This window comes from Eleutherodactylus coqui, chromosome 11 (assembly GCF_035609145.1).
Source record: "Eleutherodactylus coqui strain aEleCoq1 chromosome 11, aEleCoq1.hap1, whole genome shotgun sequence".
Taxonomy (NCBI): domain Eukaryota; kingdom Metazoa; phylum Chordata; class Amphibia; order Anura; family Eleutherodactylidae; genus Eleutherodactylus; species Eleutherodactylus coqui.
Genome location: NC_089847.1, coordinates 121,500,895 through 121,552,684, shown reverse-complemented (window position 1 = coordinate 121,552,684; position 51,790 = coordinate 121,500,895). Strand labels below are relative to the sequence as shown.

Sequence of the window (51,790 nt, the reverse complement as noted above, 5' to 3'; positions counted from 1 at the left end):
AGGGGATGTCTTATTTTTCCATTAAGAAGAATTTACATTTATTGTTGAACAAAAAAAATGCACATTTATTACCCTGTTTCCCCGAAAATAAGACGCGTCTTATAATAATTTTTGCTCCCAAATATGCGCTACGTCTTATTTTCAGGGGGTGTCTTATTTCGCCGCAGCAAATCTGTCTGTGGCCACTAATCCCTCAGTTGGCCAGCTTTGTGGACGAAATTTCTCAGAAATCTCGTCCACATGGGACAGCAAATCTGTCACGGCAAAGCTGGGAGAAGCCGGTGTTGTGGTGCGGATTCACCGGCCACAGAAACGGAAGAGCATGCAGCCAGGTCGCTTCAAAACAAGCGGCTGAGTGCCGTGGGTTTTGAAGCAGCGCTTTCCCGGCGGAAATCTCGCTGTTTATCGCTGTGGCCAAACTGCGAGATTTCCGCTGGAAATACGCTCTGTGAGAACCCAGCCTTAAGAATCACACAGGTTGCCTGACTCACACACAGAGCCATAAAAAAAAATATAAGGGCTGTAAAGTAACGTACCTGTCTGCAGACAGAAGGTCCTGTACCACTTGTAAGCAGGGATGATATTGCAGCTTCCGGCCACCAGGGGGAGCTCATCACAGCAGACATGTACAGCAGGAACAGAACGTACAGTATGGACTTTTCCAGCCAGAAAGGGGAGCTCACAACAGCACACTCGTACAGCACAGCAGGGACAGGATAACAGCAGACTGTCTGCAGATCTACCTATACATCTGGAGGTAGGAGACAACGGGGATGGCAGCAGGGGACAGGCCTCTTGACTTGCCTGCACACTTTACTATGCCTTACTATCGGGTGTGCCTTATATTTGGGACTTCTGCAAATTTCTGGGGGTGCCTTATTTTCGGGGAAACACGGTATATACTGTGCAGTAGTTGTCATCACAAACCAGCAGAACCAGACAAACTGTGAATCATATCAAGAATTTCTTGTTACTACCATTATTTCCATGTACACACTGTCTGGAGACTGTAATGATCACCCCCTGAAGAATCAAAGTGACACACTGGTTGTCTGACTCACAAAAAGGGCCGCAAAAAATAAGGGCTGTAAAGTACCCGGCTCCCACAGACTGTCTGGAGACTGTAACGATTACCCACAGCAGTTCCTGGATCACTTGTACAGCAGGGACAGTATTGCAGCTTCCAGCCACCAGGGGGAGCTCATCACAGCAGACTTACACAGCAGGGACAGAGCTAGGCCTTATATTTAGTACTTCAGCAAAACTACTAGGTCTTATTTTCAGGGGATGTCTTATTTTCGGGAAAACGTGGTAACTAAGAGGCAGCGTTGATGCCTTTATTAACCGATAGAATAACGTAATAATAAAATATGAAGTAATCATGGACTATATATATATATATATATGTGTGTGTGTGTGTGTGTGTGATGTTTGAATTATTACCCACGCCACAGAATAATCATGGAATGTATTAGATAACACACATGACCGTGTTTTTCAGCTAAGTACAGGGACACATATGCTGAGGTGAGATAAGAACCTTTAATAAGTTTCTACAGCGCAGCTTGGAACGTTGACAAGAGAATTGGAATATGTCCAATGAATTATGATATTTCTTGGAATTTAGAAACAATACTCGGAATAATGAGACGTAACCAATGAACACGAGAATGTCTTACAATTGTAAACCTATGGAAATGTTGGATTGAAAACTAACCAGTAACCTTACAAAGTTAACTCTTCAATCACCAGTGATTCACCCAATGTGTTGGAGTTAAAGATGGCTGATATCCATCAGGTAGGGATTCTCTGATGAATCCATAACTGTGTGGGCTCTGTCATTTCATTCCTCTGTCATATGATGTGCTGAAGTCTTGGTGTGAGCAGCCCTACTGCACGGGCCACCTGGACTTCGTTTACAAGGTACACCCTGCTGCCCCTCCGCAGGCTATCGCCATAACACCGCCCAATGTCGATCCAGAAGAAGGCAAAAAAAAAAACCCAATTAGGTAGAAGACAATTTTCCTCATTTAAGGGAAAAAATTCCTTCTTGACTCCAATCTGGCAATCGGAATAATCCCGGATCACCGACCCTTCTGAAGTAATCAGTGATATAACATGTAATATTGTATCACTCAAGAAAGACGTCCGGCCCCTCTTGTACTCTTTTAGTGAGTTCTCTATCACCACGTCCTCAGGCAGAGAGTTCCATAGTCTCACTGCTCTTACAGTAAAGAACCCCCTTCTATATCAGTGTAGAAACCTTCTTTCCTCTTGACGTAGAGGGCGCCCCCTTGTTACAGTCACAGTTCTGGGTATAAGTAGATCATGGGAGAGATCTCTGTATTGTCCCCTGATATATTTACACAGTTATTAGGTCGCCCCTCAGATGTCTTTTTTTATAAACTAAATAACCCCAATTTTGATAACCTCTCTGGGTATTGTAATCTGCCCATTCATTACTTTAGTTGCCCGCCTTTGTAAACGCTCAAGCTTTGCTGTATCCTTCTTGAATACCGATGCCCAAAGCTGTCCGCAATAGTCCATGTGTGGTCTGACCAGTGACTTGTAAAGAGGAAGAACAATGTCCTCATCATGTGCCCCTAGACCTCTTCTGATGCACCATATGATTCTATGTGCCTTGGCAGCAGCTGCCTGACACTGGTTGCTCCAGTTAATAAACTCCCCAAGTCCTTTTCCATGTCAGTTTTGACCATTTAGTGTGTAATGGTGACATGTTTTGTCTCTGCCCATATGCAGAACCTTACATTTATCAGATTAGACCAGATTTGCCACTTTTCTGCACAATGTATCCAGATCCACTTGCAACCATATACACATCTATATGCAATCTCCTTGCATCCTCTTGTGTTAATATTCTTACATACCCTGTTTCCCCGAAAATAAGACGCGTCTTATATTAATTTTTGCTCCCAAATATGTGCTATGTCTTATTTTCAGGGGGTGTCTTATTTCGAATAATCAAATCCATCTGTGGCCGCTAATCCCTCAATTGGCCAGCTTTGTGGACGAAATTTCTCAGAAATCTCGTCCACATGGGACAGCAAATCTGTCACAGCAAAGCTGGGAGAAGCCGGTGTTGTGGTGCGGATTCACCGGCCACAGAAACGGAAAAGCGTGCAGTCAGGTCGCTTCAAAACAAGCGGCTGAGTACCGTGGGTTTTGAAGCAGCGCTTTCCCGGCGGAAATCTCGCTGTTTATCGCTGTGGCCAAACTGCGAGATTTCCGCTGGAAATACGCTCTGTGAGAACCCAGCCTTAAGAACCACACAGGGTGCCTGACTCACACACAGAGCCATAAAAAAATAAGGGCTGTAAAGTAACGTACCTGTCTGCAGACAGAAGTTCCTGTACCACTTGTAAGCAGGGATGGTATTTCAGCTTCCGGCCACAGGGGGAGCTCATCACAGCAGACGTGTACAGCAGGAGCAGAACGTACTGTATTAACTTTTCCAGCCAGCAAAGGGAGCTCACAACAGCACACTCGTACAGCACAGCAGGGACAGGATAACAGCAGACTGTCTGCAGATCTACCTATATATCTGGAAGTAGGAGACAACGGAGATGGCAACAGGGGCCGGGCCTCTTGACTTGCCTGCACACTTTACTATGCCTTACTATCGGGGGGTGCCTTATATTTGGGACTTCTGCAAATTTCAGGGGGTGCCTTATTTTCAGGGGAAACACGGTAGTTTTGTATCATCTACAAATATTGATATTTTACTGCACAATCCTTTTACTAGATCATTAATAAATGTATTAAAATTTTTAATAGGGCCCAACTTTAGCACCCCACTAGTAACGGTGACCCCTCCAGTCTTGCCCCTCTGGTTCCCCAGAGTATGTACCATTTATAACCAACCTCTGCTTTATCACTGACCAATTACTTACACACATTCTCGCCCAGACCAAGCATTCTTATTTTATATACCAACCTTTTATGTGGCGCAGTATTGAACGATTTGGAAAAGTCCAGATACACAAGATCCAGTGACTCTCCCCGGTCCAGTGTAGAACTTACCTCCTCGTAGAAGCTGATCAGGTAGGTGTGACAGGAGTGACCCCTTATAAACCCATGCTAATACGAAGTTATACAGCCATTTGCATTGAGATCCTCCAGGCCGACATCTCTTACAAACCCTTCAAACCTTTCACCCACAATAGCGGTAAGTCTTCCTGTCTTCATCTTTACTGCTTTTATCTGCCTTTTACATAATTATTTTTTCCTTATAGGTTTTTAGTGCTTCTTTGTTGCTTTCCTGTTTAGTTTAATCACTTTCTTTTTTATTGCCCCCTTTATATCTTTATTGAGCCACGTTGGCTTTCTCCTATTCCTAACCCTTTCATTCCTGTAAGGTATGAACCGCTCAAAGTAAGTATTTAGGATGTTTTTGAACATTTCCCATTTATTGTTTGCTCTCTTATTTTTGAGGACATTGTCCCAGTCAGTAAGGTTAACGGCATCTCTGATCTGATTGAACTTGGCCTTACTAAAGTTTTGTATTTTCGTAGCTCCCCAGTAAATCTTCCTTTTGAAAGACAAGTGGAATTTTTTCTATTGTGCTCACTATTTCCCAGGTGTTGCTCAACTTGTTATTCTGTCAGGTCTGTTGGTTAATATTAAGTTCAAAATGGCCGTCCCTCTGGTTGGGTCCTGTACAAGTTGGGGATGGTAATTATCTTTAGTCATTGACAGAAAATGCTTACCTTTATGAGATCCGCAGGTTTCGGCTTCCCAGTTTATATCCGGATAGTTCAAGTCCCCCATAATAAACACCTGCTGATTAGCCGCTTCATCTATTTGCCTCAGTAATAGATGTTCGGTGGCTTCTGTTATATTTGGTGTCTATAGAGAAGACTTAGGAGGATTTTATTATCGGTTTTCCCTCCACGAACCTCAGGATAAATTGACACACTGTGGCTTTAACCCGTTGCAATCCAATTTTGGATACAGGGTTTCCTAGGGGGTTTTTCTCTTTCTGCTATTATACAATGGCGCCATCTGCTGGCTAGAGCCAGTACTGCAGTATGGGACATGCTAGAGAGACCCCAGACAACAGAGAGGCCAGTAATATACAGTAAGAATACCCTGCCGGACGTCTTCCGACATCAGAGCTGTACAGCCTTCAATCAGAATGTCTTCAGACAGTGGATTGGAAAGGGTTAAGATCTGCAGTGTATTTTAAAATTCTGCATGGAATTTTCCTTCTCCACTTGGATGAGATTTTTTGAATCACCTCCGCACGGCTTGTACTGTAAATGCTGCAGAAATTCAGCAGCAAATTCCACTGCGGAAATTCTGCAGCATGTGAAGACCCCCTTACTGCCTGAGACCAATAGCTGTGTGGCTATTAACCCCTTCACTAGCCAAGATCTCTGAGATATTAAATAATGAAAGGTATTTGTGTAAAGCCACGCCCACAATGTCATCACACCCTTTTTATACCGCTAGTCATTTCTGTAGTGAACTTGACTACTCTACTTGAAACAGACATGTGAATGCAGCCAATAGCACAGTATCTGCCTACCCACTCCATTTTGAAACCTGAAGACGACCTGTGAGGGAACCGAGTCGAGATAAGAATTATGTATTTGTTATGATTGTAATTAACCCTTTCCAGTCCACTGTCTGACGTCTTATAACATTCTGATTCAATCTTGTACAGCTCCAATGTCAGAAGACGTCTAACAGGGTATTCTTAGCATCTATTGCCAGCCACTCTGCTGTCGTTGCCTCTCTGGTGCACACACACTGGCTTTAGCCAGCAGATGGCACTGTTGTATAACAGCAAAAAGAGAAAGCCTTTTAGGAAACCCTGAATTCAAAATTGGATTGGAAAGGGTTAGTATACCTCATGTAGGCCCATAATAACTGTCCAGTTAGGGCACTAGACTGTCCCTTTAAAATAATGGTCCTCATTTATCAAAAATTTCCATCCAATGAAAAAAATGGCCTAGTTGCTCGTGACAACCAATCACAGTTCAGCTTTAATTTTACCAGAGGATTAAGAAATAGAAGCTGAGCTCTGATTGGTGGCAACAACAGCTATCTATTAATTTTGATAAATGAGTGCCAATAACTCGATGTTCCTAATAGTGAATACATTCTGAAATAAAAACACAAATTCGGCTTCAGTTTAATTTACATCCACATCTATTAAACAAAACAAAAATCCTTTACAGATACATTTGTCATGGTGAACTTTGCTGCGTCCCATCAAACATCTTCCCAGATACACATCTTATTGTCAAGGACGTTTGCTACCAGCGACTATCCTCCATATCTGTCTGTGTATCTGCGGCCGTAAACATACATCTTACGTTCCTAGTTAACAAAATGTCAAAAATTACAGAAAAAATACAAAAACAGTCAAATGCTGAAATGAATACGTGTGACTGGTTCATCCGCTGCTCAGTAGATGGTGACACTCAGCGCAACACTGTTAAGATGCCTTCATGTAGGACAGAATTAGGCCGCGTGGACATTTCTGCGTCATAATTAGAGATGAGCGAGTATACTCGCTAAAGGCAATTGCTCGAACGAGCATTGCCTTTAGCGAGTACCTGCCCGCTCGAGACTGATGGTTCGGCTGCCGGCGGCGGGCAGGAAGCTGCGGGGGAGAGCGGGGTGGAACGGAGGGGAGATCTCTCTCTCCCTCTCCCCCCCGCTCCCTCCTGCTGACAGCCGCTACTCACCGCTCCCCCGCGCCGGCACCCGAACCTTCCGTCTCGAGCGGGGAGGTACTCGCTAAAGGCAATGCTCGTTCGAGCAATTGCCTTTAGCGAGTATACTCGCTCATCTCTAGTCATAATGTTATCGCTATGTTAAAATCTGCTCGTCTTTATATCAAAACTGCAAGATTAAATTTTGCGGTAGAATTAAGAAAAACTTTGCAGAATTGTTTTTGCGAGAAATACCGCAAGACGTTCCGCAGAACGCATTCAGCAATCAACAAAGCAACTAAATCTGCATCTGCGCTGCGTCCTATTCCGTCCCGTGTAAAAGCACCTTTAGGCACTCAAGGCATCATCGCAGAATACTCTGTTGCCCGTAGCAACCAATGCAGTTTAGAAAATGAAAGTTGCATTCTGATTGGCTACGGTGAACAACCAATCAATAACTTCTGGCGGCCCCAGGTGCGGCCAGTGAGACTCCTCCTACATATAGTATAAATATTACAAAACATGGACAAAAACAACATCTCATATTACAAAATGTGCTTAAAGGGAAACTGCAGTGAAAACTCCTTCAGGATTCCTATTTGTTCGACACTGCTATTATGACGAAGCACATTTAGAGAGGATCGGCAGGGAATGACAACGTTTCTCTATACTGTGCAAACAGAATTGTTTAATAGTAAAAGGATATAAATACAAATAAATACATAAATTATAACAACGCTTTTAAATAAAATAGCAGCAAAATCACATTTTACACCCGTGCACCGTGGAGAGATTTGTAATAGCACTTTAACGGTTTTCCCCAATACGGTGGAGGAAGACTGACAAAATCTTTCCCGATTTCAGCTATATTTTATTTAAGGGCGCTCGTTCCTTTATTACGACAAAACTTTGTTCTCTATACTCTGCGTCTTAAAATTGATGCATGTAAACGCTGATTGGGCAATCACTTTTGCACAATGTAATAACGGTATTGTAGCAAAATTGCTGCTTGTCAAGCTTCTGGTTTCGCTAGTTACCAACCCCCCAAGTGGACCTTCTGCACAGTCATACATTTTTGTTTTCTTACCCACATTTTCTGTGTGGGCCAAGGGTGCCCATTAAAGGCACAGTACGCCCTGTGTGATAGTAGTATACTACAGACTGCGCAGGCAATACATCCAGTGGTTAATCATTAGTTACATAGAGATGACTGCAAACATGAATACCAGTAAATGGAATATTAATACATTCATTCGGTGTGATCCGCTCTAACGTTTCACAGATTCCAGTAGAAATCTGCAATACAGCCTTCAAGATTTAAAGGGGAAATTCCTCCATCATTTAGCAGCTGGTATCAATGAGGGTTTGTGGACCGTCCAGAGCCGCTATGTAGGACGTTGCTAGATAAGAACATTTCTAACTAGTGCTAAAAGGCTTCGGAAAGTCTGCAGGACACCATTTTTAATAGGGGAAGACTTAAATAAGGTGTAGAGGTAGAAGTCACACTAAGGGTGGCTTTATACGGGACAACTACTGTCTGAGTAGCCACTCAAAATAGTCGCTTAAGTGTGCGAATGACTCTTGTTCAATTTCGCGATTGCTGTACGAATTGTTGAGAGCATTTATGTGAGCTGAAATATTGCTTGTCAACTGGTTAGGGGGCGTGAGGTTTATTCAGGGGCGTGAGGTTTATTCAGGGGCGTGAGGTTTATTCAGGGGCGTGAGGTTTATTCAGGGGCGTGTATTTGAAATTTCAAAACCGCCTTCCCCACCCATCAGCACACAGACATGAGTCCACTGAAATCAGGGCGTAGCTAAGGTTCATGGGCCCGGGTGCAAAAGTTTATCTTGGGTCCCCCAACTTCTCTTAACCCCTTAATGCAGAGGCGTAACTTGAAGCTCCTGGGCCCCAAAAACCTGTAACAGGGCCCCCAACTTTAATGCTTTATTCATAGTACTGGGCTCCCTATATAGAGAAGAGAGGCCTTATGGGCCCCCTAAGGCTCCTGGGCCTGGGTGCAACCACATCCCCTTTAGTTACGCCAGTGCACTAAATACATGTAAGCGGTCCTTTGAGTGAACACTCGCTGATACAGTCTCTTGCTGGACCAAATCCCGCAGGGAGCATTTAGTCGAGGATCACTCGCACATGTTTATGTGTTTTCCGGAACTAATGAGTATTTTAAGTGGGAGGGCAAAATGGTCAAAAAAGGCGGGAGCAAATCCATGTTTGATGGGAGGTGCATGCTGAAAAAGTACATGTCCATGCAAAGTTGTTGGCTGGTCATTGAACAGCACCGATTACCTGCAGATGATCAACCAGCGACTATCTTTAGGTGAAGTACTCTAAAAGGAAGCGACTGCTGATGAGCGACTACCTGAATGATAGTTGTTCCAGCTACCCTTAGAGCCTGGTGTCCATGGAAGGTCAAAGACCCCCCGGCCTCATAAGGAGATACCAGTATTGTAAATGGCACATGGTGGGGGCCCAATACAGATGAAGCCAGTTATGCCTCTGGTTTCTTTTTAGCCAATGGGTGGAGGTTTCCCCTTTGATGTTCAGTGCAATATGAAAGCAGTGTCCCATACATTTTATAGCCCCGCGGCCATATGTTGTGTGATAAATACACTCCCTATACAACGCCCCAAAAATATCTACATCTCGGGTACTACTTTTATCAAGTCACAAGGACCCTTTGTTACCATCATCTCTGACTTAGTCGAATGTAGTCACTTCAGCTAGCACCAACTACAAAGCTAACCAATGGTGGTATTGCCTCGTTTATTGTTGTATCCCTGCCGTAAAACGGATTTGAGGCATTTTTTTTTAAAAAAGCGTTTCCCTTTAAGCCCTGAATTAATAAAAACAGTAAAAAAAAGTACTATGTAAAAAGATGAGATATTGTATAAAACACCTATGATACATGAGAGGTCAAACAGGGTTGGGGCTTGACGAAACGAAGGGCAGATTGCCTACAGAGCTCAGGGCATTTCTTAGAAGAGGTATCAGCCCCGGAACTTACACGAAGCGACATCAATAAAGTTATAGGCAGATCATACAACTCTCTGTATGAGGACGCAATCCCTTTAAGACATACATGTCATCTAAACAATAGTGCACATCCAGTACCGTGCGTGAAGATGTGGAGATCAGGATCGGTTACTTGCTTCTGTTCTTCTTCCATATTCATGGATTGTGTTCTTCTGTTCCGATTTGTACTAATTCATTGGTATTTTAGCTCTTACAGTATTTACTATATTTTCGCAGCACCCCCCTAGACCCATATCCTTTAACTTACTAAGCACGGCTTTCATAGAGGCTTGTTTGCCCTTTTGGTTCCTCCATTGGCTGAGTAACTTATAGTTTTGTTCTTTGGAGTTATTAGGAATATCGTTTAATATTTGATCTATTGTCGCTCTATGGAGGTGCAGCTCCCGGACGAGTTGCAGGATGCGGTTTTGGGGGACATGGTCAATGATTTTATAAATAAAGGCATCCCACTCTGAAAGAAGCAAAAACATAAACTGGGGATGAAACACAAACTTTTTGGCTATATGCAGATTAAATGACATTAATTAACGTTTTGCTCTATCATTTCTGTAGATAAGATTGTAACGTGGCTTAAAGGGGGTAATCCAGTTAGTGGACGTAATTTCAAGTTTTTACTGAATGGGCGAAAAACTGATAGATCCACTGGGACCCCCACCAATCCCGAGAACAGAGGAGCCGTGTTCCCCCTATTTCGCTTCTCACCATTTCCCCAAAGTGGCAGTTAATGGGTTGCTGGTTGCACTTGCTCAGTAGCAGCTCTACTCACTTCAATGGGGCAGACAGATAGTAGAGCAGAAAGAGCTTGGCCAATTCTTTCATTCCCTTTGAATGGAGTGCAGTTCGGCTCTGTTTATTTCAATGGGGCTGACGGAAATAGCCGAGTAAAGCGCTTGGCTATCTGTCTTCCCCAATTAAATGAATGAAGTCACTAGCGCAACCAACGGCCCATTCGCTGCTATGATAGAGATATAGGGAGAAGCAACCCAATATTGCGCAACAAAGGTGCCATACCATTCATAGAATGGTAGAGTTGGCAGGGACCTCCAAGGTCATCGGGTCCAACCCCCTGCTCAGTCCAGGAATTCAATTGGACCCCCACTGGTCTATCAGTTTTCACCCATCCAGTGGATGGCTGAAAACCTGAAATTATTGCCACTACCCGGAATACCGCTTTACAGCACAACTTCAGCAAATATCAAAATATTAGCTCCAAGCCCCAACCTTTTCAGTGGGTGAATTCTGTAGCCATAAGCTAAAATACATACTTATTGGATGGGTGAATAAAGTTTACAACCATTTCTGTGGGTTTGGCAGGCAATTGCAATAGTCATGCTCCAGCTAAGCCCCACCCAAGGAGAGAAAGCTTTAGAGGTGTCAGTTGAAAGTGATGCATTATGGGAGCTAACGAAAACCATCAAGTAAAAGTATTTATATAATATTACTATAATTTGCAAACCTGATCAATGTGAAGTTATGGAATGACTGGACTGTAGCTTTAATTAAGGTAGCCCCTTTCCATATGTACTATAGGGCAAATTAAATTAATATAGCAAAATCAATAAAGCTATTCCTCTGTACTACTGTCTTGTGTCTGACAAACCCTGTATGGCCATTCACTTCAATGGATTGCATGAATAGTAAGCAATAACTACCATTTCTGGGGGGTTTAAGCAACCCCCTTCACCTTGCCCACAGGTAAGAGAGCTACAGATCACCAATGCATCCATGTTGTCCATCTAATACTTACGTTGATCGCAGGGTTGCGCCATCCCACATTCTGGGCACGGCTGAAAATTAGAAAAAAGACAATAATGTCAGTTAGTAGTTGTATTAAAGGGATTGCCAGGACTAAGATAATAATGACCTATCAATATCCTATTGGTGCGGGTCAACTGATTCTTCTCAGGCCAACGATGTCAGCTTCATTGGTCTCATTAGTCCGAGAGCAGCGCATTCAAGTGATTGGGATTGAGCGGCTATACAAGACAGTGTGCAGTGAAGCAGGTGTGGCGCTTACACAAATGTCAGAGCCACTTCAAACAGCTGGTCGGAGGGGATCCCGAGCAGCAGTCCCCACCAATCTGGTATTGATGACTCGTATTGGATGTCGGCTGTTATAGCATTCTGAGGATAGGTTAATAATTAATTGTAGGTATGTCTTTGGTTTTTCTCTACACCCCACTGCAGTATAGTTTAGAGCAGTGACTTACATCCTGTCGTTCTCCAGCTGTGGTGAACTACAACTCCCAGCATGAGTGGAAGTTTTAGTTTTGCAACGGCTTATAACCAATATTACATAAGTATTAATACATCACTTAATCAATAACTCACTTCTCCCAGTTGTGGGCTTTCTTCCTCCTCTGCATCGCCCTCTAGAGGCTCAGCAATGCTATTCTCCTCGGGTTCACTCCGAGCTCCTGGTAGGCCTCCATAGCGTGCCGCTTGCTGATTAACCTCATTTTCAACTCTCCCATCATCTTCCTGGAAAGGTAAAAAACATAAAAACATATAAATGATGTCAGATGCAGGGGCAGCAACTGGATGTCTCATGCTCCTGTCACTGCGGGCGTGCTCGGGTATTTCCGGCACTCCCATGGAAATAAATGGAGCTATGGCTACGCATGCTCGGCCAGCGCTCCATTCAGACTTACGTCCCCCGCAGTGCCAGGAGAACGTGACATGGGAGTCCCCTTCTAGAGGGTTTCAGTAGTGAGACCGCCACCAATCAGCAAGTTAACCCCTATCCTTGTTATTCCTGTAAAGCCCCTTTAAAAGAATACAAGCGAGGAGCGTTCCTCGGCCTTCACTTCTCTGGTTTGTCCCTGATGGTGAATGAAGGGGTTTGCTGCAATTAAAGGCAGTTGTCTGGCTTTATAATATATTTTCAATCTACCCTCCTAGGACATCGGGAATTAATAGCGGCGTGCCCAATTAAAGGGGTTGTACTAAGATTGACTTTTATCATCTATCCATAGCACAGAGAGATCGTTGGGTGGGGGAGGACTCACCGCGGAGACCCCACTAATCCCAAGAACAGGGGTCCAGTATCTCCTTCTCCCGCAGTGAAGATGAGATTGAATGGGGCAGTGATCATGCATGTGCGGGCAGCTCCATTTCTCTTTAATGGGACTGCCTTGAATAGCCAATTGCTTGTACTCAGCTATGTCCGTCATCCCCATTGAAATGAATGGAGCAGCCAGTGTAGGTCTGACTGCCATACCATTCAATCTACATGTCGCTGCGGGTGGGTGCAGCAAGCCCCCAGTGACAGGTTGAGAGGGACGTAGAATGGTGGGACATAGGACAATAGTGAGATCCCCACCGATCAGACTTTTATTGACTGTCCTGTGGATAGGTCATGAACGTCAATCTTGGTCCAACCGCTTTATCTAGCGGGGTTAAATGGCCTGGATCAGAGTTCTCTTCCACCATAAAATTATGATATATACCTTCAGATGGTGCCTCATACGGTTGTGTTGGTGGCCAGAGGAAATAAATCTATGGCTCTTGGAACGCGGCCATGCAAAAACGGAAAAAGAAATAGCTGCTTCCTGAAAGCTCAAAATAGGCTTCATTTTATCAGTGTAAGCTGTAATACCAGATGTGTTATAAGCGGATGATATCGGTACTAGAGATGAGCGAGCATTGCCCTTAGCGAGTACCTGCCCGCTTGTCTCTAAAGATTCGGGTGCCGGCAGGGTGCGGGGAGCGGCGGGGAAGAGCGGGGAGGAACGGAGGGGAGATCTCTCTCTCCCTCTCCCCCCCCCCCCCCCCCGCACCTCCCTGCTCACTGCCGCAACTCACCTCTCACCGGCAGCCGAACCTTTTCTTCTGAGCGAGTAATTGCCCTTAGCGAGTATACTCGCTCATCTCTAGTCGGTACCTTTCATTGTTTTCATCAGATGCCCCAACGTCGAAATATTCTGCTTCCAGCTCGCTATGTAAATGCTAAACCCTCCGTTAGGCGATCATCTCTTCCCATCTTCTGGGCTCTTTCCCCATTTTTTAGTCTAAGCTCGCCCTTCCGAGACACCATGCATGTCATTCACTCTGCAGCTGAGCTGCACTTGGGAATCGGCGCATGCGCAGTGCTGACATGTACCGGATCCGTTAGGGCAGGAGATGTCAGTCAAGACTCGGAGGGGTGTATTCAATACAAGGGGGAGAGAGCCTAGGTCGCCGAAGGAGATGATGCACCCATCGATGGTTTAGCTGTCATTTATATTCTGCACAACAAACTCATCAAACGGGTTATTGAAGAACTGATGAAAAAATTAAAAGGTGCAGTTATTATCTCCCTGTGGCACATCGTCTCGTACAATTAGTTTAACCTAATAAAATCAAGTGACAGCCTTGCTTTTAAAGGGTTAATACCCTCCATCTATCTACAGTATTAGACAGAGGACCTGCATTACACTGACAGCTCATAAACTTCATAAAGAACCATGCAATGCTTCATATTTCCTGTAGAGGCGCTGCAGGGAAGTTGAGCACTTGTTGCCACATTCCACAATGGATGACAGGTCTCTGTACCTAATTAGTTCAGGGGGATCTTTTCTAACAAAGCAGAGTTTTAAACAAAAACAACTCCTCTATTTAAGGCGTTCTCCAATGTTTAACCCCTTAGTGACCAAGCCTGTTTGTGCATTAATGAACAAGTACTTTTTCAGTTTTTTTCATCATCGCATTCCAGGAGTCATAAGGCTTTAATTTTTCTATCGACTTAGCCTTATGAGGGCTTGTTTTTTGCAGGACAAGTTCTATTTTTGAGGCTGAGCCACATGGGCCACTATAGTTGGCAGACCCAAAGGCAATATTCAAGCCTCCGGGTGCAATAGCAACCGATCGGGACCCTGCAATCACATCGCAGGGGTCTGATGGGTGACAGAGGGAGCCCCCTTCCTCTGTCAGCCTTTTACATGCTGCGGTCTTACTGACCGCAGCGTGTAAAGGATTAAACACCAGGGATCTAAGATTTCTTTGGTTCCCATTGTTACAGCAAGTACCAGGCTGTCATCTGACAGCCAAGCACCCGCTCTCCCTGGCACAGGAGACCCACACCAGGCTTCTGAAGCAGTCGCCATCAAAAGAAGGCGCTGCAGAATAAAGCCCCTTAATGGCTGCCATCCAAAGACTTATGGGCGGTCGTTAAGGGGTTAAAAACAATTGGGAAGGGTATAAAAAAAACCAATGGTTTTTTTATACTGCGCATGACAGGATGCTAGATATATATACGTTGTCATACACAGTCAAAAATCGTTTCCATACACGTAGCGCCTTACCACAGGCTTGGGTGAGCCCGGCCTTTCACAGTCCCCCCATCCATTGAAGCACTGCTGAACTTCTAACCTCTGCTCCGTACCCAGTGAAATAGGAAGTGATCATATTACCAATTGCTGGCCTCAGTGGTCACATGACCTTGTGTACACATGACCACTGAAGCTAGGGATTGGTTGCAGTGATCATGTGAGTGATGATCGTGACATCATTGTTTCCTGTGTTGGCAGGGATCGCAGTGCAGAGGACCAGGTCGGCAGCGCTGCTGGATCAAAGGCACATTGGAAGAGTGAGTAATGGCTATTTTGTATTTTACGCCATTCGCCACCCTGGGGGTAATCGTTTTTTAAATGGAATAAAACCCCTTTAACAAGCCCCTAGCCGGGTGTGCCGCAGCTCTGGATGTGAATGTAGCCTGAGTGCTGTTACCAGCGGGTACTTTCCCTGTAGATGAGGAACATGTGTTATTACTATCAGGAGAGCTTTATATATCCTTCCGCACAGGAACAGAAAGGATATGGCGTCTGCAACAGGCACATGACATGAGACAATTAGGAGAAACTGTAGGCAGGAAACATACGGGAGGCAGGAGCTGCTGGTGTTCCGGAGGACGGCTCACTTCTTCGCGATCTCTTCCTTCAATATGGACAGAGGCTAAAGTGCTTTCACTGGTGTTCGCAGTGCCAATGAGGGAATTCTGTATTACAATAGAGGATTTGAGATAAGAGGTGAAGCCGATGGCATGTCACATGATGTCCAAGTGTCTGTCTGTGTATGGAATCTGGTTTGGCTTTTAATTCCTAGTCATGGGTACAAGGCTTGTATAAAGAGTCTAACATGAATTTTAAGGAATGCTGCCTACCAATAGGTGGCGCTGCAGAGGAATTGTTCCATCTCCCTTATCTGCATATTACCCAGAGGAGCATGAATGACCTTTTAAGTCTCACTTACTCACCATCTAGGTGCTCCCCCTAAGGAGAAAAGATAGCATTTCTGACCCAGGTCACAAGCCTCTCGCCAGCAAACACCCCGAAACAGCTGTCTGTGCATGGAATCTGGCTTGACTTTTAAATCCCGGTCATTGTTACAAGGCTTGTATAAAGAGTCTAACATTGATTTGAAGGAATGCTGCCTTCCAATAGGTGGCGCTGTGGAGGAATTGTTCTATCTCCCTTATTTGCATGATGTCCAATTGTGACACCACAGGAGTGATTGTTACAGTGATACTAAAGGGTTTTTCCAGGCAAAAACTATTGATGACCAATCCTCAGGTTAGGTCATCAATAGTTAATCCCCCGGGGACCCGCTGTTCTGGATCCATGGCGATCAGCTGATTGCCCAGCCCATTGTCAGTGCAGTGGAGGTGCCCTAGCTGGCTTCACTCACATTGAAATCAATGGGAGCTAAAGAGACTATCACACTTCCGGCACTTCTGCCTCTGGCATAGAGGACGGACACAGAAATGTAATGGTCACTTCAGCTCCCATTTTTTCTCAATGGAAGTGAAGCCAGCTAGGGCACTTCCACTGCTGTCCCCTGTCACGCGTGTCCGGCCCACTGAGTGATCAGGTGATCGCCGTGGATCCAGAGCATCAGGTCTCCAGCTTAACTATTGATGACCTCTACTGCGGATAGGTCATCCATAATTTTAAACCCCTTTAAACACATTTCTAGGACAAAGCAATCAATCGTCTATTCAGGATATCATATGTGAATGGTGACCGTCCGTTACGGGGCTGCAGGCCATGGCAGCGCTATATAAAAAGGGGGCAATAAATGCAGCAAATGTCTTACTTTATACTTTCCATATTAGAAATGTAGGCGATAATATTGTAGGAGGCGCTATACATGTGCAGGTGATGATACTACAGGGTCGGCCACGGAAAAGTAGGGCGGCACCACGCTTATATGAAAGCTGTCTAGAAGAAAATCTGTCTGCTGCTCATAACAACCAATCACAGCGCAGCTTTCATTTGTTATATGGCTTAGAAAAAATGAAAGCTGTGCTGTGATTGGTTGCTGTGGACAACAAAGAAAGACTTTCTTTCAGACAACTTTCGTAGGAGTGTCATGCCGAGCCAATTTTCCGTGGCCGACCCTCTATAAGGAGGTTCTATACGTTCAGGTGATAACGCACTGTAATGTGTTATATACTGTTAATTTAATATAAAAGCTGCTCACCTCTGTTTTGGCTTTTTTCCCATCTCTTCCTAGAAATCAAATACAAATTAGTATAAAGAGCCAAGATACAAAAAACACCATCATATAGGATCAATCTATAATAAACCCCTCTTATCTCTGGGGCCACATGAGGCAGAAAAATCCAAGGTAAGGGCCAATTCACAGAAGCGTATGCGAGTTGCACCTGAGATTCTTGGGTACAACTTGCACTGGACACGGGCATCTGCTGGCCGATACCTGTGGGCCGTTGACACTGCATGACCAATTCTGATCTGTGATGAAACGAAGAAGAGGCCTATGTACATAGCCCAATTGGCTATAGTGGGACCGTGTGCTGTCCATGAAATACACAGACGGCAAATGCTCCCATGTGAATGGCCCTAAATCCTATATATGTACAGTATGTATTTATCTACCCTTCTATGGGCGGATCCACACAGATCTGCAGCTAATTCACATGTATACTAAATGGCCACTTTATTAGAGACATCAACCCTTTCACGATTGGAGCTTCCCTGCATGGAAATTAAAGCTACAGTGCAGCATAAAATCAGGTGACAAGCTTTCCGTGGATCAGTTTCAGTGTGATTCCATATTAGATGGAAAAATCCACAGATCTGATTGATTTCCAAGGAGGCCGGGTCATCGGTGCTAGACTAGCCGGGACCAGCGAAATCGGATCCTGTGGACATTAACAAGTCATTGACGAAAGGGGTCAGTGTAGGATGCCAAGAATCGTTCTGCTGAGCAGCTGAATACAACACTGCTGCTAAAAGTAACTCGCTGTTCCTTAGCACAGATGGGCTATAACAGCAGACGATGAGTTCCAGCACCATTGTGTCTAAGAGAAACAGAGAGATGAGACTCCAGCGGGCAAAAGAGCTCAAACATTGTGTCACTGAGCAGTGGAGGAATATCATCTCGTCAGATGAATCCAGATTTCTATGCTGATGGGAGAGGCAGAATTTGCCACAAGCAGCATGAATCGCTGACCCCTTCCTGTCAGCTGATCAGAACACGTCAGCATCTCCATCTAATCTACAGCAACTACAAGAAGTTTCCGGTCCGCAGGGGCCGATATTCCTGCAGAATCATTTCATCACGTAGGGGAATCTACACCACATCAAATAGGTGCGGTTCTGAAGGCTAAAGGAGTTCCAACGCCCTACTAGATGGGGGGGGGGGGGGGGGTCTCTAATAAAGTGGCCATTCAGTATATAACTTTTGGGTTTTGCAGTGGATTTCACTCCTCTACATTGAAAGGGCTGAAGTGAAATCTGCTAAGAAAATTGGCAGTAGAAATTGACAAACTGTGGATTTAAAAGTCTGCCCTGCTGGTCCGTTTCAATGCGGAAGAGATATTCTCTATCTAATCTAAGCTTTCCATCTTCTCTCAGAGCTTCTCAATCCTTTTCCCCAGTGCCTCACTGGCCAGGTGATGACAGTTGGCCCTTGCCACTTGGGTCCATGCAGAACTTCATAAAACAATGCTCTTAAAGCGTTCTGTATGTAAAGAGGAACAGCCGGACCCATTGTTCTTGGAAGCTGCATAACTTACTTCTGCAATAAAGCCATACAAGGACAGCGATTAGGATTAGGAGGAGTGGAACCACTATGGCTGCTACCACGGGATCTGCGAAATAGAAAAGAAAATGATTTTTCCCCTCTATATTCCACATACGTGTTCTACAGAAATAATAGATTGGCATCATTTTCTGTTGCAGCAGAGCTTACAATCCGATTCGTAACATATCCATTCTAATAGGAGAAAGCTACCAGTATCAGGGTAGATGTCCTGATGCTTATTTCATATATACAGATAATATTCCCAATTACAAGGTACATTCAATTCTAAGGTCTCCTCATTTTTTTCTCGGACTAGGAGCAGATAGAAACATGGGACACATTTTAGAAGACGCTGGCATCCTTGGGGAATGAGTGAGACAGATGGCAGCATCATACACTATACAGAACCCATGTGACAACAGCGGGAGTTAGATGCATTTTCAGTACTTTACATGGGTGTCAATTAGGTTCCAGGGTCAAGAGGGGTGCCGTTTCTCCTTAAGGAGAACACCCAAAAAGTGTGTAGAGAGACATAAGGGGTGAGTGGGTCAGGGGTGGTGGGGGCATTGTCTCTCCCCAAGGAGAGCACCCAGAAGGGGTGTGAGAAGACACCTGAGAGGCGAGTGAGAAGAAGGCCAAACATCATGTGAGAATGAACCAAAGGAGCCTTGGTCACGCACTAGCCGGTCCAACAACATGATTGAGCAAGTGGAGGAAGCTTTCATGGAGGACCGACGATTGTGGAAGAGATTGTCTGCCCACCTGGCATTTCCATAGGATCTGTGCACCATCCTGCGTGAAGACCTGAACGTACAATAAGTTTCCTCAGAGTGTGTACCGCGAACTTGTACATGTGGCAATGTGTCAGGCGATCGTGACATGTGATGACGGCACGAATGGTGCCTTCATTCCGTTAATGGAAGAGACTTGCATGAAGGACACTCTCCGTGGCCACACGATCTCCAGTCGTCTCTTGCATCAGTGGTTTCCCGGTGGGCAAAACAGACCCCTAAAGAAGAGTTTGGAGCGGCCATGAAGATATGGCGTCGACATTGTGAAAAAGGTGTACGGCAAGGGGGAGATCATGTGAAGAAGTGACAATACTTTCTGGGGTAAGTAGTTTTAGAAAATCTTTTTAGAAAAAAAATGTCGGAAACCTTAGAACTTGAATGCCCTCGGTATTGTAACTCATCCCAGTGGAAACAGTCTGGAGTTAAAGGTTTGCTTACTATATAGGGGATTCCTCAAATAACAATCCCCATAATGCACCTTAGCAAAACTATCCCATTTTGATACTGAAACAGTGTGACGGCACTGACCTCCCTGAAGCTACGTTTCGAATCACCAGTTACCCGTCCTTCTCTGGCTGGAGACTCCAGACTTTAGAGCTTGCAATGCAAAACTTACACCTTATAAACTTGATCCTTTTCACTCACCAGTTTTGGATACCGATGGGCGATCCGGTGGGTCTGTCGGCTCTAAAATGATAAGAGTACAAGAGTGAGCCTAACAGAAAGTACATGGATGAGCCCACACTTCTCTGTATGATCCCTGGGGACAGTGATTGGGGATATGTATGGGCAACCAGTATAGCAAACGTGGTGTATATTTCACTAAGGCTCCTGGGCCCGGGTGCCACCACATCCCCTGCATCCCCTATAGTTACGCCCCTGCCCACTGCTCTAGGTTAAAGGGGTTGTCCGGCCGTGACAAATGTATCTGTGCACGTCTGTATGGCCATTACAAAGCACTTTGTCATATAATGTGTGCTTTGTAAATGAGCCATACAGAAGATATATACTTACCTGATAGGGTGCCACCCCTATATTTACCTGTCCGTTGTCCTCGGATACGACAAATCCAGCCATCTCTTAGCTGCTTCTCGTCGTGCAGGCGCAGTAGCGCTTGTCGTCTGGTCGGGTCCTCATGAACGCGCGTCTGGTGTGAGCGCATGCGCAGTCCGCTCGCCAAATGGTAACGGCTTGACCATTGTCAACCAGTTGCCGCAGACAGTCCGGAACTGAAGAAGAAGAACAGCAGCTTCCACCAGCCGACCATAATCAGCTGAAGGGTAAGTTTGGGGTGAGGAGATTATGTATGTCACTGTTTATGTGCCGCTAGCTGCCACGGGGGAGTGGAGGGGGTCACCATAACTAGTCCTGCCACGGGGGACGCTCCCAGTATGACTTGACTTGCCGCGAGTGGGACAGGCGGGGGTTGGTGGGTGTCACTATTTATACTGGGGCAACTATTGGGGGTCACTATTACCACTGGGGCAATTATTGGGGGTCAGTATTACCGCAGTGGCAATTATTGGGGGTTACTATTACCGCAGTGGCAATTATTGGTGGTTACTATTTCCGCCGGGACAACTATTGGGGGTTACTATTACCGCCGGGACAACTATTGGGGGTCACTATTACCACTGGGGCAACTATTGGGGGTCACTATTACCACTGGGGCAACTATTGGGGGTCACTATTACTGCAGTGGCAATTATTGGGGGTCACTATTACCGCCGGGGCAACTATTGGGGGTCACTATTACCACCGGGACAACTATTGGGGGTCACTATTACCGCCGGGACAACTATTGGGGGTCACTATTACCGCTGGGGCAATTATTGGGGGTCAGTATTACCGCTGGGGCAACTATTGGGGGTCACTAGTACCGCAGTGGCAATTATTGGGGGTCACTAGTACCGCCGGGGCAACTATTGGCGGTCACTATTACCACTGGGGCAATTATTAGGGGTCAGTATTACCGCTGAGGCAACTATTGGGGGTCAGTATTACCGCAGTGGCAATTATTGGGGGTCACTATTACCACCAGGGCAAATATTGGGGGTCACTATTACCGCTGGGACAACTATTGGGAGTCACTATTACAGCTGGAGCAACTATTGGGGGGGTCACTATTACCGCTGGGGCAACTATTAGTGGTCACTATTACCGCTTGGACAATTACTGGGGGTCACTATTACAGCTAGGGCAACTATTGGGGGGGGGTCACTGTTACCGCTGGGGCAATTACTGGGGGTCACTATTACCACTGACAACTATTGGGGGTCAATATTACTGCTTGGGCAATTATTGGGGGTCATTATTACTGCTGGGGCAACTATTGGGAGTCACTATTACTGCTGAGGCAATTATAGGGGGTCACTATTACCATGGGGCAACTATTGGGGGTCATTATTACTACTGGGGCAACTATTGGAGGTCATTATTACTGCTAGGGCAACTACTGGGGGGCACTATTACTGTTGGGGCAACTGTGGGTTTTGGGTGTGTTTTAGGTGCGGTTTTGGGTGTGGCTTGGGTGCGGTTCAGGTGCAGTTTTGGCGTGGTTTTGGATGTAGGTTTGGGTGCTTTTTTGGGTGTGGTTTTGGGTGCGGTTCAGGTGCAGTTTGGGGGTGGTTTTGGATGTGGGTTTGGGTGCGTTTTTGGGTGCGGTTTTGGTGCGGTTCGGGTGTGGTTGTGGTTCGGAATGCGGTTGTGGGTGCGGTTCAGTTGCAGTTTTGGATGCAAAGATGGATTGATGATGGATGCAAATATGAATGGATGGATGTGTGGTTTTAACTTTTTTTTTTCTTTACTGCTGCTAATGCTGCCCATTCATTGCAATGGGCGGGGCCAGAGGAGACGGCTGAGGAGTTCAGTGGAGGTGGACGGGGCCAGGACACTGCCGGTGAGGTCAATGGAGGTGGGCGGGGCCAGGACACTGCCGGTGAGGTCAATGGAGGTGGGCGGGGCCAGGACACTGCCGGTGAGGTCAATGGAGGTGGACGGGGCCAGGACACTGCCGGTGAGGTCAATGGAGGTGGACGGGGCCAGGACACTGCCGGTGAGGTCAATGGAGGTGGACGGGGCCAGGACACTGCCGGTGAGGTCAATGGAGGTGGACGGGGCCAGGACACTGCCGGTGAGGTCAATGGAGGTGGACGGGGCCAGGACACTGCCGGTGAGGTCAATGGAGGTGGACGGGGCCAGGACACTGCCGGTGAGGTCAATGGAGGTGGACGGGGCCAGGACTCTGCCGGTGAGGTCAATGGAGGTGGACGGGGCCAGGACTCTGCCGGTGAGGTCAATGGAGGTGGACGGGGCCAGGACTCTGCCGGTGAGGTCAATGGAGGTGGACGGGGCCAGGACTCTGCCGGTGAGGTCAATGGAGGTGGACGGGGCCAGGACTCTGCCGGTGAGGTCAATGGAGGTGGACGGGGCCAGGACTCTGCCGGTGAGGTCAATGGAGGTGGACGGGGCCAGGACTCTGCCGGTGAGGTCAATGGAGGTGGACGGGGCCAGGACACTGCCGGTGAGGTCAATGGAGGTGGACGAGGCCAGGACACTGCCGGTGAGGTCAATGGAGGTGGACGGGGCCAGGACTCTGCCGGTGAGGTCAATGGAGGTGGACGGGGCCAGGACTCTGCCGGTGAGGTCAATGGAGGTGGGCGGGGCCAGGACACTGCCGGTGAGGTCAATGGAGGTGGACGAGGCCAGGACACTGCCGGTGAGGTCAATGGAGGTGGACGAGGCCAGGACACTGCCGGTGAGGTCAATGGAGGTGGGCGGGGCCAGGAGAGACTGCTTTTTTGTTCTCCTGTCATTGGGAGCGCGCTCACAGACAAGGTGCAGGGCATTGTGGGAAGGCAGCACAACGGCGCCATCTTTGAAAGCCGCTTTCCTCATCATATTACAAAGTAAGAAACAGACATTCTAGCTAAGCCCCTGTGTGCTGAGCCTTATAATGCTTAGTGAAAGGAAAGCATTATTATTATAAAAACATTTCCCCCTGCGCGTCTGGACATCCCCTTTAATGCTCACTCTGTTATTCTTATTTATTTTGTTGCCTAATTCCAAGGGCGACCTGCAGCTCTGGATGTGAATGGAGACAATGCTATGGATACCCCTACTTCCAGAACACCAACACATTCTGCAGGACCATAATCTGTACCACTTCCAGTCCCAAAGAGTTTATGATTAGGGGTCTTCTCTCTTCACTTACCCGCTTTGGGTCCAGTGACATCACTGAATGATTCGGCCGTCACCGGCACTAAAAATGGTAAAGATTCTGATTACATGCAGAAATGAAGACACACAGAGGTACTAATGTGAGGCGGATCTGGGAGAGACTTGAGGGTATTAATGTGAGATATGGGCATCGCAGGTACATAAGGGCCGTAATGAGATTCATTAAGCAAACGGTCCATCTTTTTATTACTATGCCATTTAGTTTGTGCTGTAGATATATGACCACCTTAGATAGTATAGTGCCCATCTCCTTAAAGGGGGTGTCTTACAAAAACAAGTTTATCCCAGCGGTTAGACCCCTACGTTACGAAGAAGCGGCTTGGATTGCCCTGCAATGAAGACAGCGAGAGTCACACATGTGCACCGCTGCTCCATTTATTTCAGTGGGACCGTCAGAGATATTTGAGTGTCCCCCATCTGTCCCATTAAAATGACTAGAATGGCAGTGTGCACACAGACGCTACTTTCTTCACCACATGAAGCCCTGACCCCTGATCTTAGGATTGGTGGCGGTCACAGAGATCGGACCGCCAGCGATTAGCCAGTTATTCTCTATCCTGTGGACAGGGAATAACTTTTTTTCATGGGACAACCCCTTTAGAGGGTTTCTCCAGTAACTTTTACTATTGATTACCTATCCTCAGGATAGGTCATAAATAGTTGATTGGCAGGGGTCCACTTGGGATCCCAGCCGATCAGCTGATTTGTGTGGCCAGTGCTGGAAGCAGATAGCACTGTGCATATTGCAGTGGCCCGGTTTGGTACTGCTGGCAAAGCTTCCATTGAATTCAATGGGAGCTGTGTCTGTAGTACCGAATTGGGCCACTGCAATTTTGACAGTGCTATCTACTTCCAGCACTGTCCAGAATGGCAGCAAGCCCGGGACCTATCCTCAGGATCAGTCATCAATAGTAAAAATCCTGGAGAACCTCATTAACCGAAAAAGACTTAGGAGGCCAGTATTATCATTTTTTGACTAATCCAAGAGACCCTTGTCAATGGGAATCCTTTGCTTAGAATCATTCATTATAGGAATGCCCTATCAGATAAAACATTGTGTCATAGATTCCAAGCTTTGGGATGGGGAAGCATCAGTACATTTCACCCCAGAATGATATAAGAGGTAGAAGATAAACTGTAGACAGTACCAGTGTGCTCCTCCTTCACAGTGGCTTTGGTTGAGGTAGGTTCTGGTGGTGCAGAGAGGTCTTCACAAACTGTGTTTGAAGTCGGGGTACATTGCTCCTTAATGCGTAGACCTTTCCCGCACCTTTAGGAGATACACACTTTATGTTTCTCAGGACAGACAGACCAAGGTACAGTGTGTATATGATAGAGAGATGATCCCTGTTTGGTACCTTCTATTGGTGCCACCCCCATATGGTGTATGTTCATTCTATATACACGTATAATGCACGAAGGAGTGTTAGATGGAGTGGCTCTGACTTTGACAAGTGTCTATGCATTACCCCTGTTTCAGTGGGTGCCGTGTAATGGTTGACTATTGCTGCAATAACGCATCATATCTCTAATGGTTGTATACATTTTCCATAACACTGTACCTTGAACACCGGCTACAGATTTCACAAGGTTCCTCAGGAATACAATAATACCCAGGTTTGCATTCACATATTCGATCGGTTTTCGGGGTACATTCTTGTACCATGACTTTATCTGCAACATAGAAAGGGAATAAAGAAGTCAGCGGCGACTAACAGAATGGTATTTAACAAGGAGAAATGCAAAGTCCTACATCTGGGCAAGAAAAATGAAAAAAGCACATACAGAATGGGAGGAATTGGGCTAAGCAGCAGCACATGTGAAAAAGACTTGGGTATACTAATAGATCATAGACTGAACATGAGTCACCAGTGTGATGCAGCAGCCAAAAAGGCAAACACAATTCTGGGATGTATTAACAGAAGCATAGAGTCTAGATAACGTGAGGTAATTATCCCCCTCTACTCTTCCTTAGTCAGACCTCATCTGGAATACTGTGTCCAGTTCTGGGCACCCCACTTTAAAAAAGATATAGACAAACTGGAGCAAGTTCAGAGAAGAGCTACCAAGATGGTGAGCCGTCTGCAAATCATGTCCTATGAGGAACAGTTAAAGGATCTGGGAATGTTTAGCTTGCAAAAAAGAAGCCTGAGACAGTGAATATTCTGATTCGTCGACCAGGGGAACCACCTCTCAGACAACCAATCAGAAACAGTGCTAGACATTTTGCCCATGTCTCCTGAGATGTGCATGCTGCTCTGCCAGAGCTCACTCTGTCCGGTTCCTGTTTGTCTGTCATGTAGATATGCGCATGCTATGCTGAATTACTTTGTCCGTATATCTGATTCACCTGTTTGATCGGTAGACGGATGCCCAGTCCGTGTTTATTTCTCCTCTCCACCCCTTGATGGGCGGACGCCCAAGCCCTGTCTTATACATTCCCCTTCCTCCGTTGGTAGGTGGACGCTAGGGCCTTTTCTTGTCCATCTATAGGTATGTGGACACCTGAATTCCCTCCGTCTGTAGGTGTGTGGATGCCTGATTTTCTTCTGTCTATAAGTGTGTAGATGCCCAAGTCTGTCTCGTGTTTGGTGTGGCAGTGTTCCCTGTCTGACTTGTCCTTGTGTCTGGTTATCCCTTATTGTCACCCAGGGATAGACTAGGTCCAGTATGTATAAGATATTGGGCCGTCCTTATCAGGATGATTGCCCTGTTTTTTTGCAGGAACCCACCAATGTCATTTAAGGAAAGTATTTCCAGGTTTGTATTCATCTTATCTGCATTTATTCGGTTTTAGTCCTGTCTGCTGACGTCCGTGCTGGGCTTTGTGGTTTTTGCCTGCACGGACATGACAAATTTACTTAAAAGGGATTTTCCATGATTACGCTATTGATGACTTATCCTTTGGATAGGTCATTAGTAGTTGAGCGGTGGGGATCTGCCACCTGCCACCACTGCCGATGAGGTAAAAGAGTTGAGCCCAGAATGAACTAGACTCGGGCACAACCCGTAGGTAGATGGTGATTCAAAGTAAAGTAAAAGCCGATGGTATAGGTTTCCTTTTTTCAAAAAATATACTTTATTCAGGTGTAATGTGTTATTTGTAGTCCGATATGTGTAAGAGTCCTGACCATTGGTGGCTAGCAGTTAGGCATGGGTGGCAGAAAGATTTCTCCTGCCCTCGGCCACCCATGCTTTACCGCTGGCCATCAGTAGTGATAACACTTATACATGTTGGACCCTGAGGAATTTTTTTATACTAATATATGAGTAATCCTGCTGTCTGATGAAGAGGTTTGCATATCTTGAAACGTGTTCCACCTGCTGGTTCTGAATAATGTATGTTAAAAAAACTATATCATCGGCTTTAATCCCACTTTGAGTCACCATCTACCTACAGGTCGCGCCATTGGCCTAGTTCATTCAGACCTCTTTCACCTTAGCTTTGGTCTGGCAGCACCTTTTCTCTGCTGTTTTTCTTGGAGAGGTCATGGCTATAAACTATCTGTGCTTCAAAGTTGCTCTTCCCATCTCTCCCTGGCTTCAAAACTTTCTATTGATGATCTAGGTTTAATCATGGACTTACTAATTACTCTATGTGCAAAGTGTATGAAATACGATCTTCAATATCCCTGTATGTCAGACAGACCGCTGCCTTCAACACAACTTATGGCTCTACTCTATACGTTTGCAAGTCAGCCTTTTTCAGGATTAAAAACAAGGAATGCTGGGAAGTATTTATTATTAGTATTGATGATTGGAGGTTGGTCACTTGGGCTCCTCTGTTAGGGATAGGGAGCCCCTACAAAGTGCTGCACTCATCCATGACTACACGAACAGCCCATTGACTTCAATGATCCCCATGTAATGCTTTACAATCCAAAGACAACAGATCCTTTGACCTGGTTGTCCCTCCACTTATAGCACCAAGTAGTCATCAGGTTGAAATGCTCAGACTACAAAAGGTTATATGTCTGGCACTAGATGTACATTACCATCTTTACAGACGAGGCAAGGTAAGCACTCTTCCATTCCACTTGGACCTGCAATGTAAGATTCTCCTGGAGTGCAGGCTTCACAGACGCCACGGGCGTGGTTCTCAGTGCAGTGCGCAGACACGCGGGTTCCTGGGAAGAGAGATTATAGTCAACGATTGCGGATCCAATTAGGGTGCTTATACACGTAGTTGCCAGAGTGATCGCTCAAAAGAGTGATTACAGTGGACAGTTGTCCCATGTAACCACAGGACCTGACAAGGCAAGAGAGTGAGAATCGCTCACTTGGTTTTTAGCTTACAGTGTACATAGAAGAGGGGCCCTATAGGACAGAAGGGCTTGAGGTGGTTTACCTTTCCATGACCTTTATTAACCCCATCCAATCCACTGTCTGACGTCTTCCTACATTCTGATTGAAGCTTGTACAGCTCCAATGTCAGAAGACGTCCGACAGGGTATTCTTACCGTCTACTGCCAGCCCCACCACTGTTGCAGCCTCTTTGGCGCACACACACACTGGCTTTAGCCAGCAGATTGCACCGTTGTATAACAGCAAAAAGAGAAAGCCTTCTAGGAAACCCTGAATTTAAAATTGGATTGGAAAGGGTTAACAACACCTTGAGGAAAACCATTTTAGTTTTTGATTTTTGTTTTTTCCTCCCCATTTCCTAAAATTCATAACTTTTAATTTTTTCTGACAACATAGCTGCATGAGGATATTTTTGTGGGACCACCATAATTATTTTTATTTCCATTAGTGGGGTTGTAAAAAGGTTGTTTTTTTTTGCAGCACAACCTGTAATTTCTATTGCTATCGCTTTGGGGCGTATACGACTTTTTAATCACTTTTCATTAAAAAAAAAATATTCCTGGAGACAAAGTGACCGAAAACATAAGTGCAATTCTGGCATTTTATTTTCTTTGTTCACTGGGCGGCATAAATGTGTTTTAATAGATAAGCCTGTTATGAGCATGGTGACACCCAATATGTTAAAAATGGGAAAAGCTGTGAGGTTTTAATCGCAATAATTAATTATTTTTGGTGGTAATTCAAAAAAAATCTTTATTCAGCTTATTACTTTTTTTTAGTCCCCATAGGGGACTTGAACTGGTGATTGTTTGGTGGCTTATACAATATACTGCAATACTCCAGTATTGCAGTACATTTTGGATTCCTGCCTATTAAACCCTGTCTGTTGTAGGGATTAATAGAATTAATAGAACCATTTAGGTGCAGATTTGGCTATAAGGATTTCCTGCGTATTCAATTTTTAATCGCATTATAGGTACCCCAAAATTGGTACCACTGAAAGATATAACTTGTCCCACAAAAAACAAACCTTTGTACAGCTATGGGGGGGGGGGAGCAAGAAAAAACATGGCTCGTGGAAACGAGACTAAAAGAAATTGCAGATTCCGAAGGCTTAAATAGGTCAATGGCTGCAGATTTTGCAGATAATATTGCGCTCCTGGCAACAGTGGGTGGGCAGGGCTTCAGTCCCATGCGATTCCCACTTCATTAGCCTGCACAGTTAGAAGAATCTTACCTGCCAGGCAGGTTCTGCAGCATTTATCCCTGTGCCTGTACTCATCTTCATAGCACTCCTTGTCCCGTTCAGTCCGATTATGACTAATATGGAGCTTTCCTGGTAACTCAGATGAAACCTGAGAGAAAAGAGGAACATAAAGTACAGATTTCTGGTAGTAAGGCTGACATGTAACCACTGTGCTTCCTGTGAAAACTTTCCATCAGTGCAGGCACTATAGCATGCCTTGTGGTGTGCTCTTTAACCCTTTCCAATCCACTGTCTGACCTCTGAAGACATTATGATTTAAGGCTGTACAGCTCCGATGTTGGAAGACGTCTGTCGGGGTTCTCTTACTGTATATTACCAGCCTCTCTGCTGTTGGAGCCTATCCAACGTGTCACCTCATGCAGTACTGGCTTTAGCCAGCATATAGCGCCGTTGTATAACGGCAGAAAAAGAGTAAGCCCCCTAGGAAAACCAGGATACAAATTGGATTGGAAAGGGTTAAGGGTTACACATTGGATGAGACTGTTAGGTCTGTTAGTGATGCCTCGTTATAAAGAACTGTGTTCATGGACTTTAACTTATTCTGTGTCCGTGAAAAGTAGCAATCCCAACCAATGGACTAGCATGGAAACGCCATTGATTTTGACTAGAAGATGATGTCCCTCCTACTGAATGTCCAAGTAATAAGCCCTTCCCAACAATGTCATCATTTAAATGGAAAGAATTGACATAAATTCCTGTTTTCCCCATAACAAGTGCGGTTTTACTAGAGGAAGAGATCGGTAGCCAAGGATTTATTTTCATAGTAATGCGTACAACTTCCTGCAGACCTCAACAATTCAACTTGGCAACCTTGACACTTTTTTTTCCATTCGGGGGATTTTTGGTTATCTGTGCTCTGTGCTTGGATAGCACAGAAGTAAATTGGCGACAGCTCGCCCGAAGATGTCACGTAACGGTGAGGATGGAATTTCCCGGGGTAAATGTGTTTGGCCGCAGAGTATTACTACATCCCGGTACAATCCCATTCACTCCGCCACACGCGATCATTCTTGGCTGAAAGGTAGGATTCTCAGTGTATTCGCTGATTAACCACAAACTGGTTACATTCTTTCATCATCTGCTGTCTGCCCAGGGGTTACATGTAGGAGTAAAGTGCAGTAATGTGCATTACATAAAATGGCGCTATGTCATCTGTAGTTTGACCTGTATGACCTTCTTAAAAAGATAATTCAAAGGGTCATGGTTTAAAATATTGCCATTTTTATCCACAGGAAAGGGGTTCTGCAGGGGAATACTATTAAATCCCTGTTTAGTGGCCGGCGCTTGTAACTGCAGGCTGGAGTCTCATTAAAATCAATGGGAGCTGCACCTGCAGTTACAAGCATCGGCCACTACACGGGTCGGAGCAGCAGCTTCTGCTTCGTACTCGTGTGTTGTGGCGCTGACAACAGGTGCCAGATCAGCTGATCTGCTGGGGATCCCTGTGATGAAATGATACTGGTAGATAGTCACCCATCTTTGTATGTCAGCTATTCTCTCCTGGTATCTGCCCCCTTTCTGGTCTGGGAAACGTTGAGTGGATCTAGGCAGGCATCTATGTGTATTTCCTACCAAGCAGAGCTCATCAATATTCAAATCAACTGCCTTTCACACCGTACGACAGGGGCCTTCGATCCTATTTGCTGCTCTTGGGACCAGCAAGGAAGCCCTCTGTTGTAGTGAAAGCAAAATTAGCCATTTGCAGGAGCTCCTGTTGTCTCCCTGTATCTCCAATACGCATCCTCCAGACTTACTGGCTGCGATTTCCCTCCACTGAGATTGGACGAAGAAAAAATGAATTCCTGGAATTATGGGTCATTCAAAGGCCCCAGCTCAACAGCAGTTATATTTTCGAAATCGTGAGTGTACCACGAGCGCAATGCATTTTCTGTGACCCTCGGAACCCACAGAATCACATACCTTCGAAGCTAATCATCTGCCGCATATCATGGTTGATATACACTTGTAGGTAAATACATAATTTGAAACATGGCAGGCAAGTCTTCCTTACATGGTTAAATGTTACATTGAGTTTCCATCATAAGGAGGATAGTGGAGATGGGATCTAGAAGGACTTTAAAACGAAAGATGGATCATGCCCCCATTGTCAGACCCAGTTGATTTTATGTAACACCTTAATGACCGCCAATTAATGGACTTTAATTGGCCATTAATGGTCTTTATTCTGATGCAATCACCTTTTTATGGCAGCTGCATCAGAAGCCTGGCATGGGTCTTCCGTGCCAGGGGGAGCGGGTGCTCGGCTGTTGCATAACAGCTTCGTACCTCCTCATGCAGCTACGTGACATATACAACTACAAGCAGATTGTTTTTTCCACTTCTAGAAAGTCTGTGTTGTGAAAGCGAGCCCAGTGACTGCGGTTTTCTCCACCTGCACAGCTTTCACCGCAGCGGCACTGACATTGCAGTGGGACGTCACAGTGTAACCACTTCACTTTGCTGTATGGTTGCTCCCACGCCCACTATGACAGCTCACTTCTAGAACATCTGCCCTGGAGGGGGAAGGAGGGGGTTAAGTGAAGGTTAAGCTCACGTCAGCAGACTTTTGTATACAAAGTCAGATTCTTACTACATAACCGGGGGGCACAAACTTGTAAGAGTGAAGCCAAGACTACACTTCAGCTTGACATTTAGAAATGTTATGTCACATGAATGTAGCGAAGCGTAAAAGGACTTCTGTCCGAACCGTATTATTGAATCATGTAATTGTGCTAGAGTGGAGATCTTAATGTAAAGTTGTCAGGCTGGATGAGATGTGAAACAGCCACCAAATCGGGGTTGACACCTTCCTTTACCCTTTAGGGCGGCTTCACGCTGGCGAGGGAATTGCATGATTTCCCAGCGCTGCGAGGCTGCGAGAATTCGCAAAATCATGAAGCCAATGGCTCCATCCACATTTGCGATGTTTTAACCCTTTCCAATCCACTGTCTGACGTCTGAAGACATTCTGATTGAAGCCTGTACAGCTCAGATGTCGGAAGACGTCCAGCAGGGTATTCTTACTGCATATTACTGTCCGCTCTGTTGTCAGGGGCCTCTCCAGCATGTCCCATACTGCAGTACTGGCTCTAGCCAGCAGATGGAGCCATTGCGTAATGGCAGAAAGAGAAAGCCCCCTAGGAAACCCTGAATGCAAAATTGGACTGCAAAGGGTTAACACTCGTGATGCAGCATTAAAAAAAACGTGGCATGTCCATTCTTTTTACAAACCCGCCCATTGTTCACAATGGGGCCAGTGGCAGCAGCGCCAGCCCCACTGAAATCAACAGGTGAGGATTGCGATCCTCTGCCACTCTTGTCATAGCAGTGGCAGGGGACTCTCTGCGACAAGGATTTTCAGTGGGGGGGGGGGGGGGGGGGGGAGCTTGAAATATAAGCCCCCTTCCCGGAAAATAATCAAAAAAATACATTACCTTAGAAGCGCTGTCATCTCCCGTGCGTCTTCTAGCAGGTCTCCGGGACTCTTCTTCAGCTTCTCTTCTGACTGGGTATTGAAAAATCCCCGATTCCTGAAAGTGCTGCCTCTGATTGGCTGAGCGCTTTGACTAATCAGAGCCAGCGCTCAGCATTGAATGACAGCTGATCGCTGCCTCTGATTGGTCACAGCATTCAGCCAATCAGAGGCAGCACTACAGGAGGTGGGGATTTTCAATCCCCGGCTAGAAGAGAAGCAGAAGAAGAGTGCCGCGGACCTGCAAGAAGATGCACCAGAGAGGACAGCACTTCCCAGGTGGTGTATTCTTCTTTTTTAGTTTTTTTTTCTACAGTTATTGATTATTTTCGTGGTAGAGCTTATAGTATTGCGAGCATCTACCATTGATTTCAATGGGACTGGAGCTGCTGCCGCCGGCCCCATTGAAATGCATGGGAGAAGATCACTATCTCCTGCCGTGGCTGTAACAGCCACAGCAGGAGATTCCTTCAGCCCTACAGGGATGGGAGACTGTTTCCCTGCGGAAACACCTTGCATCCAGAGCTTCAAGTGGGTTTGCGAGAGCGATATCGGGGCGTCCATCACATCCCGATATCACTCTCGCCAGGGTGCAGGAGCCCTTAGGGTCCTTTTAGATGAGACAGCTCTCGTTTGTACGAGCGAGTGACGTCATCGCTAACTCGGTCGCTCTCATACAGCCTGTTTAGACAGGCAGATACATCATTGGGTCATTCAAACGAGAATGAGAGGGACTGAACGATCGCTGTTTGAACCAATCAATAAGTGAATGAGCCACCTATGGTTTTTATGCCTGCAGAAAATGAACGACAAACATAAAGCGAGCAGTTCTTGTTCGTCGTTCAGTTGTTGGCTTGCAATTAGACCGGTCAGTCACTTTTGCTCATTTGAACATTTTTTTTTTTACGATAATCGTTCCATCTAAAAGCGCCCTTCCTCTCTGCAGGATGCACTACGTGAATTACTCAATAGTGGGTGACACTGAGCGTAGAAGAAAGACACTAGGAAAACTGTGCCCTATCTCATGGCATAGCACTGGCATTTAGAATGCATAAGGTGCCCGCCAGGACACAATAGATTCATTCATATTTGTTGAGTCCGTGAATGCATGAGTCATTCTGTAAATATGTGGGGAGGCGGATAAACCAGTTCATGATTAGGCCACGAGCCCCAGCTAATCACCAGCAATTACTTCACTTTGGGAATGTACGAGCGCTTGTAAACTAGAGCGGGTTTATTCAATTACTTACGGAAAGATTTCTTGCATTTCAGTGTTTGTTACATTTTTGTTAAATCAGGGAAAATATTTAACGTTATTTTTTCTATTTCTAAAATATCACAAAGTGCCACTAAAAAATTAAAGGGCCTCCGCTGCACCCCTTACCCCTGATTGCCCCTTATACCCTGTAGATCTCCTCTGTAGATTGCAGCCACTTCCATGCAGTTCAGCTTTTCTGCTTATCAGGCACCAGCTTGATGAGAGTTTTTGCTTTCTCTTCCAATCCCATGATGCATCAGCACTGCATTAGCCACAGGCTATACAAGTTGTGCCTGCTGTTTAGTTTTCATTACCTTCAATATTCACATGTATATGCTACAGGCTATAAGTATACAGTCAGCAGGATGAGCTGTGATCTCCTCTATTATAGCTGTGTGATCATCGTCAGTAACTGTGATAGGAGTGTCTGTGTCCCCCTCTAAGCAGTTTCTGTTATAGGATTCATGCAACAGCATCACACAGACTGAGCAATTGACTAGTTTTGAACGGCATAACCCCAAGTAGATCTGAGCTGGTCAGAACTGAGATTATATGACCATCCGAGGAGAAAGAGTCTCAGACAGAAGGGAAGAACTAACCAAGGTAACACTAGCCCACGTGTATATACTGGGGGATAGGTACGTGACGAGTGAATTTAAAAAAAAATCACCAAAGTAGCCCATTAATTAAGGCAATAGAAACCTTTGTACATGAAAATCAATGTGCACACATTTTTCCAAGGCCAGGCTCACATGAGTGTATCGTCCCAGCGTACTACACGTATGGGATTTGTGAATCTAGTACGCTGTACCAATCTCCCATAGGCTGCCATGTTGCCACTAACACGAATTGAGCAAAATACGTGTGCAAGAAAAATCACAGCATGTTCTATCTTGGTGTATATTACACACACATGCATACATGCCAAGATAGTATATGGCGATTGGCAGCACACAAGTACACAATGTCATTGAGGTCATTGGGTAGTTTCTGTGTGGCATGCAGCGAGTTATGGCTGTCTGAGCACGGAATAAGTCCCTGCAGAAAAAAAAATGATGTGCCTGTCTGTTATTTGCATTGCGTTTTCCTTCTACTGCATTTAGAAAGCCTCATACTTCATTTGCTCCCTTTCATTCAAGTTTCTGGCTCAGAGGTGTTCCCAGAGAACTAATCAGATATTCTGTAGAGAAATATCGGCAGCAGTCTGGGTGCTTTTACACAAAATGATTATCATTAAAAAAATACATTGCTGGATCGTAAACACGACCAACGATCAAACGATAATTTGTTTAATTTTTGTTCGTTTCATGCAATCATTGATGGCTCATTCATTAATCGTTCAGTTTACATACTGATATTTTAGTCATTCTCATTCACTGCTAAAGTGGATGTAAAATACTGAACGCTTTGCGAGCGAATGACTTATCACCCTGCATAAAGAGGCTGCTCAAGACAACGTTGTCATCACTCGCTCTGCCATGTAAACGATAAATCCCTCAGTGTAAAAGCGCCTTCACTAACATCACAGGCAGGATTACACTGAGAGGTGACATATATGTAGATAACACAGGATCCACCCTTCACAATAGGTATAAGCTGTGACTACCTCCTCCCCCTCCCTGCACAATGACCCCTGCATATTGTATGCCTAGAACAACCATCATGTAGTGTATACTGCATAGTGGATAGTGGAAAAATATGGTGAACCCCTAAAAACATGGCAAAATGACTACCGTCCTCCCTCCGCCACAAAAAAGATAAAGACATCATATGTATCCAGGATGGGGCCGTTAAAAATCACAACTTGTTCCACAAAAAACGCTTTATAGATGGAATAATAAAACAAGTTCTGCCTCTTTAAATAGAAAAATAACAGCTTAGTCATCATGGCCGCTCGAGGCCTCATCCCGATAACGAGCTGTTCCTGTTTATACCGGCCGCAAGTGCAAAAGAGATTGTATTTCCTTGTAATACTTGGAGCTGAGAGATATCCTTGTTTAATGAGTTACTGGAAAAGGTGAGCAGATAGGTGAGCAGATAAGTGAGCAGATAAGTTATCGGACTCAGTATGACAAACCATCACGTCATTCTTCGGGCAGTTTTGATTATGCAGCGTCCCATCGGCCACCTAGACACGGGGCCCACACTGAGGAGCTGGCGGGTAGAGTTGGCACTTGTCACGGTGGCTCTACCAGACACCTCCCCGGGGGGACGCACGCAACCTCGGCCAAAGTACCGCTAGGCCTCTCCAGGCAATGCTGGGACAGCGGATAACTGTATACGCTATGTGAGTTACTTCTCACATAGCTTGTACCTGGAGGCTAAATGAGGAGAGTCCACACACACAGTGGAAACTTGATAACTCAGTCATTGGGAACGGGCAATGGCCGGTGAACTTTACTGCAAGCTTGTCAGAGTACAACGTTACACACGCCAGTGTAACATCACGTGCCAACCCAACACCAACTAGATACTGTTTCAATAATTAAAAGTTTTCTATTGTTTTGTTTTCGCACCTCCAATGTAGACCAGATGAGAGATCTACGAAACTGTCTAAAAGGAAAACGGTCTTAGCTGCCCATAGCGACCAATCACAGCGTGGCTTTCATTTTGTATTCCGCTTTGGTTAAATGAAAGCTGGGTTGTGATTGGTTGCTATCGGCAACTGACAGTTTTTCTTTAAGACAGTTTCATAAATCTTCTCCCCTGTGTCACCATGGTAACAGATACACTAATTTTGTGTAGTCCAATCCGGCAGTCTCCTACTGCGCAATATGAGCCCGTATAATACGTGGTGAATGGAGTCAATGTAAGTACATAGATTTTCACTGATCCATTCAGACCTGCGTATAATAAGTGTGTAAAGAACATAGCATATTCTATTTTACCGCGTATTATGTGTGATTGTGCTCTATGGGTGCGTAATAAACGCTGCACATATTGCCTAAAACCCACAAGAACAGCAGAAGCACACGGGCAATAGGGATTTTCGGTCACTTTGATACACAGTGTATTTACCCAACCCCCATGTGAATTGGCCCTAAATCTATGGTAGGTCTCCTGGATGAGGGAGAGGAGCCATGCTCCGTGACGGATATGTCGTAGCAAAATATGAATCACTGCCATGCTTTGTTATAGAACACAAGGAAGGAAGAGGGCTTTTCACACTCGGTTCACACTAATGTCACGGCTTCCATTTTTAACAGAGCCACAAATGCGGTCCCTAAGATTAATGGGGCCTGTCACAGTTCCAGTACTTTTGACAGCCGGATACCATGACAGAAGTAGCCAGCTTACCCTGCATCTGGGGCAAAGATTCATTTTGGTGCCCCCTCCTCTTTGCAGTAATAGTGCTCCCCATGTGGCCCTCAGTAGTAGTAGTGTCCCCATGTGGCCCTCAGTAGTAGTAGTGTCCCCATGTGGCCCCCAGTAGTAGTAGTGCTCCCCATGTGGACCTCAGTAGTAGTAGTAGTGCTCCCCATATGGCCCCCAGTAGTAGTAGTAGTGCTCCCCATATGGTCCCCAGTAGTAGTAGTAGTGCTCCCCATATGGCCCCCAGTAGTAGTAGTAGTGCTCCCCATATGGCCCCCAGTAGTAGTAGTAGTGTCCCCACGTGGCCCCCAGTAGTAGTAGTAGTGCTCCCCATATGGTCTCCAGTAGTAGTAGTGCTCCTCATGTAGCCCACCAGTAGTAGTAGTGTACCCATGTGGCCCCCAGTAGTAGTGCTCCCAATGTGGCCCCCAGTAGTAGGACTGCTCCCCATGTGGCCCTCAGTAGTAGTACTGTACCCATGTGGCCCCCAGTAGTAGTGCTCCCAATGTGGCCCCCAGTGGTAGGACTGCTCTCCATGTGGCCCCAGGTAGTAGTAGTGCTATGAGAACAGCACCCAGCCTTGTATCCATATGCTGTCCAATGAGGGTTGTGACCAAGACTCTCGGGCACACATGGGTGTTGTGCACCTAGTCAGTCCTGGTGTCTCATCTGGCTGGAGCTGGGTGCATCTTCAGTCCTTTGTTATCTGATTCGTCTCTTGTGAGGGGTCAGAGATAGCGGAAGAGAACAGAATATGTGCAGCCTGTTGGTCATAAGGATTCCTGACATCCTCTCTGACCCCTTATGGTGATGAGTTGTTTCTATCCACAGGATGCCCGTTCACGGGATGTTTTTCCTTGATACCCCCATTCTCTGTATACTCTCCCCACCGCTGCACAAGAGAACCCCTCGCGGCTGGCAGTGACACCCCGGCCCCGGCTAGTCTAGCACCGATGACCCGGCCTCGGTGGAATCACTCCGATCGCTGGATTTCCCCACCTAATGTGGATTCACACTGAAATAACAATAAAGGGGCCGCTCAGTGCTATAAGCAGTGAGCTGCCAGCCATGAACCCTCATGTACAGGTTCAGCCCCACATATGGTGCCCGCCGGATGCCCTCATCAGCGTCAGCTACCTCCTCAGTCCTGGCACATGCCTCAGAGTAAATGTCATGTATCACATGCACCACCGCTCCAAGTGCCTGCCACAAACCCAGGTATCAGTGTGTGCCGTATGCCCCCTGGTATACGGTGTGTGTCACATGCCTCCAGCACTGTGTGTGCCGTATGCCCCCTGGTATACGGTGCGTGTCACATGCCTCCAGCATACTGAGGCTTCCTGGTGGCCCCCAAATAAAGGTCTGCAGCACACCCAGTGCTAGAGGCATGAGAACTGGCTTTGCTTCGTCAAAGCAGACAGGCGGCACAATGTTATGAAAGTTTACAGAAACTCTGTCTTAGTTGCCCATAGCAACCAATCACAGCGCAGCTTTCATTTTACCTCAGCAGTATAAGAAATAACAGCGAATCACAGCGCAGCTTTCATTTTACCTCAGCAGTATAGCAACCAATCACAGCGCAGCTTTCATTTTACCTCAGCCGTATAGGAAATAACAGCGAATCACAACACAGCTTTCCTTTTACCTCAGCAGTATAGCAACCAATGACAATTCTGCTTTCATTTTACCTCAGCAGGATTGGTTACCATTTCTTCATACTGCTGAGGTAAAACGAAAGCTGCGCCGCGATTGGCGTTATGCTGCTGAGGAAAAATTAAAGCTGCACTGTGGTTGCTATACTGCTGAGGTAAAATGAAAGCTACGCTGTGATTGGGTGCTATACTGCTGAGGTAAAATAAAAGCTGTGCTGTGATTGGTTGCTATACTGCTGAGGTAAAATAAAAGCTGTGCTGTGATTGGGTGCTATACTGCTGAGGTAAAATAAAAGCTGTGCTGTGATTGGGTGCTATACTACTGAGGTAAAATAAAAGCTACGCTGTGATTCGTTGCTATACTGCTGAGGTAAAATGAAAGCTGCGCTGTAATTGGTTGATGTGGGTAGCAAACACATTTTCTTTTAGTCAGCCTTCAGGAGCGTGCGGCGCCGGCCGTGTTTCCTGTGACTCATTCTGTATTCTGCCTTTCCTGAAGCTTCTTTACCGCTCCAGGGGAGCTTTATATACTTTTCTACGACTGTCCAGAAAAAAGATCCTCCGTGTGAGTAAGCCCTAAAGAGGTTCCTGTGAATTCACTATGGCAGAATGTTCCGGAATCTACCTGGAATCTGCGCCGATTCTGCATCAAACCCCCATCCTGAAGTGTACCATTCACTGTAAGGGACCCTTCACACGGACGGACGAGGCCGCAAACTGCAGTAACGTCCACACCCAAATCTGCAGGTTACCCCGAGGGAACAATCACACATGTAAACAGACCCGTTACTGCAGGCGATCGGCTCTGCTTCTGTTCTACGGGTCTTACAACGCACAAACGTGTGCGATAAAACCGCCCGTCTAAATACAACCGAACCTGCTGGCCTTTTTTTTTACGCAATTTCAACACATCAAGTAAATGACGCTTATGTATTCTACAGCGGGATATCAGCGGGATATCAGCGGGGCACATGGAGTCTCCTCCCTCCCCGCAGTGTATTCCGGAGCCTTCTCTGAGTATATATGGCACCGACCTGTGACCGCAGCGATATAATCACTTCTATATAATGTAATCATTCACTGATACGCCGCCGCCCTGCTTGTTAACGATTAACCACAATTAACTATTCTTGGCTGTCGGCCATATTGGGAGCCGAGCCAAACGACTGCATCACACACAAGACAACCGGGATATTACATCTATATCACGCCATGACACCCGGTACCTGCGCCGCTGAGGCAAAAAATGTGCGTTCGTTCACATGTGCGTATTTTGCGTGCACATTTTGGTCATGCAAAAAATACGCAGCGCGCTCTATTTTCTTGGAAATTTGCGCAGGGAAAGAGCATATCCTGAACTAATTGCTTTTTGCGCACGATTTGTGCTTCCAAGAAGCAGTTAAAAACGCAGTTGCGCACGCAGATACGTAGCATCCATTCTGCACAGCGTAAATGTTGCTTTCACTCTTGTGAATCCGACCTAAGGCTGGTTTTGCGCGGCCATGAATCTCGCACGCGTTTTGGTGCGTTGTGAGAGGCACAGAACCGGCACAAATATGAATCTTATATACACGAGCGAGGTTTTCCCTCGGAACGCGGCGCCATTGTTTTCAATAGGACAGTAAAACACATTGCACGCCGTACGGTGTGCATGCGAACACGATGCGAGGTTTCCCATTGAAATCACAACCGCGGGTCGACCTCGCACCATACAATGTGAGTGCCGACACCTGCCTGCAACAGCTCAGAGGAGCGGCACCGCTGATTGCAGCCATTACCCTTCAAATGCTGCTGTCAATTCTGACAGCGGCATTTAAATACCCCGATCGATGTTCGGGGTTCCTATATGGCCCGCTGGTTGCCTTGCAGTTGTTATGGCAGCAAGGGCCTTGATAGAATGCCTGGCAGATCGCAGTGTGGCATTACATTATACTGCAGGAACAATCAAAGCATCGTGAGTTCTTGTCCCCTTTGGGAGCTAAAAAAAAAAAAAAAAAAAAAGGTAAATATTTGTTTTAAAAAGTTTTACTAATTTAAAAAATAAATAAATAAAAAGGTAATAAAAGTTTAAAAAAAGGGCTTTTGCCATATTTCTAATCAAAGAATCTAATTTATAAGACAAAAATACATATTTGGTATCACAGCGACCACAAACGTCCGCTCTATCAAAGTAACCCATTATTTACTCCACACAGTGAACGTTGTCAGAAAGGAAAAAAAAGAACGCCAGAATTGTGTTTTTTTGGTCACCCCGTCTCTAAGACAAAATGTAATAAAAAGCGATCAAAAAGTTGTATATATTCCAAAATTAGAAAATACGCAACGTCCCGCAAAAAAATGAGCCCCGGCACAACTATGTCGACGGAAGAATAAAAAAATAATGGCGGCCAGAAGATGGCACCAGAAAATAATTGTAAAAAATTAAATATCTTTGAAAAAAACAAGTAGTACAGCAAAAACAAAAACAAAAACTAAATAACTTTGGTATGGTAGTAATCGTACTGACCCACAGAATAAAGAATTTTTTACAAGTTTTTCAATACATTATATAGTAACATTAAAAAATACAACTCGTCCTGAAAAAAAAACAAGCCTACAGGCAACTACGGCGATGGTTAAAAGAGTTATGATAAGAGGGAAGGGGGAGGGGAGGAAAAAACGAAAATGGAAAAAAAAAGGGCAGAGTCCGTAAGGGTTTTTCCAGGATTACAAGACATGGCTGCTGTCATACGGGCACAGCCCACGGCATGTCCATGCATATATACAGTAGCAGTACAGCATATAGCTGGGCAACAACCTGGTTAGGAAGCAAGCAGCCATATATTCCTAAACCTGATCGCCTCTATATACAGAGCTGGCTTACTACCACCTGTATGTCGGCCCCAACTCTTCACGGCCGTGTAACTTCTTCCGGGAGTCCCATAGCCAAGTAAGGCCTCTTTCACACGGGGACGCACGTGCGCAAAAATCACACGCGTGAAAATCATGCGGCTATTAGAACCAATGGCGTCTTATGGGAACGTTCAGATGAAGTAATACCATTGATACTAACAGCCACATGTTTTTTACGTGCGTGATTTCTGCACGCATAGGTCCCCGTGTGAAAGAGGCCGCAGGCTGTATGCGGAAACCTGCAGCGGAGAGCGTTAATAAGGGGAGGATTTGCATTCATAAAATGATAGTTGCAACAATGTAGCCGATAACACTAGTGCTAATTGTTACTAATATAGATATAATTAGGGAAAATCCTCCTATTCTGCAGCCCGAGGGATAGGTGGAGACAAGAGGTGAAGCCGCAGAAGCCGCTCCGTCGCCACAAGCTGCAGACGATCTTGCCGTTATCTCTCTTCTATGGGGTTTTGTTATACGACTGCATCTTTATAGTCGCCACATAGTGAATGACATCGTATTAGGCGCACAATGTCATCAAATGATCACCAAACAAGAAAAATATGGAGATATATTCTTTACATTGTCCTAATAATTCGCTAAATTCACGCTCTTCATTCTCGCATTATTCCAAATAAGTCGCCGGGCTTAAACTTTAGCTAGAGCAGCGATACGTGTTAGCAGCCGATGAATCACCTCCTCTTACCGCACGCAGCTCCCAAGGTTTTTTGCGACATTTCCAACATTTTGCACCAATGTAAATTGCTTTGCACATCTCCCCCTATCGCGCCAATTGCATAATATGGGTAAACATGGCACTTACCACCAGTATCACAGGCAGCAGCAGCAGCACGGGCAAAGGACGTAACATGGTAAAAAGTTTTAAAGTTCGAAAAGTTAGTTAAATGAGATAATCGACTTCGTAGAACTCCGAGCGCGAGACGTATCCCACCGCTGATCGCTAGCACATTGTTTATCCGGATCTGAGACTCGTGTCAATGTATCTCCTGCAAGTGTGAAGACTAATGTAAACTTTGCAGCGCGCTGCCTGCCTGTTACAGTCAGCTCATGTGATAGGGGAGGGATCTCGATCAGAAGATTAGGACGTGAACACAGTCTACGCCCTATACACACCCCCTGCCTGTAATACAGAGCTGTGCACGAGGCTGCTGACACTGACATTCCACAAAGAAAGGGGTTTCTAAGATTTAAAGCTATACTCTTCAGAAACTTTCGGCTGCCTGTATACGGGCGTTGCGCTTTAACACCGCGGATTTCCGCTGCGGGAGAACACTTAAGTCACCGCGATTTTCCGTGTTAAATCTATCATAATGATAGGTTCATTGTGGAAAATTGTGGCAAATCGCGGCATGCCGTGATTTTTAGACGAGAGCGGAAAATCGTGAGGATTTCCTCCTTGTGTACATCGGGCTGTGCTTTTCATAGTTATCCTATAGAAAGCGTTTCAAGCGCGATCCGCGTGCGATTTATCGCCACTAGAGATGAGCGAGTATACTCGCTAAGGCACATTGCTCGAGCGAGTAGTGCCTTAGCCGAGTATCTCGCTGCTCGTCTCTAAAGATTTGGGGGGCGGGGAGTGGCGGGGGAGAGCGGGGAGGAACGGAGGGGAGATCTCTCTCTCCCTCTCTCCCCCCGCTCCCCGCAGCAACTCACCTGTCACCCCCGCCGGCCCCCGAATCTTTAGAGACGAGCGGGGAGATACTCAGCTAAGGCACTACTCGCTCGAGTAATGTGCCTTAGCGAGTATACTCGCTCATCTCTAATCGCCACGGATCACTCTATGAGCTATGGTCAGCCTAGACATGTCAAACGTTTTGATCAGTGGTTGGCCCACTGCTGATCACTAGAATGAAGGGCCTGCACATCCCATTGCTGTGCCCTTTGACAGTCTTCATTGCTTTTCGTCTTCTCCCATAAGTTGGCTATAGCCTCATAGAGGTCTAAATAAATGTTCAAAGCAAAGACAGCTCTGGGGTGAGCGCTGCACCCCCTCATTCTAGTGATCAGTGAGGGTCTCAACAGCAGGACTCCAACTGATCAAAACTTTTGACATGTCAAAAGTTTCTAAAAAGTGCAGTTATTCTTTAATGTTCTGTAAACCTAAGAATTGTGGTGTAACTGCAGTTCGCTGTAGTTCCTTCTCCCCCATTACATGTTCACAGGGAAGCAGGATGCTGAGATATGGAGGGATGTTTGTTGGGGTCCTCAGACTATGGAGTTGCTTTAGCTGCCCCGGTCTGTGGAGGGAACATGGTAGTCAGTGGAGAGTACCGAAATGACAGCTCTGCAGCGTTACAGAGTCAAAAATAGTAGCTTCTTCCAGTCTGTAGTGATACCTCAGAATTACTTCCCTAACTGTGCCTGCCCATATTCCCCTGTACAGCGCCATCCACAGACGACTCATACAATGCTTTCCATAGGTGCCTGCATACATACTACCATAGAGTGCTTACCGCAGATGGCCCATCTCCCAGATTTATGTTGCAAAGGACATAACACAGATGCCCCCATTGGTTGGACAGAGATACCCCATACAGCGCCATCCACAGATTCCCCTGTAGAGTGCCATCCACAGGCACCTCATTTAATGCCTTCCAAGTGCTTGTATACATGCCCCTATAAAGTGCTTACCACAGGTGCTCCTGTACAGTGCTTGCACACATACCTCCATGGAGTGCTTACCACAGATGCCCCATATAATAGCATAATATGTAAGGCTGAAAAAAAGACATAAGTCCATCCCTGCCTATTGCAGATTTTTGTTGCAAATGACATGCCAAAGATTCCCGCATTGATTGCTTACCACAGATGCCCCATACAGTCCCTGTGTGGACTCCCTTGTACAATGCCTTACACAGATGTACAGTGTCTGCACACATTCCTTCATAGACTGCTTACAACAGATGCCCTATACTGTGCCTACCATAGATTTGTTGTAAAGGACATGCCACAGACGCGCCCATTTATTGTTTATCAGAAATGCTACATACAGTGCCATCCACAGATGTGCCCCCTCAGTGCCTGCCACAAATACCCCCAGAGACTGCTTACCAGACATTGCCTGCAACAGATGGACCCTTACATTTACTGCTAGAAATACCCCCAAAATGCCCCAAGTGCCCCACACAGATGCCTCATATAGAGACATAAACAGCTTTGGGAGGCATGAAGTCCGCTAGATCGTTGAAAGTGTCCCGTGGTGCCATTTTAAATAGACACTATTAGCTTTTCAAACAACTTGTGCTTATATCAGTGTCCCCAACTCCAGTCCTCGGGGACCCCCAACAGGTCGTGCCTTTAGGATGTCCTATAGTAAGAATAGCTGTGGAAATGTCTGAAGCTCTGACAATAATTACATCACCTGTGCAATACAGAGGAAATCCAGAAAACATGACCTGTCGGGGTCCGTGAGGACTGGGGTTGGGAACACTGGCTTATATGATAGTCAGTGTGATAACTAGCAAAACTGCTAATTGCATTATTTATTTAAATAGATGTTTTTGTGCTGAAAATCCCTCTAAAGTGATGGCTACTGGGGGAGGGGGGGGGGTTCCTTTCTCCTAGCTTTGTGTCCACTGCCTGTTGTCAAATGATTGACAGGGAAAGTGGAGGGATGGGGATAGATCATTGGGCTCATTGAACTACACTGCCTGCAAGCTAGTAGTAAGTCACTATCTACTTTGTTTTAGCAGCAGAAATCACATCTCCACTGCTCTGTCCTGCTGTACACTGTTCAATTTTATGTTTCTCTGTGTTTTACAGACATTTGAAGATCAGAAACTGCAGTTCTCTGTATACAGTCTATGGAAGACACCCCACATAGCACAGCCGCCATGCTTTCCCCACCAGTCCAGAGAGGATTGCGAATAAGATGTGCGCCCTGCAGAGAGGAAAATGGAGCATGCTACAGGATACAAGTCATACAAAGGCCAGAAACAGATAAAATCCAAATTCTTTATTGGCGAGTGGAAATAAATAAAAAATAATGGTAGCAGACATATAGACCGGGGTTTGTGCTACACATTTCAAACACTAAGGTTCTTATTCATGCTACGGATATTTATCGTTCAGATTCTCCCAGAATCGCAGGAATCTGAATCATAATCGTTCAGTTTAAATGCTGCCACCGACTGAACAGCGAGTGATAATTCATTCACTTATCATTCGTCGTTTAGTCTGTGCAGGCACAAAAAAAAAAATCAAACATCAGTTGGCCCGTGTAAACAGGCAGTCATTTATCTATGAACAACTGCCTGTTTACTGTGAATGGAGGTGGGCAGCGATTTCTGGCCCGCTCTGCCTTTGTTCACTGAGCAATCATTGCTCTTGTGTGAAAGCACAGAAACAGTTATCGCCCAAGTGCCCATCAATCACCCCGTATAAAAGGGCCCTTAGTGTTTGAAACGTGTAGGCCAAAAAAATCAAAACAATGAAAAAGGCCCATGTATGTGGTATTGCTGTGTACGATGGATCCCGCACAGTGAATATTGTAAAAAACAACAACTATGTAATGTCTAAATCGCTTTTCTTTGTTACCTGCCATGCAAAAAAAAAAAGAACAAAAAGGGATCAAAAAGGTGTGTATGTACCCCAAAATATTACTAATGCAAACTACAGTTCGCCCCTCAATAACAAGCCTTCACACAGCCTAATAAACAAAAAAATGTTTAAAAGTTCTGGGTCTAAAAACAAAAAGTGCTTTCTGGCCTCATATTCTAAGAAAAAGTTTTCTTACTTTTTAAAAACAGTAAAACTTAAACAACTATAAAGTTGGTATTGTTGTAACCGCACTGATCGACAGAATAAAGTTCACGTGTGTTTTACTGATCCATGAACACTAATACAAACTAATCCCCTCTCCTAGAATGGCACAACTGTATTATTTCCCCACTTAAAAAAAATTGTAAAAGTTTTTCAGTACAGGACAAACAAGCCAGGGAGCGCTGACAGCAGGAAGCCTACAGAGGTGGTGAGGAGGAGCGTTGTATAGCATGAAATCGACTGCGGATACGCGGCTGATTTTCAGTCAAAATCCACACCAATGGTGCAGATTTTTGACAGTTTTTTTGGATGCTGTGAAAATTTTTGATGTGGACATTCCACAGCATTTCCATGTAAACATACCTTAAGTCAGCTTGAATTATACTGCCACATGTAGAGTGGCCTCAGTAGTCAAAGTGTCCCCTATATTGGCCAAAGTAGTACTAGTGAGCCCCACGGTAGCCCTCAGTAGTACTAGTGAGCCCCATGGTAGCCCTCATTAATACTAGTAAGCCCCACAGCAGCCCTTATTTCGAACCCAGTAGTAACAGTGATCCTCACAATAGTAGTGGAGCTCCCATGAAATCAATACCTTCTTACCCTCTTCCTGGTCTTCACAGCGCCGCTACACCTCCTCTTCTCGGCACTGCTGTGGCAGGAAGTGTGTGTGCACCCACAGAACTGAAGAGAAGCTTGCGGAACTAAAAAGGAGAGGCTAGGGGAGGGGGGAGGAAGATCCCGGATGCACACACTGACAGCAGTGTGTGCATCCGCCACGGCACTCCAGCTACAGATGTCCCGAAAATGGGACAAATGGCTGTACCACCAGGGTCCCGGCGGAAGGCAGGACACAGGGTCCTAAGGCAGGACTGTCCGGCCTAAATCGGGACGTCTGGTCACCTTGCTTTAACTGATGAAAATTGCAGATTTTATTCACAATATTAGACTTTTCTGTACCTGAAGGATCCTATTAATGATAAAAAGACTTGTGTTTTGGGTACAGAGGCTAGCTGCCTTAGGACCCTTTTACACGGGACAATCTGTTGGGCGCAGATGCCTAACAGGACATCCCAGCAGTGATCGTTCCTGTGATTCTTATACAGGAACGGACATCGCTAGTGAATGAAGGTGGAGCGGGCCGCGGATCGTTCCAGCCCACCCACCTCCATTCATTATGAATTGACAGTTGTTCATAAGTGATACTGCCTGTTTAAACCATGTAATTGATTTCAATGGTGCCTTGCAGACCTGCGCTCAAACACGGCATTTGTAACTACGTGATTTTTCAGCACTTTCTGCTCTATTTTTGAGCATTTTAGCACTTTTTAATGCACTTCTTCACCCATCACAGTGATGGGGTGCATTAAAAAAAGCTGTCAAAAGTTGTGTGATGCGTTCAAAAATGCGATAGAATGCTGAACGTGGCATTTTGTGAGAGCGTATGTGTGAGTGGCCTAAGGTTGCTTTCACATCTAAGCTCAGGGGTTCCGTTTTTCTGCTTCATTGAGGGAGCGGGAAAGGGAAACCCCCTGACAAAATGTTCTTATGATGGAACCGAACGGACGCCATTGACTAATGAAGTCTATTCGGTTTCCGCTCAGCTGCCCGGCATTTTACCAGAAGAAAAAGCTCTGAATGCGGCACCATTTCTTCCGGTATTTTGCGCCAGATCTGAGAGGGAACCTTTCCAGTGCGTATGAGGAACCACCCTAACATTGATAAATGTGAGGCTGCTTTCACTGCTGCGTTAGGGTCAGTTCAAGGTCTCCATCTCTGGAAAAGAGAAACTCTCCTTAAAAAACTGAAAAAAATGATCTGTTGTTTTCCTCATTGATGTCAATGGGATAAAAAAAAAAAATCGGAAAGACTTCTGGTTTGTTTTTTTTGGGATGGGAAAATGGCGCAGTCTGCAGCGTTGTTTTTGCATAAAAAACTAAATAGAAACATGATGAAGTGGAAGCAGCAAACGGAAGCCTTTCCGTTTTTTTTGGAAACTCATTGACATCAATAGGGAGAAGAAAAAAAAGATCATTTTTATATATCAGCTTCTCTCCTCCAAAGCCACAGCAGAGAGAGAAACCCTGACCCTAACACCGCTGTAGAAGCCGCCTGATACCTTTTTGTGGTTACTGGTATTACTCATCACTTGGCAGGTAAGTTCATGGTCTCATGACGCAGGGGCCGCTGCAGGTTTACAACACTGGAAAATCGCCAGCAGATCTTGTTAACCCTTTCCAATCCAATGTCTTACGTCTAAAGACATTATGATTGAAGGCTATACAGCTCCGATGTCGGAAAACGTCCAGCAGGGTATTCTTACTGTATATTACTGGCCACTCCTTTGTCAGGGGCCTCTCCAGCATGTCACATACCACAGTACTGGCGCCGTTGTATAATAGCAGAAAGAGAAAGACCCCTAGGAAACCCTGAATCCAAAATTAGATTGCAAAGGGTTAATGGTCTTTCTTTAAATGCCTTGTGTATATTGTACTGGTATTTTTTTAAGTTACATCTCTGATTTTACTCACACATTTGTAACATCGGTTTAATTTGTCATTTTTTCATGTCCTATAGCAGTGGTGGCGAACCTATGGCACGCGTGCCAGAGACGGCACACAGAGCCCTCTCTGCTGGCACATGCCGCCATTGGCCGCTCACCACTAGTGAATACCTGGAGGGGACGCGGCTCCCCGGTATTCTTGTATTATGTCGCCACCAGAAGTTGGGGTGGCGACATAATACAGGGGTTTTACATGTTGTAACGCCCCCAGCTTCTGATAGACTGGGGGCGTGTGGCTTTAGCAGAGGAAGCGTCGGCAGCAGATGGAGCAGAGGGGGCGGCGATGGAGCAGCGGCAGACCGAGGCAGAGAGAGATCAACGGCAGGAGCAGGGACGCTGGAGCGAGCGGCGGCGGCAGCAGGGACGCTGGAGTGAGCGCCGCCGGCAGCAGCAGGGACGCTGGAGCGCCGGTGGCATGAGCACAGCCACTGCCAGCAGAGGCTGGAGGGAGTGGCAACAGCAGCAGCTGGAGAGAAGGACACGGAGCGGCTGCAACACAGACTGTGGGGCCACTGGGGAAGTGTCACTGGTACGCGGCGGGCCGCTGTGGGGTGTCACTACTATGCTGGTGGCCGCTGTGGGGTATCACTATTACCACTGGGGTATGTTTACATGTAGTGGAAATGGGCAGGGCTGTTTCAAAACAGACCGTGCAGATTTTGACTGCTTTTTGGATACAGAAATGCTGCAGAATTTTCCACAGAAATTTCCGCTGAGGACATTCTGCAGTATTTCCACATCTAAAAAGCAGTCCAAATCAGCATCCTGTCTATTTTGAAACAGCGGTGTCCTTTTCTAGAATGACGGGGGTAAAATCATATGTCGTGATAAGCCCCGCCCCCTGACATGTTGGCACTTTGCCATAATTATGTGAGTTTTGGGTTGCAGTTTGGGCACTGAGGCTCTAAAAGGTTCGCCATCACTGCCCTATAGAGAAGCCTCTGCAAAACATCAGGAAAAATACCAAACCGCCAGCTTCCTGCAACGGCAGAAAACCACCGCTGAGCCATGAAATGACTGACAGTTAAAGAAATGCGCGGTTTCTTGTGTTTCTTTTCTCGCCCTTGTGCCCGACATCCGTCCGTGGCATTTTATATTTTATACCTATAAAACACAGCGAAAACTGCCTGATGAAAAGCCAAGCAGAACACGGCGTGAAATGACCATAAGGCTAATTTCACACAGGCAAGCGTTTATTGGGCCGAGTTTCACGGTCCGATATCGCGCTTGGGAACGTGTGATTTCCCCGCGTCAAAAACATCAAGAAAGGACAACGGAGACATAAACATATATATGACAAGTAATTTTTTTTCTCACAATGCATAAATCTCACACGATTTTCTCGGCCGTATGAAAGCAGCCTGACAAGGCAGCATCGGCGCCCATTACATCATACGCAATTTAACATTCATTTTGTGCGTATCTGCGCAGAGAATATGCAGGTTTCCTTCGTATGTTGTGCGCATTTATGCCCACCCATTGATTTCACACGATATTTTTTCATGAAATGCGTGCTCATGTCAACGAACCCCCTGAAATCAATGGGTTATATTCAGTGTGTATTATGCACGCAAAATTTGCACAAATACGCTCGTGAACAAGCCCCAATGCGGGACAAGTGCCACTCGGACTGCAGTTCTGCTGATCGCCGTGATAATGTGATCTTTGGCCAGTAGAGTTGCGGTCAAGCTGAGACACCCGTCCAATTTTGTGTCATATGCCCGTTTTAGACTGGTCTTAGGTCGCGGAAAAGAATACGCAGAAAGCTCTATTCAGCCACGCATTAGAACAGGGAAAGAACACATCTTGAACTCATTAAGCTAATTGGCCATATCAGTGGCCCATGCATCGGTGCATACACATGTATGCAATGCCCGCTCCCCTAAAACGCGGCGCTTGTGTGAATTCAGCCTGAAAAGTGGAATCCGTGCCGAGAATACCATGCGGATCCAACCCTGTGTACGAAGTCTTACTGTATAACCTGTATGCTACGGCTACGGTAACATGGCGGCTTTGGCTGTGACACAGATCATAATGTAGCACTACAACATTGCAAATTAATGGAGGTCCATCACATATGTCGGACCGTACAAGAGAGGTTCAGCAAGTTTGGACTTTTGTGATCGTCAACTCGTAGCAAATTGAGAGCCGCGGCGCGACCGCATTGACTTTCACTAGCGTATACTATTGCAGGGCTACATTATGATTTTTGGGCTAGTGGCCTGTGTCGTAGCCCAAGTCACCATTCACCTCTAGCCTTAAAAGGGCGCATTCATACATGATGAATTTTGGATCTGCAGCAGATTTCACCTCTAGCCCAGATTCACATCAACGTATTTGCGCATGAAAAATTTGCGTGCAGAACAAGTAGAGAATATAACCCAGTGATGTCAATCGGTTCGCTCATATGCGCATATTTTGCGTGTACAATTCTGTTGCGTTAAAAGATTTTCAGCACGCACTATTTGCCTGCACATTTGCGCAGGGGAAGAAGACATTTTGAA

At 45.8% G+C, this 51,790-nt stretch overlaps 1 protein-coding gene across 2 annotated transcripts; it reads right to left on the bottom strand.

Moving 5' to 3' along the window:
- Window positions 1–6,814: 6,814 nt before the first annotated feature.
- On the bottom strand, window positions 6,815–42,992 carry LOC136582413 (tumor necrosis factor receptor superfamily member 10B-like). Of its 2 annotated transcripts, XM_066583447.1 has the most exons (13): window positions 42,768–42,992; window positions 29,332–29,449; window positions 27,785–27,916; window positions 25,352–25,463; window positions 24,938–25,059; window positions 23,764–23,811; window positions 20,196–20,237; window positions 18,752–18,826; window positions 17,194–17,222; window positions 15,593–15,709; window positions 12,067–12,216; window positions 11,483–11,522; window positions 6,815–10,186 (listed from the first exon to the last, which is right to left on the bottom strand). In XM_066583447.1, exons 1-13 carry the CDS (start codon window positions 42,813–42,815, stop codon window positions 9,903–9,905), a joined length of 1,317 nt encoding a protein of 438 aa, XP_066439544.1. In that variant the 5' UTR covers window positions 42,816–42,992; the 3' UTR covers window positions 6,815–9,902. The 2 variants fall into 2 exon arrangements, with proteins under 2 accessions (XP_066439544.1, XP_066439545.1); XM_066583448.1 differs by lacking the exon at window positions 23,764–23,811.
- Between the last annotated feature and the right edge of the window lie 8,798 nt (window positions 42,993–51,790).

Coding starts and splice junctions, on each gene's coding strand:
- LOC136582413 (XM_066583447.1), bottom strand. CDS start 42,815: ATGTTACGTCCTTTGCCCGTGCTGCTGCTGCTGCCTGTGATACTGGTG. Junction 25,464..27,784: donor TTGCCTCGTCTGTAAAGATG/GTAATGTACATC, acceptor TCTATGTTGCAG/ATAAAGTCATGGTACAAGAA. Junction 12,217..15,592: donor ACCAGCAGCTCCTGCCTCCC/GTATGTTTCCTG, acceptor TTACCTTTCCAG/GAAGATGATGGGAGAGTTGA.